We start from the raw sequence: 72,089 nt of genomic DNA, 5'->3' as shown, positions 1-72,089 counted from the left end.
GCCCGTCTAATCGCAACCGAAACAAAAGAAAAAAAAGGGGTCACGTGACTACTTGTACAGACATAGAGTTCCCGGTAAGACGTCTGTCTTGATGGTGACCGAGAAAACCAGTTGTAAATTTCGCTCACCAAATATTCGAGATTTCTTGGAAGTGCTTCCGCCACGGCACTCGAAACCGCCAAGTGCAGCGAATGGCAAACGCACGTCTGACCAACAAGAGATGAGGAACATCCATCTTAAGCTTCTGATACACTCCGTTATTGACACCTACCATCACACTATAGCTGCACGCTTGTAGATGACGCGAGGAGGAAGCGGCGCTCATTGCGCCATGCCGGCGCCGCGGTGACCGCATTGTGCTCGATAACTCAAGACACGCCGCGCATATGCGCCGCTCGAAGTCACAGGAGACGATTCCACCTAGCTCTGCAGCATCAACAAACCCTTGGCTGCTTTGCCCTTTGAGATCCCCCTCTCTCTCTCTGCCCCCGCGCTCTCCTGTCTGCCGAAAATCTGCACGCTGAGAGCGTCTCATTCTGTCACGTCGAACACGGCCCGCGCTACACGCTCTTACAATACGAAGATAGTATATGCGTACGTGCGTTATGAGTGTATTGTGAAAACGCTCTACATTCCTCCATACTGCGTGAACATGATATGCTGCAATCACTGTCACTATTTTCTGCCTCGAGGCCAAAAAAGGGGGGAAGCTTTCGCTTTCTACCTGCGTTGGCGTGGCCATTTCGTATGGTGCGCTTTCGCGTCGTCTGCTACACTGCCGTCCTATGTGTTTCTTGCCCGCTCCCGCATGATGGCGCCACATCCTCCCGTAAACTAAAACCCCTCAATAAACTAAAAGTAGCGCCATCTCCTCTCTCCTCCTCCGGCGGCGCCGCTCCTCCTCTCGCATTTCGACCGTGGCTCCACCTACGGGGTGCGCGACTAGCGCGCGCTCTCCGGAGCAGGCGCCCTTCACAGCCGTCTCGATCAGCGCCGCGTGCGCGCCGATCGAGGCGGCCGTGCGCCGGGTCTCACCAGAGCCTTGCATTTTGTCGCAATGTGTTCAGGTTAAAATATTACTCACTGCTGAAAGATGATTACCGAATGTTGACAGGGATTTCCCGCCAGAATAGTTTCAGCTGTGAGTGTCATACACCACATATACGCGATTTCGGCGTTGGTTCAACTCGCCGTCATCTCCGTGTGTCCGTAGTTCGTCACATTTGGCCACTCAGCGGCATGCTTTATAAAATTTGTAACTAGGCGGCGGACAGGAACAATTTTGGAACAGTCTGTGTATGGTTTCTTTGCAGCGTTGACTGGATTGCGAGCTGCCGGTAAACTTGAGAAGTGTGGCAGCAGCTGTCTTCCATGTATTTTCAACTTCAGCTGCAGATCAAATTAACTATAGGCGCTGCAGTCTGTGTGGAATCTTTGCAGCTTTGATTGACTTGTGAGCTACCGGTAAACATGGGGAGGGAGGTAGCAGTTATTTTTCTTTATATTTGGCGTTGAGACGGTGCCGTGTTCAGCTGCCATGGTGTGTCACCATACGTACACGATTTTGGCGTCATTTAACTCGCCTTCACCTCCTTGAGTCTGTCAGCTGTTGACAAAAGTGCACAACATGCTTGAAAAAAAATTAACTAGGCTGCGGAACCTGCAGTCTGTGTGGTTTCTTTGCAGGTTGGACTGAATTGTAAGCTACGTGAAACTTGAGAAGCGTGGTAGCAGTTTTTTTATATTTTGCGCTGAAACGGTTCCGTTTTCAACTGTCAGTGCGTGACATCATTTGTACGCGACGTCTGCGTTGGTTGAAATCGCCTTCACCACCGTGCTTCTATCAGCCGCCGGCCAAAGAGCGCAACATGCTTGAAAAAAAAAAATAAATAGCCAGCGGGAACGATTTAGTAGCAGTCTGCGTGGCAGCAAAACACACGGCGATATGTGCCGCGCGCGCGCCGCCCGCCCCGCTGGAAAGGAGGAAGCTGCACGCCCAGCAAAAAAAAAAAAAAAAAAAAGCGCGCGCGCGCACGTGACGGCGCTCGGCCAATGAGAGGGTCGAACGACGAAGGAGAGCGCAGGATAGGAGGCGGGCGGCAAACTTCACATGTTGGCGCTACTTTTAGTTTATTGAGGGGCTTTACCGTAAACGGCGGATTACCCACAATGCAGCGCGTCAGTGAATACCCTCTATTGGCCTCGATGGATGGATGGATGGAATATAGGAGCGTGCCCTTTGAAACGGGGTGGTAGCAGTAGCTATCATGCTCATTTTTCTCCCTATATCTTAATTATTGATTTAGAATGGTTAACTAAACCACCATTCTATTTATTAAATTTTGTTCCTACATTACTAACATTATGTCACTTCTCTGCTTTTAAGCCACCAATCTTCCAGTCGTTTTTTGCTAGTTTCCACCGCCGGTTTATTCACCCAGCCACTGTTATCTCTAAACCCCAGAGCTTCAGGAACAGTGATTGCGCCTGCACCAACTTCCGGATGGATACCATTACATTCGAGTATAATATGGTCAATTGTTTCACTGGAGTTTCCACATACAGCACATGCGTCATCTCCATTGTTAAATTTCTTTTTGTAGCTGCGTGTTTTAAGGCACTCTGATCTAGCTTCAAATAGTAGGGCACTGCCTCTTGAGTTATCAAAGAAATCTTCCTTCCTGATCTGCATTTTTCACTTTCGGTATAATTCCACACCCTGTTTCTTTTCCATCGAATTTATCCAATTTTTACCTTCTGTGTTTTTCACCTGTTGCTTAATGCTCTTTAATTCTCCGTCCTTGTGACTAGCATACTTACTAGTTGGTTTCCTAGTTCTTTTCCTCCATTGTGAGTCAACGCTTTTTAGGTACAGGTATTTAAATACTTTAGCTGCCCATCTGTTACTGTCCAATTTCCTCAGGCGTTCCTCATATAATATTTTACTCTGAGCTTCCCGTACTTCGAAAGATGCCCAGCCCATATCTCCCTGTACCGCCTCATTTGTAGTTTTGCCGTGGGCACCTAGTGCTAATCGTCCAACGGATCTCTGGTTTGTTTCTAATGTCGACTGTACCTCTGATTTCAGGCACAAAACCGCATTTCCGAAAGTAAGTCCGGGCACCATAATTCCTTTCCAAATAACCATCAAAACCTCATACCTATTGTATCCCCACAATGCCTTATGCTTCATTATCCCGGCATTCCTTCGCCCTTTGTCCTTAAGTGATTGCTCATGCTTTCCAATGTATACCAATCCTTCGTTTACCCATACCCCCGGATATTTATATTCTGCTACTCTAGGTATTTCAAGGCCTTGTATTTTAAGACCCTGATCAGTTGAGCCGTTGAAAATCATCAGACCCGACTTAACTGCGCTGAAACTGAAGCCTAGAGCGTCCCAAGCTTCGTCTCCCCAATACTTAACTAGAGTTTGCAATTCTTCCAGACTCTCAGCTAGCAGCACAATATCGTCTGCATACATCAAACCGGGGAGGCGCTGCTCTACCGCCTTTCCACCTAATCTATATGACAGGTTAAAACCTAGGCTACTGTCTTGTATCCTCCTTTCCAGGTTTATCATATAAAGCATGAACAGCACCGGTGATAGAGGACAGCATTGTCTTAATCCTTTGCATACTTTGACATCCTTCGTACTTCTTATCCCTTCCCACGTAATTTCTACTTTGTTATCCCGGTATATTTCCTGTAGGAACTCTATTATCTCATAACCGATACCTTCTTCTTTTAATATGTTCCACAGGAGTTCCCTGCTTACGTTGTCGTACGCCCCGTTTATGTCCAGGAAGGCCAAATACAAAGGTCTATTTTCCACTCAAGATATTTCGATGCATCGGGTAAGCACGAACAGGCTATCATCTAAGCGCCTACCATTTCTAAAGCCGTTCTGAAGTTCTCCGAGTATCTTGTTACTTTCAACCCATGCTTGCACCTTTAATTTCACCGCCTGCATGGCTAACCTGTACATAACAGATGTTATGGTAATCGGCCTGTAGGATTTTAGGTGCATCCTTTCTCCTTTCCCTTTATAAATCAAATTCATTTTACTCTGCCGCCAGCTGTCCGGAATTTGCTTATTCGTTATGACTGTTTCCAGAGCTTTTAGCAACGTTTCCTTACTTTTTGGGCCGAGTTCAATAATCAGCTTGATCGGAATTCCATCTATTCCTGTATATGTGTTTTTAGGAATATTTTTTTCTCCCTTTTTCCAGTTTAGATTGGTCAGTTCTAAGCTGCTTTGTATTCTGCTACCTTGTGTTGCTTCCTGATTTGCGGAGATTACCCTATCGTCGCTCTTAAATGACTCGGCTATAACTGATGTAATATAGTTCACTGCGTTATCTCCCTTTAAACAATTTCCCTCGTTATCTTGAATCCGATCCTGCTTTCTTTGATTCTTCTTCCCTAGCCAGCTTATATATGGTTCCAGAATTTTCTTGCTCCGCCTCTAGAGCCATCGTGTATATCAGCCATCCAGCGATCGGTGGACTGTCTTATTTTACTTTGGACGAGGGCCTGCACTTGAAGTTTCTTTTGTCGATATGATTCCCATTTTTGGTCGATTTCCTCCTGAGACACCTGTGCTTTCTTTGCCATTCGGTGTTCCCTTGAAGCAGCCCGTCGTTGTTCAATAGCTTCCCCGATTTCCTTATTCCACCAGCTCCGTGGCTTCCTCTTTCCATTCCAACGGTTTGCTACTTTAACCTCCTGAATTTTCCTCCTTATGAGTAGTTCTATCTGTTCATAATCCCAGTCTTCCATGGGGCTTTTCTCTATTGCTTCCTCTATGTCTGCTGCTATCTGCGCTATTTGATCGTCGTTTAATTTTGCGTTTACGTTTTGTCTAAGTTCCATTTCTCTTTTCATCAAGGGCCCCATCTGCAGACTAATACGTTTATGATCACTGCTCAGACTACACTCCCCTTCTTCGTCTATTTCCATTTTTGTGACCTTGCCATAAATTTCCTGCGACATTAGACAATAGTCAATGGTCGTCTGCCTGGTGCGGAATTCCCACGTGATTTGGCCTTCACATTTTGTTTCTCTATTTACTATAACTAGATCGTGTCGCTCACAGAAATCTAGCATTAGCTTGCCGTTACAATCCGTGTATTCATTCAGATCGTCGATGTGGCCGTTCATGTCCCCTAGTAGAATAATATTGGCCCCGTTTCCAAACTGGCTTATATCGTCACTGAGACATTCAACAAGATCCCTGTTTTCTTGCCTGCATTGATGTCCTGTTCCTAAATAAACTAGGGCCCCTAGCCATGTCCTTATGCCGGCAATTGTTCCTGAAACCCAGATAAGTTCTTTACAAGATGATTTAAATCTTTGCCAATTTGTTCCCTGGTGTATCAACATACCTACCCCTCCACCCTTTTTTTCCGTTCTCGTTCTGTTGCACCCTTCCCTGATGTAGCCTTCTATAAACGGCGGATCTTCTAGATCTCTGAGATGAGTCTCGCAAAGAGCGTACACACCTATTTTGTCATCCTTCAACTGCTGTTCTATCTCTAGCCATTTCGCTCTTTTTCTACGTCCTTGCATTTTTATGTAGCTGATCCCAGTGTTAAATTTCTTTTTTGTACTTTTCTTTCTCGACCTACTCTTTGACATTTTTGGGGGCTCAGCCTCCATTATTACACTCTCTGCTGCTCTAACCTCTGTGCACGGAGTCCTCGCGGACCCCCTAAAAAAGCTACAGCCCTGCCTGCCAGGCGCCAGCCGATCTCTGCTCCCACCCTTCTGTTAAAATGAATGCCATCTCGCTGAAAAGCCCTGCCAAAACCTGCTTTATGTGCCTCCCTGTTTACCTCAACCACTTCGAAACGCTTCTCCAGGCTTAACTTTCTTATGTCCTGATTAACTGTCACCACGTCCTTTTCCATCTTTCCGTTCAATCCTAGCACCTCTGGTACTGTGCATACAACTGCGTCTGCTGTGCTATCTCCCTGATCTCGTCAACTCCCTTAGCTAAACTTTCCACCACTCCTGCAGCGTCACCATTTAGGACATCGTTTATCCCCGCGGCTACTATTACCATACTGCGCTCTGCGGAATTCTTCAACAGCCTATTTTTACTCTCTTTTAGCATCTCCCTGAGAAGGCTCCAACCAACACTCTCTTTTCACCCCTTACACGTTCCAAGATGTCTCGCTTGCACCTGTTCATGTTAGAGATCGAGCAGAGTCGCCACCTTGCGGCTCAGCGGCGAAACCTACTCAGTGTGGATGCATTTTCGCGTCGCGTGCCAGCCCGCAGTGATTTACGCGCGCGCATGCGGCGTGTACAGGAGTGTTTTTGCTTGTTTCGCAGTTCCTGTGAGCTTTTGCTCACCTATATGCCTCTTGCAAAATAAATATGAACAGTCCCCCCCCCACGCTTCATTAAAAAAAATATATATATGTACTTGTCCGTATCGAGCATGTCATGCTTGGATAAGGACATCATCCATCGCGGTCTTCGGAGCTGGAGATCCTTTGACATGCAATGTCTCAAACGAAGTGGTACTGTCGTTACCGCCGTGTCAAAGCAAAACAGGTCGTTGTCGTCAATAAAAGTTAATGCAAACGCTCAGAAATCGCATATTCCCGTTTCTGTTTGGAATACCGCAGCTACTAAAACATATGCCACCGCAGACTGCTTCATATAGCAGAATGCAGTTTGAACAGACCACTCTATGCCTACTACGCCGTCTGTATGCACGATAGAGTTGTGTGAGTACTTTTTTTTTTTTTGCTTTTGCTTTTAAACCTCTGTCGCGGTGTCTCAATGGTAAGGGCGACTGCTGATTTCGAGAACGGGGGATTCAATCACAACCGTTTCGAAAGGCGTTCCCCTGCTGTGGGATTTGACTGCACAATAAACAATCTCACGTGGTAAATGTGGTGTTAATAATGAAAAAAAAAAAAAAGACACCAAAACCAGCCTCTGCAATCATCCGTCATAGCCGATGCCGCTTTCATGCGTTATACCCGGGCCAATATGGATTTCTTTTCTTTTTTTTTGTTGTTGAAGGCTTCTGTGGATCCGTAAAAGTTTTAGTGAGCACATTTTGCTTTAGAGAAATGCTCGAATGTTTGGGAAACATATTCCCTGCACCTAACTGTAACCCTAAATATTACATAACACACCTAGATCAATGTACTTTACTGGTAGCCTATTATATTCATTATAATCCCTTTTCGTCCAAGTGCTGTCTTCCGACAAAACTCGTCATTTAATTCTGATAAGGGGAGTAAAACAGCTTCATGCGGGCTTAAATATCAGTGTTTAGTTCGGGAATAAATACATTTTTATAGTCGCATGATAACATGACCTCCATTTCTTTCGGAATAGTTTTATATCTGGAATCTGTTTTGGAAGCAACCCTAATATTTTACTTCGCATAAGATTTAGTCACTGCTAAATAATTAGTGATAAAGAAATTTTTAGCCTGTAAAATTGCTTCCCAGAACATGACAGTGCCCATGCGCAGTTTATAACGATGTCTTCGCAGCAAGTAATTCGAAACTTGCCCTTTAACGTTACTGAAAATTAATCGCTGATCATTGTAAATTCTGTCAAGTGTGTAAAAGTTCTCTCACACGGTGAAATTTATTCGCATTGCAAAACAAAATAATTACACTACTAATTTACCGTTATATATTAACATCACACACATCAGAAATCCCTTATATTTTCCTCGGTTTCAGGAAATCGTTTACAGTTAGTGGCGCATGCATTAATACACTATCACATTTTATGACAGTGGCCGCAGAAAGCCTCTCGGCAAATTCAATCCACTCAGCGCTGTACACGTGAACAATCAGCTTTCCTGTGCGGCGAGGTTTCCTGTATAGTGTCGGCGTGATCTCATTTTTGGGAAATACTTGTGCGTGGTTGTCTGGAGCCAGAGTTGATGTGCACTCAGTCTAAAGCAACTCGCCATGCAGTGCGCTGCCAACGCTACATTTAACCTGCTTAATCTTCGAGTCAAGTGCGATATAATAATGAACCAGGCTTTCTCGATTCAAATTAAATTACTGCAGGTCAGAGCACGAACCTTGTATCTGCGTGGGCTTGACACTAAATTCGCCGGTCTCACTCGCACGAGACACGCGCAAACTGTTTAAAAGTCGATAAGAAAAATAAAGCTGTATAGGCAGGCCCAATCATTAGGCGCGTGAGCGCGGTACAGCGCAAGAAACGTGCAAAGTAAATCTAGAAGACTGATGGTTGCATGCTTTGTTTTTCTAAAATCCTCTCTTCTTCTGCTGCATTGGCGAAATCCTTGGATTTTTTTTCTGCAATATTGCAGAAATACATCTCCAACAAACCCGCCATAAACTCGGAAGCAGACCTACGCAGCGTGCGTTTCTGCGAGCGCCGCCGGCTGCCGATCCACACTACCGGAGTGACGGTGGCGCCGCCTCTAGGTCGATCTCGCGGCGAATAGTATTTCCCTTTGCAAGACAAACGCAGAACTTTTTCTAATTCAAGAAGCCGTACCTTTAGGCCTTTGGCAGTTTCATATAATTTCCCACCTGCCCTGATGCTCAATGGTTAGAGTGGTGAACACCTTAGGATGTGGGCTCAATCCCAGCTGTGCCGCGGCAGCTCTTGTTTGATGGAGGCATATGCGCCAGCGTACCGTGTTATGTTTGTGCACCTTAACAAAACGCAGGTTGCTGAAATTTTCGGAGCCCTCCACTCAAATTCCGCGAAACTGCTAAATCTAGCCCCAACTTTCACAGACTCCGGGCAACGGCTGAAGGCAGTGCGTGTGCGTGCGGAGACGCGAGGGGGCGAAATCGGCAGAGATCTCCCAGGCGGCGCAAGGTGGCGCTAGGGATCGCGTCGTGCACGCAGACACCGCCGGTTGACTTGACCCTCACGACGTCGTGGACGCAGCTTCAGTCCCTCCGGAGTGCTGAGGCAACACCACGGGCAACACACATCTTCAGGTGTGGTCATGCTTTCGCAGCGGCCGCACCAGCATCTGCGTATACGTAAAATGTGAGAAGGCGCCGAAGCAAACATGAAGTGGCCTTTTGTGAAATAAAATTGGAGGCTTGTCAAGGTTAAGCCCAGTGGATGCGAAGCATGTTAAGCAGCTGCTTCAGTGTGGATGGGGCTAAGTAACGGAGACGTGGTTTTAGGTTAATCGTCGTAGGCATCTTGACCGCATACACGCCCGGCGCAAAGACGCTGGCGCGGTTGCGGGCACAGAGACGCGACGGTGGGCGCGCGCCGCTTCATCCCTGGCGTGACGTTACATATCACGTGATGCAGCGATGGTGGCGCCGCCGCCGCGTCGCGCGCGACGGCGCGATATGAGGCCCCATCTGCAGCGGTGTGACGTCATCACGTGACGTCACATCATGTGATCTCACTTCAAGGTCAATGGTGGCCACCGCCGGGAGGCGACCGACGGCGCGATATGAGGCCCCATCTGCAGCCGGTGTGACGTCATCACGTGACCCCACTTCAGGGTCAATGGTGGCCACCGCCGGGGGTCGCGCGAAGGCCCGAAACCTACGTTGATATGCTTCGCATAATAAAGTTACGAGAACTTATGTGCCTTAGCGCACGCGCGCGCCACAAAACGCACCATGGTAGGCCGTCGTCTCCGTCGCCACTATAGAATATCTGCGTTGTTAAAGAAGTTAGCCTAAAAATTTTTGCGCTGTGCTGACTAGTGACGGAATACCGATAACTCGTGCACCTTTCTTAAGCACGGCTTCAAGCTTTTCATGGGACCTTTAATGTGATGTGTTATTTGAAAATCTTCATGTTTGGGATGATTAGTGCTGTTGATCTGAGCGGCATGTATACACAGGCGATAGGATTCATTCATTCATTCATGAATATGCGATGCATATATCTGTACAAAAGCCGACCGCATGGCATTTATATTGCCAGTCTCACATCAACTGGCGCCGACATGCCGAATAAGATGAATTTTCAAACAGCACATCAAAATGAAGCGTTGACACGAACCAGCCTCGGTGTATGTGCACCATGCGGCAGCTGGCACGAAGCACAAACTTCGATTACGATTAAAGTCAGCATGAACCATAACGCATGCATGTGCTTACTTGTTAGACATGGTTTGAAGTCCACGTCTTTTCGTTTCCTTGGCAAACACGGGCATCGTTCTCGTTGACGAGTCGAATAACTAGGGTCGCTTCACTGTTTATCACAACATGCAAGCCATCGTCGTGCAGGCTGTCGTCTGCTTTCAGGTGGCGGCTGCAGCTGCACCATTTTGGTACTGGCCGCTGAGGAGGTGCACAGATTTGCTGAACTTTTCGTGAACTCAACCTGCACGACGTCTGCACTTTTTGAAACGAATGGGGTGGTGAAACGAAATGGCGAACATGAATGGCGAAGTGAGCACCATGTGAACCAGTTCACGTAGTGCAGGTGAAACGAACGGATCTTTCATGTATTTTTCGCGCCTGAGCCGATTTTACGGAAGGGTGAAGGGCGCTGCCATATTGGGGAGCTGGGCTGCTTCCATAGCAAAGAGTTGACGAAACCCCCCCCCCCCCTTAACAGCCCAGTCAAACCAGTTTCTGCAAGGGTCGTAAAATGGAAATAGGAAGCTAAGACTAAGCTAACACTTCCTATTCAAATTTTCTAAAACTGCATTGCTAACTGAGTTTAGTTTTCTATTCTGCATGTAAGCGGACTTCTAAACAAAGGAAAGCATTTGATTGTGGCGAATGTGTCTGCACACACACGCACACACACACAGGCATCGTTTTGCAATCGGTGCGATTTCTACCGCTGGTCTTTTATGAGAGGCTGATCATTCATTACACAGCGAAGGTTCCTCACTACACATTGCTGCGGGCAGGCACAATCACCGATCGACACACCAATAACATCGGCGAGTTGAGACCCCACAGCAGTGTAGAAGTACACTATAGTAGAAGTCCGCTAGCCGGTTTGTGTGCGAAATCTGGGAGACGGAAGCCCCTGCCAGCGGAAAGGAAAAACCGAAACAGCAAACGGCTGTGCGCATTGGTCGCGGAGTAACATGAAAGTCGCGGGTGCGCATACATTTACGCCCACACTGACAGCAGATGTTGCATACCTTACGATCAATGAGACAATAGTCTGAACTAGCATTAAATGACACTGATATAGTCTGAACAAGCTCATATTGTATTTTTGGGGTTTACGCTTATGATCCTTACCAATGATCCGTACGTATAGCGCACTTAGTCTAAACGCAGCTTTAGTGGCAACGGACTACAAATTTGGGGGCCGCTTTCATGCACCGTTAGAGGCCAATGCGATATAGCGGCCGCGTGTTTGAGTCCCATGCGAACGAATGGAAGTTAATGAAGAAAACGGTGTACAATGTGCATTAATTCTGCGCATTGCGAGTGGCAGTTAAACACGTATATAATTGGCTGAAAAACAGCAATATTACATATAGTGCTTGCTGCTTGCAGGAACTATGGAGCTCAGCATCTACCCTGCTATTAATGCATACATGTGTGCAATAACAACTGGGTAGTTGCTGGGCTCCATAGTTCCTGCAGTGACTGATTGAATTTAGTGTTCATCTGCTTTGCCAGAGGTTGGTAGGATCTAATCTTTCGTGTTATAAAAGCATTTTGATGGAAGCTATGTGCAGTGAAGATCGCGTGGTATGTGGTATTACCGCAAATATAACACCAAGAGATTTAAATTGACCCAGAGTTGTACATCTTCTATGCCGTCATAACCTGCATAAGAAAGTAACAAAATTCCCATAAAGAAATGTGTTAGGCGATCTCCCGAGTACTATTCACATCTTGCTTGGAGGAGGTATTCAGAGTTGGAATGGGAGAGGTTAGGCATAAGGGATGATGGAGAGTACCTCAGTAATATGCGACTCTCTGATGAGAATGCCTTGCTGAAGTAACACGGGGGGATGAACATCAAAGAATCATTGAAACCTAGACAGGAATAGCAGAAAGGCTTGAAAATCAATATGCATGGGAAGAAATCAATAACATGGGAAGAAAACTGCAGCATGTGAAATAAAGGACTGTCCAACTAAGAGGAACTACAGACTTTGTTGGAGTGCAGGACGAAAAGACATGCTCATATCCAGCTGCTTTAACCTTTTCCTGGCAGTTTTACAAGTACCTGGACATGGGATGTTTGGTCCATTCACGTGTGATTGCCAGTTTTATAGCAGCATTGTCCTCAACCTGTTCATGCAGAGAGATAGGCCGTTTTAAGTATTTCACAGTAGAATATTAGAGAAGTTGCAGTGCATTGCATCAGCTAGTGTGTTTGATATTCAACTTCCAGATGGAAATTTGGTGATGCAACTGCTTGTTAATGCTCGTCTGATTCAGTTTCCTTCCCTCCTTGCACGGCAAGCTGTGCAGAGCCGAAGTACTGTGTTCCCTGCTGAGCTTCCGGCTCTAATACTATGAGCATACATTTCGTGCTGGCATCATGTTCAAGTGCTTGCAGCCATAGTGGAATTGTGTAGGCAACTATAGTAAATGATGCTTTTCACGAGCTCGATAGTTTGTGAAGTGAGTAAAGCAGCAACTTCAAAATAATTTGCGAGTACTAAATCGTGTAAAGCAAAGGCGGTAGGCCTCTTAGTGCTTTCTTTGCCCCAAATTATTCTTGTAACCAATTTTTCATCACTCGTGATTTGTGAAAATTAGCTTCTTAGAAAACTAAGTCATTTACAGTAGTCACTTTCACTGGCATGCAAAAAGACAGAGGACTTTGATGGTTGAAATTTGTATGAAGAGCACAGCTCTTTCTATATTGGCATGAAAGTTTGTGTTTAGAGTTATTACAGCATATGGTTGACAAGAGGCGTATTTTTAGCTTATGGTGTGACCCAGGTAATGGCATTATGGGCAATAGCAAAAAACAGGTTAATGCTTATTTGTCCAAAGAGCAGTGTGCATGAGAGAAACTGCACTGCATTTTTGTGAACTTACCTGACGTTTCTGGAAATGTACATCTTTTCTCCCCTGTTCAAAATGAACCGCTGCAGTAAACATTGTCTATTAGTGCCTTTTCTAAGAATTCTGTTTTTTAATATTACACCACTGTGGCAGTTCTTTTGCGTGACAACGCAGCACTGGGAACGCTATCCCCATGGGTAGATTTTTTCCACATGATGCCCAATTCTAAAGCTCTCGAGCATCTGGCCGAGATTTTGCCACTAAGTTTTGCTTGAAAAGGTCTCTCAGCATGCTGGCATGCCATGATGGTTTCTAAATGAGTGCACATCATCCCATAGGTAACATACCTTTCCAGGAAATCAGTGCATTTTGTGGTAGGTATGTCATAAGCACACCATGTTTCGGAGTAAGGTTCACATGGCGCCTGTGAATGCCATTAGCTTCGGAGGGGCAAGGACAAGGGTTCCTTTCACCCTGAGGTTTGCAACAAAAATTCAAAACAGATCAAGCTGCTTGGTCAGCACTGATAGGCAGGTTTTCACACCTCAAACTTCCAGTCACCCTAGCACGGACTGTTTCAGGTTTTCCTTTTATTTTTGTAAACTTCTAGCAAAATAAACATTTCAGGCTGACGTTTTCCAGAAAATTTAAGTCAAACTTCATATGAAAGAGAAAAAGTAATGCATACCTTTCTACTGTCAGTCATTGATTTATATAAGATTAATATCAATACATCATGGCAATATTACATTTGCTTGAGTAAATCAGCTGTTCTTTAACTGTATGCCGGAGATCCTGGTTCAGTCTTTAAAAGTGACAATGCACTAGCATACAGAAAGTAATCGAGATGACTAAAACGTTATCTGGTACAAAACACTTCAAAGCTTGGAAATACCCGTAGAAAAATGTACCCCCATCAATGAGCTTCCCCTTAGTGACTAGCGCTCAATGGCTACTTTAGGAAGGCCTACAGAAATACAGTAAGTTTTGTGCCAAGCAGGGAGCTATCTATCTCTTCCCCAAAGAAAATGGCAACATGCAGAATAAATTAACGAAAAATGAAGTGGGTTCTCCTGTTTTTATTGGAACCTTCTAGCGGAAACTGAGTAAAGTGGGCATTGCAGCATTGCAGACAGGCTTTCATTCCGAAAGCTGCACATGCCAAATTTTGACTAAAGTATGCTGCAGACAAACACTGCTGCCTCTTCCACTCCTGCCATCGTTCACTTTCTTCGGGAACCACCTCCAGCCAGCAGCATGGCGATTCTGATGAAGATGTTCAGAGTATCCAAGTAGATCGAGATGGAGCTGCAAGACCAAAAAATGTGAGCCAGTTTCAACCAATGGGTGAGATGTTCAGTAGCAGACATGCTGAACTAACTAATTCAAATCGGGCAAAAGGTACAAGAACCGTTATGCATCATGCGGAAACTTCAAGGAGAAAACATGAATGTAAACACTGAACAACAGAATGAAGAAACATGACAGCACCTTGTCGTGTATTGTCTCGCATTTAGCGCTGTTTCTATGAATGTAATATTCATGGCAGGCAGTCTGTGCAGATAAAGTGCATATCCACACCACTAACATCGCAAGAAACACGTAACATTTCAATTCTCCCATGTGCTACACATCCTGGCTTAGCATTTTCTTTTGTACCCAGGGCCTAAATGTGCAGTTGTAATAAGGTGAACATGGCAATGTCAATTGTGAGCACACACTTTCACACTGATGCATCAAAACATCCTGCTAAAGCTGAATTCCCACATGTGTGCCGGGATTCGTGCAACATGCAAATTTGAATCGAGACCAAAGGAAGTGGCCAGTTGTATGCAATTACTTATGGCCTAAGTAGTACTGGTGCCAAGTTATGTAGGAAGAGACAACAGGCCCACTAAACAGTCATCCCACTAATTGCACCTACTTGCATTAAAATGTAAAGGCTGGAAGTTGCAGCTACTTCATCAACATCATGTCAGAAGTTCGGCAATACATGCCCTAATGAGAGGCCGATGAAGAGAAGCAGGTGTGGTACCAAATGCGAGTAGCCAAGCATCAGCAATGGTGACCAAAATACAAGCAACGTAAGAAGTGTCAACAGTGCAACTAACTTCTAATGCTGAGAGAAAGAAGTGCATGCAAGTTTGCTCCTGCTCACAAAGCCTTTGTAATGTAAAGTTACCCCAAATTTCTCCTGGTTAAAGCTAACTAGAACTAGTGATATAATCGCAGTGCGACTGAACTGATCAAGTGCATTACGTCGGGGAGAAAATTCAAGCAGTGGGATGATGAGAAATGATGAAGTGTTGCATGAAAGAAAATAATTTCCTATACCAGAGAAAGCTCTAGCCGAAGGGACAAAATGCAATCCAGCAACCATGCACGGTACATGAGAGATAAAAAGTTGCAGAGAAAATCTTCCTTTTGAAAGGAGGCAATTAGCAACAGAACTGAGTAGCTGGACCCAGTTGCCCTCATGAAAGGGACAAACTAGGACTGTGTAGAGGCCCTCAAAAGCTTGTGAGAGGCCTACCGCTTGCACACACTAAGAGGACTATGACTAGAAGGAGCAAGGTTTTCCTTAATGCTCAAATCATGGTATTCTGGAAGAGCGAGCTCAATCAGTGATTTCCCTGCACATCACTTAAAAGTCGGGAGGGGGGGGGGGGGGGGGGGGGGCTTGTAAGACTGCACACCCGAATATTTTGTTTGTTACACACACAGAGAATTTTAGTTATAGTGCCGGAAGATGGGCATGTACACGAAGTGACACATTGTCCATAGCTGGCTTGTGGTGAAAAAGAGCACAACAAATACAATGACCACCCTGGCTTCAAAGAGATGGGGCCAGGCCACAAGCATAGGAAGTGTGCGGCAAGACAACTAAGTTGTTGAGTGAATGGCTCATACATTGCAAAGTGCCTGTGCTGGCATGCATTCAACCATTCCGTGTGAGTAGGAAACAAAAATTCATATCCAGGTTAATCAGTGTCATATGAATCGTCGTGGCCGATACTAAAACTCTAATATACACCTGCCGTGCGCATGTGTACACTGTTGTACAGTCATGGACAAAGTATTGCGAGATGCTGGAGCAACCTGTTAAAACTGCTTTGTTGTCACTAGGGGGCGATATCATAGCGCCGAGGCTACGCTGGGTGATGACTATGCGCACGCGCGTCCTATATTCGCCCGCTCGCCTGTCTGATAGCTCGTTTCGCATGGGCAGCTGCCTTTTCTGAGCTTGGCCGTGGGCGGCCGCTGTTCGCCATTTGACTGGTCAGCCGCCATAAACGGTACGCAGCCCGGTACCAATGATGACGAGCACGTTCACTGGCCAGTCGCATTTAAGCCTGTTTTTTAAGATAAAAATACAGCGTTTCTTTTTTAAAATCGTAATCCTAATTGATTACAAAGCAGACTTATAGCGAGTACAGCGGACTTTCGCATAATCAATAAAGCAGAAGTAGATGGGTTTCTGGAACTCTCTTGCTTTTTCCATGATCCAGCGAAGGTTGGCAACTTGGTCTCTAGTTCCTCTGCCCTTGCGAAACCCAGCTTGCACGTCCGGAAGTTCCCGATCCACATACTGCTGCAGCCTACCTTGGAGGATTTTCAACATCACCTTGCTAGCATGCGAAATAAGCGCGATCGTGCGGTAGTTGGAACAATCTTTGGCACTGCCTTTCTTTGGAATGGGGATGTAAACTGACCTCCTCCAATCCTGTGGCCACTGCAGGGTTGTCCAAATCTTCTGACATAATGTATGCAGAATGTTAACAGCGTCATGGTTGAGGTTTTGAAGCAACTCAGCTGGAATTGTATCAATTCCGCTAGCTTTGTTCTTAGCAAGGCTGGCTAAGGCCCATTCAACTTCACTCTTCAGGATGCCCGGCTCGAGATCAGTGACCACAACCGTCTTATGTTGGGTTTGCACATTCGGGTCCTTCTTGTACAGTTCTTCTGTGTATTCCTGCCACCTCTTCTTTATCTCTGCGGCTTCAGTGAGGTCCTTGCCTCGTTTGTCCTTTATCACGCCCATCTTAGCACAGAAGCTTCCTTTGATATCTTTGATTGTCTTATACAGAGCTCTTGTGTTCCTTAATTGGCTGTTGTCCTCAACTGCTTGGCACTGTATGTTCAAGAAGGCATTCTTATCTCTCCTTGCTATTTTCTGAAAATCCGCATTGAGAACCTTGTATCTTTCTCTTTCCCCCATAGCTTTTGCCATCCTCCTTTCCTCAGCTATTTGCAAAGCCTCTTCAGATAACCATTTTGCTTTCTTGCATTTCTTTTGCTTTGGAACTACCTTAGTAGCAACTTCTTGTATTATATCACGAACATCAGTCCACATCTCTTCGGGCTCTTTGTCTTCTAGATCTAATTCTTGAAATCGATTCCCCACTTCCACAGCATATTCTAATGGAACTTGATCCAGATTATACCTGAAAGGCCTTCTAGTTTTCTGCGTTTTTCTCAATCGAAGCTTAATCTTGGCAACAAGAAGCTGATGATCGGTGCCACAATCGGCCCCAGGCCTTGTTTTTACTGCTTGTATAGCGCTTCTCCATCTCTGTCGGCAAATAATATAATCGATCTGATTCCTGTACAGACCGTCCGGCGAAGTCCATGTGTACAGGCGCCTCTTGTGCTGTTGAAAATGAGTATTCGCTATGGTCAGGTTGTTTTCTTGACAAAACTCTACTAGCCTCTGCCCAGCTTCATTTGGCTCACCAAGACCGAACTTGCCTGTAATTCCGGATATTTCTTCACTCCCTACCTTAGCATTCCAGTCTCCTATGAGAAAAACGACGTCTGATGATGGGGTGCGGTCTAAAAGGCATTGTAGGTCCGCATAAAATCTCTCAACGTCAGCTTCTTCAGCAGTAGTGGTCGGTGCATAGACTTGGATAACTGTTATGTTGAAAGGGTGACCTTGTATCCGAAGTGAAATCATTCGGTCGTTTTTCGGGTTGTACCCTAGCACTGCTTTGCCCATTCTTCTGTTTACTATGAGAGCGACCCCATTCCTTCTCTTGGATTCGTGCCCACAATAAAAGACATAATGGTCGCCGGAGTTAAATTCTCCCATTCCGATCCACTTGAGCTCGCTGATACCCAAGATATCAATGTTCAATCTGTCCATTTCTCGCTGCGTAGATCACAGCAGATTGTGGCAAGCTCTCCAAGAGATGGGAGTTCCAATTCACCTCATCTGTCTCCTCAGGAACCTGTATGAAGGGCAAGAGGCCACAGTCAGAACTGGGCATGGTCTTACTGATTGGTTTCCGATTGAGAAAGGAGTGAGGCAAGGCTGCATACTGTCGCCCTGCCTATTTAACCTATATGCAGAGTGCATCATGAGGAAGGCTGGTCTGGACGAGTCTTCAGCTGGAGTGAAGATTGCTGGAAAACGTATCAACAACCTTAGATATGCGGATGATACCACTTTAATGGCAGAAAGTGAAGCGGAACTCAAGAGACTTCTGATGCGCGTACAAGAAGAGAGTGAGAAGTTTGGGCTTAAACTGAACATTAAAAAGACAAAGATCATGGCGTCTTGCCCTATCAAGTCCTGGAGCATCAAGGGACAAGAAGTGGAAGCTGTGACAGATTTTCTCTTCTTGGGCTCCAAGATTACCTCGGAAGGAGACTGCAGCCATGAAATTAGGAGACGCCTGCTTCTGGGAAAGAGAGCAATGGTTAGCCTTGACCGCCTAGTAAAGAGCAGAGACATTAGTCTGCCAACCAAGATCCGTATAACTCGTGCTATGGTCTTTCCAGTTGTGATGTATGGATGCGAGAGTTGGACTGTGAAAAAGGCTGACCGCCGAAGAATTGACGCGTTTGAATTGTGGTGCTGGCGGAGACTCTTGAGAGTTCCTTGGACTGCCAGAAGATCAAATCAGTCAATATTGTCGACCATAAACCCTGACTGCTCATTGGAGGGTCAAATTCTAAAGTTAAAGCTCAGCTACTTTGGTCATCTGATGAGAAGAGAGGAGTCGCTGGAGAAAGATTTGATGTTGGGCAAGGTTGAGGGTCGCCGGAGAAGGGGTAGGCAGCGAACGCGATGGTTAGATGGCATCCTCGAGGCACTGCAGATGAAATTATGTGATGTTAGGAAGATAGTGAGAGACCGGAAAGCGTGGCGTGACATGGTCAATAGGGTCACGAAGAGTCGGACACGACTGAACGACTGAACTGTGACAGCGGACTGTTTACAAAAACACTGGACGCACTCTCAGGGGCTAAGATGATTAGCGATAGAAAAAAAAGAGCGCTTTATTTCTTTAAATAACAGGATTAAATGTGATCGGCGCTATGAATGCCCCCTGTTATCATGGTCGCCGGGCCGCACGCCAGGTACGGCGGCTCGCGAACGCGAGCGGTGAAAAGCGGCCGCCCGCGGCCAAGCTCGGAGAAAGCAGCTGCCCATGCGAAACAAGCTATCAGGTTGGCAAGCGGGAGTGTATAGAACGCGCATGCGCCTAATATTCCTCCAGCGTAACCTCGACGATATCATATCCCCACCTAGTGATGCCAAGGCAGTTTTAAAACTGTGCTCCGGTATCTCGCAAAATTTTGTCCATAACTGTACATAGATTTGAATTCCTAGTGTTCTGTTATATATATTGCGCTGATCTTTCATACTATAGTGCAAATGTGCACATGTTTTACACCGTTTTGCAGTGCGTGTTTTACAGCGCGAGTGGTGTTGACCAGCAGGCTTGTTTTTAGAAGGTTTCTGCTAGTAGCCTGAACTGCTGCGTAGTTTCTCGACGTATTTGATGTAGTCCTTGTTCTTTCGTCTTTTTCTTATGTTCCTAAATACAACATTTGTCCTTATGTAAAGTGACAAAATTGCTCACGAACTTTGCCATGTGTGTTGGAGTCATAAGTTATAAATGCTGCTAGTAGGATGCAACTTTAAAAAATTATAAACAGCTGCTGCTAACTATGGGCTATGGTATGCGGCATTTGTGCTACTTCACTGAGCAGTCAATAAAATCAGTTTTTGATACTTGAGTGCTCAAAACAAGCCACAGGCATTGAAATTCTTGTTTAAAACTTATGTTTATAACTTGGATCGATAGCTTTCTATTCAGGCTTTAACACTGATTTCCTTTCTGTCACAGAGGAAAAGGTCAGTTACTGTAGACCTGAGTCTTACCTATAGTCCTACGTGACATATCAATCAGAGCTCTTTAATACTACCAGTTGCGAAACTTCCCAAAGGGCCCAGGTATCAAAAAACGGCAGTTTTGATTGGTCAAAATTTGGGTGTATACGAATGATGGCTCATGGCCATTAAAGGAAACTGCACCTAAATTGCAAACTTTCAGATTGCTGATAAATGCACAACCACCATGGAAAATAAAATTAGTTGGACTTGCAGTACCAGAACTTCTTAAAGATAACAGCTATACAGTTAATTAAGATGGAAAAGAAGAAAAAAAAAAAGATTTCTAAAAGGCAATGACGGCAATTGCAAAAAAGCCTTTAGTGACCGCTCCCAGATGGCGTGACAATTCATAAGCACTTGACACTTCCCTAATCTCAATTCCTGGGGAACCCCTACATCTGGTGATTGGAGGTGGATCTGAATCTACAAGCCACAACATCTGGTGATCGGAGGTGGCATCTCAAGCAACAAGCAGGAGCAACAATCGGCCAACAAGAAAGCAGCTGGGAACATCGATCGCATGTGTGGGTGAGTGCTTGACTTTTCTTCTGATGTGGACCAGGTTCTAGAACAGGGTTAGATTTTTAGAACTGGTAAAGAGTGTTGAAACACCTTTAGGTTTGGTAGTTTGCACAGTTGTTTTGGAAGTAGCCGACACTCGGAGCGATCATGGACCTACAAAAGCTGCAGAAACCGGAACTGTTGCTATTGTGTGAGGAATTGGGAATTGATACAAGTGGTTTGGCACGAAAACCCTTGATTATAAAGGCAATCACAGATTTGGGAGCCGATGATGAGGAGCTCAGTGAAGCATGGAACCTCATCGGACAAAAAAAGGAGGAGCAACTCAGACAGCAGAAAGAGTGGGAAAAAGAGGAAAAGAGGCGTGAGCGTGAACTTGAGAGGGAAAAAGAGGAAAGAGGCGTGAAATTGAGAGAGAAGCAAAAAGGCTGGAGCAAGAAATTGAGCTCCGGAAATTAGAACTAGAGTTGAGCAAGAGGTCGGGCAATTGTCCCCAGCTAGCGGTACCTCTTCTCAACAAGGAGGCAGATTTCAAGATGTCAAAGTACATGCAGCCATATGTGATATCAGGGGATATCGGTCTGTATCTGGCTAACTTCGAGCGAACCTGCGAAAAACTGTCCTTCCAGCGAGACACTTGGTCTCAGAGATTATTGACGGTTCTGCCCTGTGAGGCAGCGGAGGTTGTCGCGCGGCTAAGCAAGGAGGACACCGACAACTACGAGAAGGTCAAGGCTTGCCTTCTGAGAAAGTATAGGCTTAGCGCCGAGGCGTTCAGACAACGTTTTCGGAATGCTACTAAGTCCAGGGACGAGAGTTACCCTGAATTCCTGTACAATTTAAGAGTCAATTTGGGCGAATGGCTAAAGAGCACTGATTCCTACAGTGATAGGGACGCTGTAGTCGAGCGAATTCTTTTGGAGCAGTTTTATAACTGCCTCCAAGAAAAAGAAAGAAATTGGTTACAGGACCGAGGCGACATTAAGTCGGCAACTGAAGCTGCCGAACTCATTGATGAGTATGCTTCGCGCCGACAATTCAGCAACCCAGCAGTGGATAGGCCCCGCAATCCCAAGTTGAGTGTGAATAACCGTCAGGAAAGGTACTTTGCTAGAGTTGGAAACGAAGAAAGGAAGGCTTCTTCAGGCAAACTCTCTAGAAAGGACGGCAGTGAGGAAAGTGGGGAAGTGACCAACGCGCAGAACACAAAGAACAAGCTTGAGGCTATGAAGCCGCTCACATGCTTTAGGTGTAATGAGTAGGGTCACATTGCCGTCAACTGCCGGAAAGAAAAGATTGCTTTCTCGTATGTCAGTGACTGCGATGAAAATATGCAGCTTTTGGAACCCTACCTGCATGACCTAGTAGTCAACGGGAAGTCTTGCAAGGTACTGCGCGATTCAGCCGCAACGATAGATGTTGTCCATCCGGCGTATGTGTCGCCTTCCGACTATACAGGACAGTGTGCATGGATCCGCCAGGTAGTGGAGGGACAGAGTGTGTGCTTGCCAATCGCGAACGTGGTCATCGAGGGCCCTTTCGGCGAGTTAACAACCGAGGCTGCCGTTTCAGGACAGCTTCCTAAGTGCTATCCGTATTTGTTTTCCAACAAATCGGACATGCTACTGCGAAAGAGGGGCATCCTTTTCGGAGACAGAGTTGTGCAAGCCTTAACACGTTCAAAGGCGCGAGAACTAGCTACACTGCTCATTCCAGAAAAATCCACAGCGGAGGAAACGGCAGTTAAAACAGTAGTCGATGCGGAAGATAGCGGGTCAGAAAACTTTGAGAGCGAGGCATCTCAGATAAGTCAACTTGAAAGTGAGCTTGATGAGATGCGGAATGAGGACGTTCTTGAGAGTAACCTCTTGCCGCCAGTGTCTAGTAATCTCACGAGACTTTTAAGTGGAACCCGAGAGGACTTAGCTATGGAGCAAGCCAATGATCCCAAGATACAGGAGATAAGGGAGCGCCACTGCGCCACTAAGACAGCAAAAATATTTCTTTCGAGATGAGAAAGGGAGTGCTGTATCTCTTATTCAAGGATAAGCGCGGAGTAGAGCGGGACCAATTAGTCGTTCCCCAAAAGTACCGCGAAGACTTACTGCGACTTTCCCTTGGCAGCTCGTGGTCATGTCACCTTGGAATAAGGAAAACAAAGCAGAGGCTGTTGCAAGAATACTATTGGCCTGGATGTTTTAAGGACACGGAAAATTTTGTACGGTCATGCGACACGTGCCAGCGGGTTGGAAAAGCGCAAGATAAGTGGAAAGCTCCGATGGTGTTAGTACCAATCATTACCGAGCCGTTTCACCGGTTAGTAATAGATGTAGTTGGGCCACTTCCTGTGACAGAGTCAGGGTACCGTTATATACTCACTATGTTATGCCCAGCCACAAAGTTTCCAGAAGCTGTTCCGCTGCGCGAGGTGACGTCCGAGAGTGTAGTGGATTCGCTGCTGTCAGTGTTTGCACGAGTTGGATTCCCTTCCGAGGTCCAAAGTGATCAGGGTAGCGTTTTCACAAGTGTCCTCACCACCTCATTTCTCGAGCGATGCGGCATTAAGGTAGTGCATAGCTCGATCCACCATCCGCAGAGCAACAGCGTAGAAAGATGGCATTCTGTTCTCAAACGAGTCCTGAGGGGACTGTGCTATGAAAACAAGCGCGAATGGGATACCTGCCTGCCTGCAGCATTTTTCGCTTTGCGGTCAGTGCCGCACGAATCCACTGGATTTAGCTCAGCCGAGTTGGTGTACGGAAGGTCACTGCGCTCACCTTTGCGAATGGTGCACGAAGCCTGGGAGGGGCGCGGAGAAGACCCAACAGTAGTAGAATTCATTCTGAACCTCTTGAATCGCTTACATAACACTAAGGAACTCGTTGAGGCCAGCATGAAGTCAGCCCAGGCTTGTTCCAAAGTGTACTATGATAAGTCAGCCCGTCAAAGGACGTTTTGTATCGGGGACCAGGTGATGTTGCTGAGAGGTTCAAGGCAGAATAAGCTCGAAGTACAGTGGGAAGGACCTGCTGAAGTCGTTGCAAAGCTTTCTAACACTAACTACGCAGTGAAAATCCCCGGTAGGCGTAAAGAAGTGCGCATTTATCATTGCAATCTTATGAAGCCTTATTTGCAGAGGGAAGCCGTGGTAAATCTAATGTTAAACCTTCCCGAGGAGATGGGGGACAACTTGATTTGCCTCAGCAGAAAAGAAAGCAACGCTCAGGTGCTTCTCAAAAAGACGGAGCAGAGAGGAGAACTAAAGAAATCCCAGCTGTCCGATCTGGGCGAGATAATAACACAGTTTGAGGCCTGCTTCGTGGACAGGCCAGGCAGGACTGATTTGGCTGAGCACGATAATGAGCTGAGTTCAGACTTGCCAGTGCGATCAAGGTGCTACCGATTTTCTCCAAGGCGAAGAGAAATTCTGGATAGGGAAGTAACTCGCACGCTGGAATTGGGAGTAATAAAACCCTCGGAAAGCGAATATGCTTCGCCTATGATCTTAGTAGAAGCTCCAGGTGAAGACCCTAGGCCTGTGGTAGACTACCGAAAGCTAAATTCTCTCACCAGGGATCAAGTGTATCCTATTCCGAATATCGAGGAGAGAGTAGAACAGGTCAGTAGAGCGGCATATGTGACTACGCTGGACCTTACTGGAGGATACTGGCAAGTACCACTCACTGAACGCGCCAGCAGATACGCGGCTTTCGTCACTCCGACGGGCAGCTACCAGCCAACAATGATGAGTTTCGGGCTCAAAAATGCTCCATTTTGTTTTTGCCGACTCATGGATAGGGTTTTAAAGGGGTGTGAAACATTCGCGGTGCCTTATTTAGATGACATTGCGGTTTTTTCCGACTCATGGGCGGACCATATGGTACATCTAAGAGCTGTACTGAGCCTTTTGCGTCAAGCTGGACTAACCGTAAAGGCCGAGAAATGTTGCTTGGCAAGGGCGACCGTGGACTACTTGGGTCACAATGTAGGTCAAGGTTTGAGGAAACCCAGCGAGATTAAGATTTCTGCGGTAGCAGACTACCCGCGGCCGAGCACGAAGACGGAAATTCGGGCATTCCTGGGGCTGACGGGATACTACAATCACTACATCCCTAACTATTCAGCTTTGGCTAGCCCTCTGACCGACGCTCTCCGCAAGACAGAACCGACAAATGTAGTCTGGGACGAACAAAAGGAAGCCTCCTTCGTAAACCTGAAGGCTGTGCTGATTAGCCGTCCGGTATTGCGAGCTCCAGACTATGACCGAGAATTCACGGTCCAGTGTGATGCAAGTGATCAAGGGCTAGGTGCTGTTCTCTGCCAGAGAGATGACGACGGTAATAAGCACCCCGTGCTCTACCTGAGCAGAAAACTGAGTTCTAGAGAGAGGGCTTATTGCGCGTCAGAGAAAGAGTGCGCTTGCATTGTATGGGCCATTCAAAAATTGCAGTGCTATCTTGGAGGGGCCAAATTCACCGTAGAGACAGACCATTGTCCCCTGGCGTGGCTGCAAACTGAGACATCGAAGAACAGTCGCCCTCTGAGGTGGAGCTTGATTTTACAGCAGTACTATTTTGAAATAAGATACAAAAAGGGGAAGTTAAATGGGAATGCGGACGCGCTTAGCCACTGTTTCTAAGCGGTCCGAGGTGTTCCTCACCATGTATCCAAATTGATACTCAGGTTCTTTTTTTTTTTTTTTTTTCGTGCGCTTGTACATGTGTGACTATGTAAAGCAGCACGTTTGGTTTTCTAGGCATATGTGGGTCCTGAGCGTCTTGAGTGTGGGCTTTTCTCGGACAACGATGGCAGTTTTCTTTTGACCTGGTCTCTTCAAACGGGAGCCAAGTGCTTGCTTAGACATGTGGTTGAGTTTCAGAGACAGCTCAAGCAATTTGGCCAACGACAATCAAGACAACGCGACAAGCAACAGCCAGCAATGTAGGCAGTTTATACATTCTTTCCATATGGTGTTCAGCATATATCGCTGGATCCAGAGCCTGCCAGAGGGGTAGTATGCCAGTGATGTTTGAACGTCTCAAAGAGGCAGTCAAAGTTGATGACATTTTAGCTTGAGGCCGAGTTGCACAGGAACGCAGAAATGCTGTGAAGTCAACCACCGCCTAAACAAGAAAAAGTGAGTTTCCCCGAACATAACCCTATTATTAGAAAGGCCGTCAGTCAACTCAAGAAAGCCAATGGCATTTTGAATCCTCCCAAACAACAAACATGAGTGAAATAAAGTGTTCTAGGAGTTGTGAGCTACCTGATCCAGTTCATTGGAAACGTTAACCTATACGATGGATGCAACAGGGTATCGACTGCCATTAATTTTTTTTCCTTGGAAAAGCAGCTACTTCTGCTGATGGAATCTGACCATGCCATGCAAGTGGATGGCACTTGGATGGCATGATCCAGTTTGTCAATCACGGTGATATGCTGTACCCCCCTCCGAACTTTCTTTCTTTTTTTTTTTTTTTTTTCAAATCAATTCAGGGGCACAATCTTCAAGATGGTACGCTTTGAAATTGGCTCACTCCCCCACGGCAGCCAGGCACTGCCATGTACAACTGGCCACGTGTCATTGCCACTGGTGTGACGACACCTAGAAGGGGCAGGATTACAGTATTTATCAAATCATCTGAGTACAAGTGAATCGTCTGGTTTGGCTACGGGATTTAACATCAAAAAGACTCTCAGGCTCTGAGGGACACCCTAGTGGACGGCTCCAGATAATTTCAACCACCTGAAATGTGAACTCGGGAGCCATCCATATGTGGAACCGATAACTACCATTTAATTACCTATAGCTAGTGATTTCTCCACTTACCTCCTGACCTGTCCACCATTTAGTGAGCACAGTGGATGTGCACTAAACGAAGCTGGTATAAACAAAAACGGCTCTTAAATGAAACAATTTCAGAACAAATAATAGCTTTCCTATAATATCTGCGCTAAGTAAGGCTCGACAATCGAAACTCCATTTTGCATGCAACATGGATGAACGAAACCAACCGAAACTGAACATATGCCGTATTGACATCGTCACCGTCTTTGTTGGTGCCGATATCCAGAATCCAATCCAATCCCTTGCGCATTGTTTTTTTGTTGCTTTGACGCCATTTTGCATTGTGCGCGTTGCTCAAAGCATGCAACATGGAGGCAGCTGCAAAGAAGCATCCCCACAATGCGTTATCTTTAAATGCTAAAATGAAAGTCCTCCAAGGCTTGAAGTGTGGCAAAGAATCGAAGACTGCTGTCGCAAAGTGGCATGGCATTCCGAAATGCACAGTTTCGAGGATCCTCAGGGATCGCGAGAAGATCGAGATGGCATGCGACAGCGGCGCATCCACCCCTGACAGAAAAGAATGCGTCACGCTGCCGCCTTTTGCTATGATTTAAGCATGTCTGAAGCTCGAACATTCCGGTAAGCGGGCCTATTTTGGAGGAAAAGGCGAGAGAGATCACACTCCAAAAGGGCATTGAAAATTTTTACTTCAGTGGTGGATCGTTAAGCCGTTCGCCATGGCCTTGTTTTTCACACTATAGCAGGCAAGAGTGCTGCGGTAGACAAGGATGTTTGCACGAACTGGTGAGAACAAAAGCTCAAGGATGTCCTCACAAATTATGAACAAAGATGCATTTTCAACGTGAATAATCTGGCACTTTTTTTATAGCTCTTTCCTAACAATTCTCTAAGCTTCAAAGGTGAGAGGTGCACAGGAGGAAAACACAGCAAAGACTGTGCCACCGTGTTAGTTGGAGCCAAATTAGTTGGAACCTTCCCAGGGATGACAATGAACGCAGTGCTGAAAGAGACCAAAAATAGGTTGTCGAAAAATTCCGCAGAGCATAATATGGTGATAGTAGCCGCGGGGCTGAACGATGTCCTAAATGGTGACGCTGCAGGAGTGGTGGAAAGTTTAGAATGGGGAGTTGACGATATCAGGGCAATAGCATAGCATGCGCAGATAGTTGTGTGCAGAGTACTGGAACTGCTAGGAACGAACGGAAAGCTTGAAAAGGACGTGGTGACAGTTAATCATCACAAAAGAAAGTTAAGCCTGGAGAAGCGTTTCGAAGTGGTTGAGGTAAACAGGGAGGTGTATAGAGCAGGTTTTGGCAGGGCTTTTCAGCGAGATGGCATCCTTTTTAACAGAGGGGTGGGAGCAGAGATCAGCTGGCGCCTGGCAGGCAGGGCTGTAGCTTTTTTAGGGTGTCTGCGAGGGCTCCGGGTGCAGGGGTAGTTGGAAGTGAAGCAGACAAAAGCGTAATAATGGAGGCTGAGCCCAACAAAATGGCAAAGAAGAGGTCAGAAAGAAAAGTACAAAAAAGATTTAACCCTATGATCAGCTACCTAAATATGCAAGGGGGTAGAAAGAGAGTAAAATGGCTAGAGATGGAACAGCCGTTGAAGGACAACGAAACAGATGTGTACGGCCTATGCGAGACTCATCTTAGGATCTAGAAGATCTGCCGTTTATAGAAGGCTACGTCTGGGAAGGGTGCAACAGAACTAGAACGGAGAAAAAGGGAGGGGTAGGTATGTTGATACACAAAGAACAAATTGGTAAAGAATAAAATCTTGCAAAGAACATATCTGGACATCAGGAACAATTGCCGGCACAAGGACATGGCTAGGGGTACTTTATTTAGGAACAGGACACCAATTAAGGCAGGGAAACAAGGATCTTGTTGAAGGTCTTAGTGATGATAAGCCAGTTTGGAGACTGGGCCGATATTATTCTCTGGGAGACATGAACGGCCACATCGATGATCTTGATGGATACACGGACTGTAAATGGGCTAATGCTAGATTTCTGTGAGCGACACAACCTAGTTATTGTAAATAGAGAAACAAAATGTGAGCGACAAATCACGTGGGAATCCTGGAACAGGTATACGACCATTCACTACTGTCTAATTGCGCAGGGAATTTATAACCAAGCTCGCAGAAATGGAAATAGACGAAGAAGGGGAGTGTAGTCTGGAAAGTGATTGATTATAAAGGTATTAGTCTGCAGATGGGGCCCTTGATGAAAAGAGAAATGGAAAGACATGTAAATGCAAAATTATACGACGATCAAATGGCGCCGATAGCAGCAGACATAGAGGAAGCAAGAGAGAAAAGCCCCATGGAAGACTGGGATTATGAACAGGTAGAATTAATCATAAGCAGAAAAATTAAGGAGGTTAAAGTAGCAAATCGCTGGAATGGAAAGAGGAAGCCACGGAGCTGGTGGAATAAGGAAATCAGGGAAGCCATTGAACAACGACGGGCAGCTTCAAGGGAACACTGAGAGGCAAAAAAAGCACAGGTATATCAGGAGGAAATAGACCAAAAATAGGAATCGTATCGACAAAAGAAACTTGATGTACAGGCCCTTGTCTAAAGCAAAATAAAGCAGTCCACCGATCGCTGGATGGCTGAAATACACGATGCCACTAGAGGCGGACCAAGAAAATTCCGGAACTATATAAGCTGGCTAGGTAAAAAGAATCAAAGAAAGCAGGACCGGATTCAAGATAACGAGGGAAATTGTTTAAAGGGGGACAATGCAGTGAACAACATTACATCAGTTATAACCGAGTCATTTAGGAGTGACGATAGGGTAATCTCCGCGAATCAGGAAGCAACACAAGATAGCCAAATACAAAGCAGAATAGAATTGACCAATCTAAACTGGAAAAAGGAAGAAAAAATATTCCTAAAAGCACATCTACAAGAATAGGTGAAATTCCGATCAAGCGATTAATGAACTTGGTCCAAATTCCGGACAGCTGGAGGCAGAGTAAACTGCATTTGCTTTATAAAGGGAAAGGAGATAGGATGCATATAAAATCCTACAGGCCGATTACCATAACATCTGTTATATACAGGTTGGCCACGCAGGCGGTGAAATTAAAGATGCAAGCATGGGTAGAAAGTAAGAAGATACTCGGAGAACTGCAGTTTAGAAGGGCTTTAGAAATGGTAGGCGCTTAGATGATAACCTGTTCGTGCTTACCCAATGCATTGAAATATCTAGAGTAGAGAATAGACCTTTGTATATGGCCCTCCTGGACATAAACAGGGCATACGACAACGTAAACAGGGAACTCCTGTGGAACATATTAAAAGAAAGTATCGGTCATGAGATAACAGATTTCCCCTACAGGAAATATGCCAGGATAACAAAGTAGAAATTATATGGGAAGGGATAAGAAGTAGGGAAGCTGTCAAATATGCAAAGGATTAAGACAAGGATGTCCTCTATCACCACTGCTGTTCATGTTTTATATGATAAATATGGAACGGAGGATGCAAGAAAGTAACCCAGGTTTTAACCTGTCATATAGATTAGGCGGAAAGGTAGAGCAGCGCCTCCCCGGTGTAATGTATGCAGACTATATTGTGCTTTTAGCACATAGCCAGGAAGACTTGCAAACTCTAGTTAAGTATTGAAAGACAAAGGGGACACTCAAGGCTTCAGTTTTAGCGCAGTTAAGGCGGGCCTGGTGATTTTCAATGGCTCAACTGATCAGGGTCTTAAAATACAAGGTCATGAAATACCCAGAGTGGTAGAATATAAATATCTCGGGGTATGGGTAAACGAAGGATTGGCATACATCGAAAAGCATGAGCAATCACTTAGGGCAAAAGGGCGAAGAAATTCCGGGATAATGAAGCACAGGGCATTGTGGGGATACAACAGGTATCAGGTGTTGAGGGGTGGAAAGGAATTATGGAGCCTGAGCTTATAGCGTGTTGCACAATTAGAGGCGCGATGTAGAATGCTTCTCCCAGCTAAACCGCAGAATCCTTGCAGTTCAAATTTTGCACAGAAATGGTATTTTATTGCTAGTATTTTTTAATACCAAATTTGTTCAGGGTACTTGCCTGATTCGATCAAAAGAAGTCAGATGTTCCCATCTTATGCGGCGGTGACGATGCCAGACGAGCCACTGCCCCAGCGATGACACTGATGGCGCCACCTCATGCTGCTTACAACTCAAACCTTCTGCCCAAAACATTCGCCCCCTCTTTTCCTGCTACAGAGTGTTGTTGTAAGCAGCATGAGGTGGCGTCACCAGTACCAATGCTGGGACAGCGGCTCTTCTGGCGTCATCGCCGCCGCATAAGATGGGAACATCTGACTTCTTTTGATCGAATCAGGCAAGTACCTCAAACAAATTTGGTATTAAAGGTCCCCAGAAAGGGGTCACCAAGAAGGGTAAACAACGCCATAACACTGATAGTTATTGAACCACCTATCATTCTCTCGCAAAAATCTTCGATCTAGCTTCTGCAACACCAGAGATATCGGCGATTAAAAATGACCCTTCCAATTTTCCCTCTCAACTCGTACGCCGAAGGGAGCCATTAAAAAAACAAAGAATACAAGCAAGTTCAAAGCTCCGCCCAGACATACGTCACTTCGACGAACTTCCGGTTGCCGCGCGCTCGCTCGCTGGCGTACTCCGCCAACCCGTCCTCGCTTGCACACGCCTGAGGAGTTCGCCAGTTCGCGCAGCAACGGTTAGTGTAACCGCGAACCCGTGGTTATCCTATGTTACACGGCGGACCAAACCATGGTTGCACCACTAACCGCAGTTACCGCAAACCGAGCTTGACGACCTCGGTTTGCGTCGTTAATCGAGGTTATGACGGCGTCTGTTGACGAAAGCTACTCGTCGGCGCCCGAGTGCGCGAAACGTACGAGCGGGTCTGCTTCACAAAGTTATTCATTTGCCCACTGTATCACGTTTAAAGATCGATGTATAGATTATGGTGCCGCCCGACGTCTTCGATTACGGCCGACAGCGCAGCGACTGCGTACTGAAGCCTTGTCGTGCCTACAGTATCGTTTGAACGGCTTGTTGCTGAGCAGAACGCCAAAAAATACGCGGCCTTAGCTATGAAAGTACACGAGTTTGCAACGCTTGCAGCACGGGATGCCGCGAGCAGGCTGAGGTACGTTACACAATTACCGCGGGGGTGGAACATGCGAGCGCGGCGAATGCTGGCGCCGTGCGTGACCGTCCCTAGTCGTCGCTAGGCCTATTGTTTCGCTTCGAAGCCGCGGCGGTCGACGCTTTGGAACATGATCAACGCTGTCGTAAATCGTCTACTTGTGAAACTGCCTTATAGTGATTCCTATCCTGCCATAGTAAAATAATTATAGGATTAACTCTGCCGACGCATTAATCGCAGAGCTAGTACGAGCAGATCGGATCAGCCGAAATGCACCAGCGGCAGCTGGCTTGAGCATAAACTAGCTTGTATCACGGCTATCGCTCTTACCAGCAATTTGCTGCTGGTCAGCGATCCTCACGAGGGCTTCATACTTGATATTCGGCTCAATATTCCAGACGCCAACAAATTTTAGCACGCTTTATTTCGGACATCGGTGCTAACGATCCGCTGTGTGGTTCGCGAACGGTATGCGGGAGGAGGGGCCACAGCGGCGATGTTTACGGCGGTCAAGGAGGTGCTGCCATCGTGCGGTGCTTGACCGTGCTGTTGACGCCTCGTCGGACGACACTCCGATAATCCTGAAACCATGTTATATAAATAAGATATTTGTAAATGCAGCTTCGTTCTGCCGATCCCTGCATCGCTTCGGTTGTTGCACTTAATGGGCAATGGCCACCTAACCGATAAGGGCGGCGAGCTGTAACTGCTGTAACAGCCCGCACAGAGTTCGAGCAGCGCACGAGCAGACAACTTTCGCAGCTACCGGAAGTGTGTTCGTGACGTCATGGTTGCAGTGACCGCAGCGAATGGCAGCTTCTAGCAAGCCTTGCCAGTCAACCGACCCGCGACGTCACGGGATTAGGAAATAGTTCCATGCGACACCGCCAAGAGACATTCCCTCTGCCCGCGAATTTCAAAAAACGCTGTTTTTAAAAATTAATAATAAATCGCTGGCTTTGTTCCAAGGAGTTATACTTTGCGTTAATGCTCAAAAGGATGTGTTCTACACACTGAACACGTTTATCAGTGGTTTCTTGGGGGCCGTTTCCGTGGACCTTTAAAAAATACTAGTGACAAATGCCCTTTCTGTGCAAAACTTGAACTGCGAGGATTCCACGGTTTAGCTGGGAGAAACATTCTACATTGTGCTTTTAATTGTGCAACGCGCTGTACTTCCGGAAGCAGAGATACAGTCGATATGAGAAATAAATCAGAGAGCCATCGGAGGATTAGCACTGGGTGCCCATGGCAAAACCACAAATGAGGTGGTAAAGGAAGATATGGGCTGGGCATCTTTCGAAGTACTGGAAGCTCAGAGTAAAATATTATATGAGGGATGCCTGAGGAAATTGGATACTAACAGGTGGGTAGCTAATGCATTTAAATACCTATACCTAAAAAGTGTTGACTCACAATGGAGGAAAAGAACTAGGAAACTGACCAGTAAGTGTGCTGGTCGCAAGGACGAAGAAATAAAGCGCGTTAAAGGGGGATGGGACGAGACCTTTAAAAACCAAAAAATCACGAAACAGTCGATTTTGGGAAGATTATATATTCCGGTAGTATGTCTTATAAACTACCCTTTCTGTAATTATCAATGCCCAACTCGCCGTAGAAATACTAAAAATTAATAATATAACAAGCGGCGGCAGCTGCGGAGCAGCGAGCAAGCGTCGAAAATTCCCGAACTTCGCGCGCGCAATTCCTCTCCCATCGAACTGAGTGCCGACTCTTGGTCTTGTTTCGTTTGTCAATTCTTGCGCTTTCTTCTGCCATCCTCAGCGGTGGCGATGGTGGCACGGTCGAGGCGTGGCTTGCTTTCGATTGGGAGCCTCGTGGCTGCTTTCGAGTTTCCCGTGCTCAAATTCAAGGCTGTGATTGAGCAAAGCGCGCGCTTCGCGAGAATGCGGGGGATCGGGCTACTGCTATTGGCTGCTGCGCCCGCTGATGCGTCAGTCTCCGCCAGCTACCTCCCCACGTTGTCTGCTCCGGCTCTTTGCCGTCGTTGGCTATCACTGTACTTCGCGCATTCTGTTCGCCTTTCCCCATTTTTGCGATTGCCGGATTTATGATCTCTCGTCTGCCCTCTGAATGGTTTCGAGCAACGTGTTAAACATTGCGTGGTCGCTCATGATGCCTCGAGATGCGACACACATTCAGTGCACGGAAGCGAAGGCCGTCCTGATGGCAAGGCGGGCCGATGACTGCATCGACGCCGGCAGCGTCCTAGCATCTGTTACAGTGAAACTTGGAAAACAAGGGAAAAAAAGAGCCCCTAGTCTTGCCCCGCAATACCTATCCAAAAATTACCTTAATGAATTTTGCAATGCCAACACATTCTGCAAATTCAACAGGCCTGGATCCACGTGACCCATATTATATACTTCTGTAACTTGGGAACCAGCATACACAGCTTTATGAAACTTGATAGGTATTCAAATGTTCATGCTGTAAGCCTGCCCTAAGAATTTCATTGAGATATTTTGACAAACAAAAAAGTTAGAGTTCTTTCAACTTTCTAGGGCCGTTTTCTCAGAATCCCTTTTTTGCCTAGTGTAGCTGCTTAGGACAGCCGTATCTCGGCAACTGCTTATCAGATTTTCATGAGGTTTTTTTTTATTACATACCTCAATAAATTTCTGCGGGCATGACAATTTCCTCTCTTCAAGATATTGTCTGGAATTAATGACAAACAATTAAAATGTGGTTATTGCAGGTCTGATTAATAACACTGATTTTAGGACAGTGCTAGAATTTTTCAGCGAGGAAATCTGAAAAAAGGGAATTGTCTTGCCCTGGGGTAACTGTCCAGGAATGGCCATAACGAATTTCATAGTGTCAGCATGTTTTGCAAATTCTCCAGGCCTGCCCCAAGGGACCTTTGTAAACCAGCTTGATATACTTCTCTAACTTGAGAACCAATAGGCCCAGCTCCATGAAACTTGGTAGTTCTTCAAATGACTGTACTAAGAGCCTACCCTGAAAATTTCATTCAGACATCTCAATAAATAAAAATTTGGTGTTCAAGGGTAGCCTCCCCTCTTAAGCAACAGGTGAAAAACACAGAAGATATAAATTAGATAAATTCGATGGAAAAATGAAAAAGAAACAGTGTGGAACTATAGGGACCGGGCGCCCGTTAAATAGCGCCACCGTCGCCTCGGCGGAACAGCGCCGCCCGCGGCGGAGTGCCGAGGCAGCTGAGCGGCGCAGTCGTTTCCGTTCTGTGAGGCGTTTTTGAGCATGTCCCTATCCGTCGTTTTGCGGTGTGGCTTTGAGAGCTTTGAGCTGCTTTGAGTAATCGCAAGGAGTATTTTTTAACCGGGAAATCTTGAAAAAGAAAACGGCCGTCCTCGACAGGACGTGCGTTTTTTTTTTTAAATCACCCGGCGCATGGTATTTCTGCTATATACAGTAAAACCTCGTTGATACGTTTTTTTTTTAAATGCGAGAAAAAAACGTATTATCCGGGAAAACGTATGGTCCAAACTCACCTTGATTTCCGAAAATCAAGACTCGAGAACGATGTGCAAGGGCATTTTTTATTTCCATTCTCACAGCTTAAAGTAGTCGACCAGCGTTCGCTGATGAAGGGTGCGACTATTAGCAAGGTAGGGCTGCTTCTCTAGCTCACGCATGTTCTTGTCTGCCACGCTGTTCTCTTTGTCGCGGAAATAACTCCGCAGCGCATCAAGTCCGGCGGCGGCCTGGGCGAAAGTAGTCTGGATGTCCTCCTCGTTTTCTTGTTCGCTATCAGACGCTTCGCCGCCTTGTACCTCGGCCACAATTTCAGCGACGCTTTGCGGCTCGCAGGTCGGCACGTTGTCGTCGACAGCAACAAAATCTGCAAATAAGCCATCGGCACCGGTTGACCGAAACTCTTGTTCGTCGATCTCTGCACTGTCGTCGCTGGGCTCCTGGGTATCCTCGGCCCCTGGCACGCGCCGAAAACCGCACTTGTGAAAGCAGTTACGCACAGTTTCGCTCGTAACGCTTTCCCACGAACTGATCAAGTAGTGCATTGCGTCTAGCAACGACAACTTCCCCGGGTCCTGCTGTCGTGAAACACGAGCCAGGAATCGTCGCACAATGCACTTTCTATACAAGTTTTTCACGTTTTTTATAATCCCGGCGTCTAAAGGCTGCAGATGACTCGTTGTGTTGCTCGGAAGAAAAATGACGCGGACGTTTCGAAGAAAAGAAGTGTCCTTCGGGTGGGCCGCGCAATTGTCTAGAAACAGCAGCCCGTTCCTTCCTCTCGATCCGAGTCGTCCGTCGCGGTACCGAAGGAACACTTCAAAAATGTTGCACGTCATCCACGCCTTTGTGTTATTTTTATAAACACAAGGCAAGTGTGCGATATTGCGCAAACAGCGCGGGTTCTTGGCTTTCCCAATCACACAAGGCTTGAGCATATCGCTCCCATCTTCATTGCAACATAAAAGGACCGTCACGCGGTCTTTGCTTATTTTGCCGCCGTGACAATCGTCGCCTTTCAGGCACAGCGTTTTGTTCGGTTGTACCTTGAAGAACAGTCCCAGTTCATCAGCGTTGTACACGTCTCGTGGATCGTGTGCATTCAAAATTCCGGGCAGCAATGAAATCCAGTTTTCGATGTCAGCTGGATTCACACTTGCCGCTTCGCCGTTTACTTGGCGATACGCGATGGCATGCCGAGCACGAAAGCGGCTAATCCAGCCATTCGAGGCGGTAAAGTCATCAATCTCAAGCACATCTGCAATTTCCAATGCTTTCTCGCGAAGAATACTTCCGTCAAAGTTGACACCGGACGCCCTCGCTTGTTTGAACCACTTCAGAAGTGCTTCTTCCAGCTCCCCATGCCTGGCTCCACGGGCCTGTTTTGTCCCTGCGCCGAACACCAACGCGTTGCCTTCAATCTCCTTCCGCTTCGACACGATCGTGTTGACAGTTGATGCTGGCAGTCCGAGGTCATTTGCAATGTCGATTCGCTTCTTTTTCGGATTTGCGTCGACGACTGCCAAGATGTTCAACTTCTCCTTCAAGGACAACGGCTTACGCTTACGAGACGCCATGGCAGCCAGCAAACGACGCAGGAAGGTGGAAATGAGAATCGGTAGCTAATCTATTCGTCCGACCGCAGGGTGGTGGGAACTGATGATGATAGTAGCAATAGTAGTGTCTGGAAGCTTTAAAAGTAGGCAATCATCAAAATAAACCCGCGTCGGCCAAAACAAAGCTGCATAGTCAAACCTGCGGTAGATTAAGAGATAAAAATTTTGACAGGCTTGTGCGTCCCGATTACGCAACCAGAGCTTGTGGCGCTGTTTACCGGCTATAAAAGCAACCAGAGTGGTGCTCGCTTGACTGGCGGAAACCAAGCGATATCGCGAGCGCTTTCTGTTTGCTGCATACAGTGAACGTACTAACTCTGCTAGGAATCGGAGGGACTGGAGGAGGTGGGGTACATAGAGGAAGGAAAAGCTAGGAGGAAGCATGACGTCACGCGGCCAGCCTTCGCAAGCCAAGCGTCGATGAAGCCGCTCCCTCCCCCGTTTTTTCGCTCTCCTAGTTAGACCCAATGTTTTGACGTCGGTGCGTTTTAATGCGCGCGGCTGTCTGCTGCACCGTGGTCTGCTGTGTGGGCTGCTGGGTGCTGCGCGCGCGGCGGACCCCGCGCGGCGACGACTCGCGTATTCGCGCGGTAGTAGATATCACCGCACGTTATCACGTGGTCTAACACATAGGGGCCGACCCGCTCCCATTTATTTTTTATGGCTAGGCTTCACGGATATTGCCGCACGCTCCCTCCTCCATGGTGGGGCAGCGCCGTTGACATGCGACCGCGCCGAGCGGAGCACTGCGGAGAAACCGCCACGGCGGCGATTTACGCCTTGCCAAATCGTTTTCTTCTTTTCGTCGCAAAACGTATTGTTTCGCTAAAGTCTGAACGTATTTACCGGGAAACCGTGCAATCCAGGAACGTATAAACCGGGAAACAAATACATGGAACTCTATGGGGCATTTTTTCGTGCTCTCGATTTTGACTGTATGAACCGGGAAATCGTACGAACCGGGAACGTATCAACGAGGTTCTACTGTACTCGAAAATGCCGCGCGCGTAATTTCACCATGTGCTAGGAACGCCTTCATTAGGCACTTGTTAAGACGACTTCGAAGACGGGAATTGCGCCTGCAATGTGCGTCCATCTTATATTAGGTCTAGTCGAAACCTGCCTGAAGATCAAATAGCAAATAGCATTCCAGTTTCAACCTTACAACGAGAGCTGTAAAAGAAAAAAAAATAAACAAGCAAGACAAAAGTAGGTTCCTATTTATGGTTGGAATAGCAAACACACATATACTTCCAGGACTTCCTGCACAATTTACGCTACAATAGCTCACTGAACCCGGCCTTGAGACTAAAACTTAATAATGTAAGCCAAATGAGTAATATCCCCTCAACATCATTTTTACATATACGACAATGCTCTTGTTGAACATGTCGGAGCTGCTACATATAATTGACTTAGAAAATATTATACTCGACATGCTGCGGAGGTTGTGAAAAGAGAAAATTAAATTTCCTGCTATCAGTGGCCCTATTTTTTCGGATGCCTGTTGTGATAGAGAGATCTTGGTAGTATTTGGCTTTTGCTTATTTAGGCGTTCTCTCAGCGCAGGAAGTTCAATGCGATTGACCGCAGCTGCCTTGAACATCTGAAGGCAATAGTCCAATACTGTCAAACTGTTAAATACAATCTAACACACACACACACACACACACACACACACACACACACACACACACACACACACACACACACACACACACACACACACACACACACACACACACACACACACACACACACACACACACACACACACACACACACACACACACACACACACACACAGTGTGATGTGTTGTAAGATAAGTCACCGACAACTAAGAGAGCGTTCTTTTGTTAAATGAATCCCTTTAATGGCTCGTTCGCTAAGGTGTTCTACTTTCTCAGCGTACCACGAACTTGTGGGGCCAATACCTAGCTGACCTCGATACCTGATGAATGTGAGGGGACTCGTAGTTTTCTAGTAATAGGTAGTTTTCTATTTGCACGTAACACGTAAAGAAATCCGGATAACTGAAAGCCATCCCTTTTACAACTTTGTCACGGCAGCTTGCCCAACTGCTGCTAAATCTGTTTACATTGGCCATAGAAGCAATTTCTGAGAGAGGTAAAACGATCTTGTCTTACTACGCCACAATCAGGAAATCTCACGTTCACTAAAACGCATGAGAAACACATGTATTTAGGTGGGCCAGGAAATGGGCGCTGCTGAGAAAATACGTAAAGCTGTGTCAGGTGCAATGTGAATGTGAAAAAAAAAAATTTCCTACACGGCCTTCGAAATTAAAAAAAATGCTACGTTTATATGCTCGTTTCCACAAATGGTATTTTTTTTTTCTTGTCTGACTTTTATATGAAGCCGATAGCAGATTTTGTGACCATGCGGTATAGATTGAGCTGTAAAATGAGTGATTTTATTAGGCAAAATGGACATGCCACAAACAAATGTTGACAAATTCTAAGAGTATCAACGCAGAGCTCTATGCGCATTTTCATTGATTGATAAACAAAATGAGAAAAAATGACAAAATCATGGTAATAGGAATTGTTCATGTCTCCTATCTGCTCTTTCTGTTAAGAGAAAAAAGTAAATTATCTTTGACTATGTCAGCGAAAGTAGCTGCACAAACATTGTCTCGGCCCATCACTGAAGATCGTAACACAGCCCGAACGACGATGGTGGAGCTGCCTTTTCTTTTTCCGTACTGGGGTTTTCTTGTACACAGGCGGGGAAATGCTAGCGTTGTAACTTACGCTGTTGGGTTACTTCGATTTCCAATTGTCAATAAAGTGACTACAGATGAAGGAGTGCGGCTTCGACTCAGAGACTCTCGTGCTGTCACTCCTGGGGAACAGAAGGCACAGAGCATCCGGTACAAAGCGGAATTTTAAAAATTCAGCACTTTCCATGACCACACAGTAACCAAATACGTAGATGTGCCTTTGCCTTTCAAAGAACCATGCTTAGGTCACCTGCCACTCATGCTTCTGGGAAACCCGTAGAAATAATCGACTTAAAAGCGTCTGACGAGTTTGCGTAGCTGCCAGTGGAGCCAACAACGCACCACGTTTCGCCAGCCTTGTTTGGCCAGACTTCATTTCACTGGACATATTCACACAACTACCCCAACTTTCTGTTCTCTTGAGGATATATTCACGCACAACATCATCTAAACCTTAGGAGTTCCAATTTCCACACAAACCAACGATAAACAGCACGCTCCAATGTGCTGGCAATGCGTCAGCCCCAGCCGGCGCATTCCAGCGATTGAAAGATGCGCCGAGAGGCGGCGCCACCCGTTTAGCTGTCCGGTGCCTACACCAAAAGTGGAAAAGGCAAATCAGGAAGGAAGCTTTCTTTGATAACTCAAGAGGCAGTGCCTTACGTTTTGAGGCTAGATCAGGGTCCTTAGAACACGCAGCTACAAAAAGAAATTTAATCATGAAGATGACACATGTGCAGTATGTGGCAAATCCACAGAAACAATTAACCATCTTATATTCGAACGTGATGGTATCCATCTGGAAGTCGATGCAGGTGCAGTCGCTCTTCCCGAGGCACTGGGGTTTGTTTTTGTTTTTCTCTGTTCCTCATTTCGTCCCATTTTTGGAGTTTGTGCACTAAAATTTGACCACTTTACATTGTCCAATCACAATGAAACTTGGCATGCTTATGCTTTAGAATGTGCTGAATTCAAAGAAACAACTTTCAGACCTTTTATCAAACTTATTCAATGAGATAATTTTAAAAGTTTATTTGTTGGGAGTGGTAAAAGTGATACTTCATATTTAAATTTTTTTCTAGAAAAAAACAGTATTGGAACACTATATTTTTATGCTTTATTGTATTCTACTATTCATTTGGAGCAATATGAGCTATTTTTCGGTGTTCTGTTGGGCTCCCTGTTGTTACATAAGTGTGCACAAACATGCATTGTTTTTACAGTTGTGTGGTATGTAAACAAAAAACCAAATGAGGTATCAAAAAACTAAAAGCAGATTTGAAAAGAGGAGCTCGAACTCTTTAAATGATGAAAGTTTCTTTCAGCTGTGACAAAAATTAAAGAAAATGTTTTTCCGAGTAGCATCTCTTCTTAAGGGGGGACACCCCTCTTTGGACAATTTTTTTTATTTGCGGATCGATTGCTATGGAACTTTGCTGTTTTATGAAGTTTTATGCGCTGATTCTAAATCTACACTTATTATTTCAATACAACCAATAGTTTTCAAATTATTTGCAATTTTATGTTTCTCATTGGGAGTGGGATAATTTTCTAAACAATTGATGCCATGATAAAATTTGGCATACCAAAGTAAAGCTTAACATCTAAGGAATGCAGTAAAACAAGAATGAGCCTCCTAGGACAATTAGGTCTAAAGCTTGGGGGCTGCCAAACCCATTGCGACAAAAGTTCCCGCACCTGCCTTATACAAAGTATCTTTTTTAAAAATGTTACTGACCAATATGTGCAGTGAAATTAGTCTTACTACGGAGAGTAAGAGTTCCTGTCTTCAGGGAAAAAAAAATTACTACGCTAGCACAACTACAAGCAAAAATATATTCACTCCAAAACTGCTAGTGTGTCAAAATTGTAGTTTTGAGAAAACGAAGAAAAACGGTTTCAAGCACCTTTATGAAAGCAAAACCTCCTCAAATCACTAGAATGCACCTGGAGAATAATCTGGGTGCATCCCAGACTGGTGCTTCTTTTTTGCCATCATCTGGAGGCCCAGTGATAATTCCCGTTTCTTCCTGGAAGCAGTGGTGCGACGCGTCTTTTTCTTTGGCTCTCTTTGAGCCAGAGTCGGTTATATTAACATTCATTTCTTGAAGAATGGCTGTTGCTGCATATTCAGTTCCAGTGTTGAAGCGTAGCACTGCTTCTGCAACGGCTGCCTCCACAGCAAAAAGGGAGAAATGCTGCTCTTTTGAAATCATACTCCAGATGACAGAGTGAAACGATTCATTGGAGTTTTGTGTTCTTCCTCGCTTGCACCTCTCCAGCAGCTTTCCATCTGCTAGGCGCTCGTACACAGGCAAAAGTGCCTTTGCCACATCCGCTGGCAAGTTATACTTGTGCCTTGGTTGTGGCTCACCTTTTGCTGTTGCCACATTATGACGGCACCAAGAATCCTTGCCACTTGGGCACAGGCTGTGGTCAGAGCAGCTGTCAGTTGACGTGACATGGTGGTAAGTTGCCATTACCGCTCTCTGCATGGTGTCAACATCACCACAGTGAGACTTGAGTGCTCGACCATAATAGGCACTCAGCTTGTTGATGAGGTCTGCTGTGAGCCTCCCCTTCCCGCCAAGGCCCCGCACGCCTTCACCTTTGTGCTTCTGGACCAGGTTTCGAAGCGCTGCACCCATACGTTTTTGCACATGATTGATGCAGTCTTCTTTCTCTACATCCATGAAGCCGTACACCTTTGCATCCTTTATAGCATTAAATGTGCGGCTGTCACCGTCACACAGCATGGTTGTGTATTTTACTTTGTTGCGTTCTAAAGACCGCTGAAACAAGATCAATCCAGCCTCAACTTCCATTTGGCCAGATTTACAATCAGTGTTCTTCTGGCACTGATGGGAGTCCCTCCACCCAGCATACTCATCAGAGTCAGGTTTGGGTCCAACTTCACAGCCCAAACAAAAGTTTGACAGCACGACGTAGTCCAGGATGTAGCCGGTAAATAGCTCCGCCACTGCACCTACTCCTATATGCGAAGAATGGCCCCGCGTCATCCAGGTGCCATCAAAGCAAACAGCTATGTTTCCTTTGTGTCCAAAACACAAGTTGTCATAGACTGCAACCGCTTTTTCTGCGCACCGCATCATAACAGTCTCAGCTGCACGCGTCGCACCGGGGTTCAAAGTTCTTTTTAAATGCCGCTGAAACGTCTTGTTGTGGAGACCTCGGCTAGACAGGCCCATCGCTGAGAAAATGTCGTTCATGGCTGTCTGGCCATCACCTGTTGCGAGCATCGCACGCCCGGCAAGGATATTAATTTCAAACGGGTTGCATTTCTTTTCACCTCGTACCCGTTGCGAACTCCACTCAGTCGCTATCTCGCCGCACCGCTCGCAGATCAGCATCAGTTTCACCGCGAGGCCGTATTCGCGATCTCCTCTCACCATCTCCACGCGTCCTTGACAAGTCTGGCAGCGCAAAGCTCCAAGGAGGGAGTTTACCGAACGCATGTCGACGGCGGTAAACGCTGCCTTACGTTCGTCTGTGACCGATGCTGTCGCGCCGCTCAGTTCCGTGAATGGCTCCATCTTACGCGTCGTTGCTGCCATTGACCCAAGCCGCTCGAGCGAAGCCTTTTCACGTGCGCTTGCCTCCCTCACGTCGCTGTCGGTGACATTTTTTGAGTCAACTCTCACTCGGCCGGAGACTGCAGACGCGTTGGGTGCGCTGTCCAGCGATGCAACTTCCAGCGGGGCGTTGTCTGGTTCTCCGCGGCAGCCAGGCGGTTGCCCGTCCGTGCGTTGCCCGTCCGTGCGTTGGTCGGAGAGTTTGGCGTCCGCAAGCCCGTTGGCGTTGGGTGCACTGTCTAGCGAAGCATTTTCTGTTTCTCCGCGGCTATCGTGCAGCTGACGATCCGCAGAAGTGATGGGTGCACTGTTCAGTGATGCGTCGTCCAGCGAAGCATTGTTTGCTTCTCCGCGGCTATCGGGCGGCTGTTCGTCCGCACTTGCTCCTCGTCGATCGCTGACTTCAGACAGAAAAGAAGACGATTCCCGTACTTTCCTCTTCGTTTTCCTTCGTCTCCGGCCGAAAACATACACCGAATGGACCCCCGGGCATAGCTGCGTTCCGTACCGTAGCGTCAGCGAGGACTCGCTCAAAATGGCGACATGTGCAGCTCTCATGCCAGGTCAATGGGCCTAAGCCTATCAGATGATGCCATTCAGGTCACGTGCTTTTACCGACCAATAAGAACGCGCGTTGAAGAAAATTTTGCGCTTGTTTTATTTCATTGCTGCTGGCACATGGTGGCTGGCTGAGAGAGGATGGAAAGCCGGATGCGCGAGCTTTCAAACAAGACCAAGATGGCATAGGTGCGGCTTTTCGTTTTTGCGCGGCACGCTGTCGAAACTAGCGCTGTCTGTCCTCAATTTAAAGGGCGCTTTTGGAAACTACACATTTTTAAATCGACATTACTGCGCAATTACGCATCAGATTTAAATGAAAATTTGCTCAAAGGTGAAGAATTATGTCAGGAATCCAAAAATGAAAAGATACAAAATCGGGTTTTTTGACCGATTTTCGGTCCCAAAGAGCCGTGTCTCCCCTTAATACACAAACTCTCCCATCTGAATCTGCACCCCTTCATCGTTAATTGGATTCGTGCCTTTTTAGCTGACTGTCATCAGTTCGCCTATGCTAATTGTCACTCATCATCTCTTTCACCCGTGAAGTTTGGCGTCCCACAGGGAAGTGTACTAGGTCCCCTTCTTTTCCTAATATATGTTAATGATCTTCCACTTCGTCATTCTTCCAGCGTCCGACTGTTTGCTGATGACTGTGTCATATATCAGCCCATAACAAATTCTTCAGATATCGTTGCTCTTCAAGAAGACCTTTCACAAGTGCAACATTGGTGTAACATGTGGCTCATGTCTCTTAATGTTTCAAAGACCTCAATGATTTCTTTTCACCGTCGCCCCAACTTAATTGCGCCAGTGTACACTATTAATAACTGCCCAATTTCTTCGGTCAATCATTACAAATATTTAGCGTCCATATCTCTCGTGATCTAACTTGGACTCTCCATGTCACCAACATAACTCTGCAAACAGTGCCCTTGGGTATCTTCGGTGCAACCTTGCTCTAGCACCAAGTTCTCTCAAATCGATCGCTTACAAGACTTTCGTCAGACCTAAACTTGAATACGATAATTCTGTCTGGGATCCCCATCAGATTACCCTAATTAATACCATTGAGTCAGTTCAGAATCATGTCGCCAGGTTCATCTCATCTGACTACTCCTTCATACCAGCATCTCATGTCTGAAATCACGATTGCAGTTGCCTACGCTAGTCAGCCGTCGGAACGCAGTCCGTCTCTGCTTATTTCATAGGTTCTTTCACAACTTTCCAGAAGCCAACCAATTAATTTCACGTGTGCATCGCATTTCCCGCCATAACCATCCAAACGCTGTTTACCCTGAGCGTGCACATACCACCACATTCCAGCAATCATTTTTCTTAAAAATTGCCCGTGACTGGAATGACCTCTCCGCTGAAGTGGCCACCATCATGAATCATCGACTGTTCAAGACCACTATAGAGGAAGCCTAATCATCAGCGTAATTTTTGTCCATTTTTCATTAATGTATAATATTTTTTGCCGTGATATTCCCACCCCTCATGTAATGTCCCGAACGGGACCTTTGAGGAAAATAAATAAATAAATAAATAAATAAATAAATAAATAAATAAATAAATAAATAAATAAATAAATAAATAAATAAAGTGGGTAATTTTACGCTACTCCTGTTAAGCCGTAGTACCGTTTAGTACGTACTTCTTCAGAGTTCCGGCCAACTACGGCTTAACGAGGTTTTACTGTAATTGGAGGTGACAGTGGCTCTCCAGTAAGCAGCGACCACTCGTCAAGAGGCGGCCAAAAATGTTCAAAACAGTCATTCTACACAGCTCTTCATGCCGCTTATCAGTTCTTTGTCGCCACTAATTTTGTGAATTGCAAAAAAACTTTGCAGGGGCCGGTGAATATAACTGCACACTGTGTCGTAAAAAGAATGACCTCGATACTCACGCATTGACAGGGTCATAGGGCTGTGCAGCATACAGGGGATAAGTCTCTGCCATCTTGACAATGCGCTGCGTGTCGTAGAGCAAGAAGCCGCCAAACAGCACCAAGCCACCATACATGCTCAGTGAGTAAAGGCCGGCACCCAGAACTGTAGTGGGAGGCAGGAACATGGAGCCTGCAGAGAATAAAACACAATGAAAGTTGCACCTCTTCTGGCAGCCTGACATCTGTCAGTTTTGTTCCATACACACAGGAATTCAAGATTATATCTAAGGGTAGTAGAAGCACATGCTGAGCAATTTCCCAAAACAGACTTGTTATTTATATATAGCCACACTTCGTTAATACAGACACTTTGGTCCCCAAGAAAAAGTGTCCATAAAGCGTCTGTAAAAAAAAAAGAAAAAGAAATGCATCACTAAAAAAAATAATATCCCGAAAAAAAAAAAAGAAAAAAAAAACATGGTTAAGTCTGCTTCTGTGCATTCTAAAGACCAGTGAAGTTGGAGTAAAATGTAATTTTGGGAGCTACAAGCACATTACTATGGTTTCCACTATGCTCGAAATTAGCTATGACTTGACGATGTCTCATGGCTAACTGGGCCATGAGACATCATCCATGAGACTCCTCCTACAACTGCTCACATCCCACGAACAGTTACTATGTACAAGCACCCAGTCAGCAGACCGGTGCTGGCTGCTGCAATCATGACACTAAAAATGGTAAGGTGTGATGACTGGGGAACTTAGCCCTGTAAAGATAGAAAGGGGACATTGCTCAGCCATTTGAAATTTTTCGCTGCCCCCCTCGTGTGTCCTGCACTCAAAATGCAGGATATGAATCACCTGTTTCCGGAAGAAAAAATTTTGTACTCATCCCCGCCCATACTCACACAACAAAAATACATGGGCCCGAGTGGGCTCTGCACATTCTCTCCTTGTTTGTTGCCCGGACAGCATAAAAGCACTGAAAACGTTTGGCCCCTAGAAAAACTGTCCATAATTCGAGTTGTCCACATTAATGGGGGTCGCAAGAGTGAGGCACAACTGTATATAAAAACAGACTGTTAGCAGAGTGCAGGGGTCCTCAATCTATTTTGAAAATCTTTTTTGGCTCAGAGAACCCCACCAGCTTTCCATACGGGCTGATGAACACCATATGTCACAGCTTCCATCCTTTCTTTCCTGACATGAACGCAGAAAGAAGCCCGCAGACACATGGGCTAAAGTCAGCCTCACATCAGCTCCCCTCAGAGCGGAGATGACAAGTGGCACGGCTGGAAGAGGGAGCAAAACAGCTAAAGAAAGAACTACAGCCCCAACCGAACCTGCAAAAGGGTGAGAAAGAAACCATGCCCCTGCAGAGAAGCAGAGAAAGAGGGCACTGCTTCGAGTGGAGGCAACACACTAGGGGATCGACTACAAAAGAGCTCGGCCACTTTTTTTACGGACCCAGTTTTCTTTATAAATAAATGCCAAGTTTTTCTCCAATAACGAATTAAGTATTTCCTATAGGTATAAGCATAAGGTCGACTGCCTAGGAGAGGCTTTTAACACACAGCACTTCAAGAAATGCCCAAATTCAGTTACCGATGGCTGCCTGTACAGTTAACCAGTTTACAATGAGAAATCGAGCAAAAGAAATGCAGAGCTGAGCCATGCATGTATGCATTTAGGTGCTGGTAGCCCAGGGTTCCGAGGAACCCAGTTTGAGAACCCTCTATAAAGAGGATGTTGGGTACTAAGTGCTTCCTAAACTTTTTTTTTTCACACTTGTTTTTAATGACTGAACGTTAATCAAGTAAGAATACACCATACAGGCAAAATGGGGCACATATACCATATAAACGCTTGTAAGGGCCGCACCTCTGTGCAGAGTGCACCCAAACTTTCCACGACCCACGCGAGAATAGCCTTCAAAATGCATGCACACAGGAGCTTCCAGATGCCACCCACAGGTCGCGGGCCATCATCATTATACTGTAAAAACTTGCATATAATATGAGGTTTTTTCCCCGATTTTATCATGTCAGATTTCCGCCTTGTATTATTCGCAGATGCTAAAAAATTTCAGTCTAAATTACCTGTTCAGGCCTCATTATTAATAAGCGCTATCAGCATCAGGCTTATAGTGAGTGGAGGCGTTATCTATTGATGGTGGCGGCTGATAGTTTCGATGGTTTTGGTTTTACCATGCTGACACCATGATCATTGCAACAGCGTCAGCTCGGAGTATTCCACGAGTGACGATTGAATGGTAAATAAATGCCGCACATTCACTGATTGGTCTGTTTTTAACTGAAAAAAAAAAAAAAAAAGTTTTTCGTATGTCGTGTGTATGGGCCGCACCACGAAAACTGGCCCTCGAATCTGGAAAGTGCAGCCCTGACCCGCGTTTATATGGCATATGCCGATTGACCTTGCGCACAAATAGTACAGTAAAATCTCGTTAACTCAACCGCCCTTGATTAAAACAATTATAACTACAAGCACGGCACTGAATGATGCCCACTCAAGTCTATGGTATCAGATGCTCAGTAATTTAGACATACGTGAGCTAGCATCGATTAATTCGGACAGGAGGTCACAATGAGGTACAGCCATCATCCAAATAGATCTCCACAAACCTGAATTGCATAAACAGTGGTGCCCATGCACCTCAGGCACTCAGACAGGTGCAACGACAATTGGAAGCCTGCTATTGCTGACTACAGCCCAGCAACATGGTTGCCACTGCCATTCATGCCATTCAGTCACATCAGCCAGTCATGCCATTTCAGACACTGATTTGCCTGTTAGCGGCCTTTTAGTTTCATACTGGGATGGTGTAATGCCGTTCTAATGGCCAAGAATATTTTTCTCTCTGGCATCTGTGTACTTCCTCCAATCTTCAAGTGTGCTAAACCGTTGCAATTTGAAGATGCTTCACCATAGAGTGTGTGATGAAGCGTTCTTAAGGCACAAAGCATCCTCAAAAAGTGACAGGGCTACCTCCATAGAGCACACCTGCCAACATGGAGAGGCCAAAAATTATGCAAGATTGCTTTAGTTGCGCCACTGAGGGGAAAAGACACTTTGAAGTAGTGTCCACTGAGTCCTAATCTAAACATCCTAAACATATAAGCCGTCAAGCGTTCTCGCTATACCTCAGCAGCCAACGCCAGCCATTTTCTCTTGGCAACATCGATGCACCGTTTTAATTTTTTGATTCGAAACCATTACTAGCCCCTTTACACACAATTCTGTCTGCAACCACTGTTGGTCCCCATATTTCTGAAAAAGATTAGCTGTCACGCTGTCGTCGGATATAGTGCAGCTCAGTAACCTGATGCATGTGGCTAAGAATAATACCAGAGGATTAGATGGCATGACTTTTGGGGAAAAGCCGCGACAATGACCCTTCATCACCAAGCATGCCGAGAGGCCGCCGTTTAGCAGAGATCAAAGGTGAAGCTTCAAACGTCACGCCATTTTTTTTTTTACGTGGCCAGTCACAGCTACATTGGCATGGCCCGAATTTGCCTTGATCAGCTGCTTACATGATGATGCCAATCAATGGTGCTAGTAATGGTGATACTGCTGATTACAATGCGGCTGCAGATTTCTCAGTGCCAGCTCTGCAAAAACTGTTCTTACGTGGGAAGACTTACTGGAAGATCTGGGGCAGTGATCATACAATCGGAAAGTTCGGTAAACAATCAGAAGTCTTCCAGGCAACGCGGAAGGGTTGGAAGGGTTGGAAGGTATGGTAGAGGCACCACTGCTAATAAAGGGCCAGTGAGGCCCTTACAACGTTGGACAAATGTATCTATAATCCCAACAGTGTGCGCACAACAAAGTACTTCACAAAAGTGAAAAGTAATCGTTTTGGCTTGTCTTCATCTCGACTGTATAAGCAACCATATTCCAGGAATTCATTAAACAAAATTGCAAATGGTTCTGGGCAGTTTTTGTGGCCTTCGTTAATTCCATCTTCTAGATAATTTGAAATTTTTCTTGGTCCCTCGAAGACCAAATCAAAGAGATTTCACAGTACAGGACTCTCTGTACGTGCCTTGTGTAACGCAGTTACACAAGGCATGTAACATAAAAAACCCAAGCTGATATTGCACTGTCATAGCACAGAATAGTGGCTAAAGCCAGGCACCTGCACCATCTGAGAGATGGCCCCAGAAGTTGACGCTACTAAAATGCATAAAACTGTAAAAAAAATGCAGTAAGGAAGTTTCAAAACTGAACTTGGCCCAAAAACGCTGAGGCAAATTGTCGCATTACACTGCAATGAAGTAAAAAAAAAAAACAGAAAACAAAGCAAAGCAAATCAGTTTGCATTAGTGAACTGAACCATTGATTTCCAATGCTCTTCCATGTTTGTGCGCATCTGTGCCCCTTTTTCCTGCAGTATGCAGCACTGTATATGAATAACTAGAGAAGAAAATCTCTTGTAGCCCATACCATAGTTTACAGCTACTGTGAAAAATTCAGGAGAGCACTACAGAAAAGGCTGCATGTCCTATGAGAGAAAGACACTGCACTTACTAAGTGCAATAAAAGAGTAGGGCTCTATGCTAGGCAAAATCTGTGAAAACCTGGTTTTACCCAATTGCAGCAACGTGAACTTAAAAATCACAAAGAGCCCCATGCAAAGAGCCACAAGGGGCACCCACCCAGGGAAGAGGCAAAAACAAATCCCAGCCCAATAGCAAGGGGGCCGCCCATGTTGAGGAACTTCTCGCTGGGGGCACAGGCAGCAACGGTGGACAGGCCAGAGACCACGCCCGCAGTGTAGCAGGCAGCACGTGTCAGTATGGGTCCGCCAAGCAGACAGAGTGGGGCCACCAGGGCCCCCATGACCCCACAGTGGAGGGCCCAGGCAGCCTGCTTGGCACCCAGCCCTTCCCTGTAGGGCAGCGAGCGGGCAACCATGCCCGTCCCAATCATGGCTGCAAAGCTGGCCCCTATGGCCTGCACACAAACAAGGACACTGTCACAACAGGCAGTGCGAGATGGAAAGGATGATTCCCTCAAGTATGATGCAGCTAAGGCCACAAAAAGTACAATGCAGAATTGAGAGATGCAGAAAAAACGGTCATATGTGGTACATAAAGGTAGTAAACCTGAAATCGGATGCGCCTACAACACCAATCATTCCTTTCTGCAGTAAAAAAAAAAATAGCATGCTGATGCAGTTCTTTTTTCCTTGTTCAGGCTGAATGCTACCTACCTGTCCGACAATTACGTGTGCATAACTACTGTGAGTCATTCGCAGTAACTGTAGTCCTGCACTTCAAAACACTACAGTTTTAAGAAGGGCCACGTCCCAACTTGGAAGGGAAATTATAGAAGCCCTTCAAATTAAAAATTCCAGTACTTCGTGCGTCAGCACCCCACCCATATCGCTGACAAAAAAAGAAATCAAGTACAGTACAACCTCGATAATGCGAACTCGGTTAATTCGAAATCCCGGATAATTCGAAGGTTTTCTGCGGTCCCGTATTTTCCAATGTAAATTTGGCCGGATAATTCGAACAGGCGGCCTGCGCCAGCCCGGTTAATTCGAAAATTTGGACTGCTATGCGGCAATGCCTGATCCCTGTTTCGCCGCAAACCCGGCGAAACGACGGCCCTACGGAGCCGCGAGGCAAAGCCACATAGTAATGGTGATGATTTATAGGCGAAGCGCCCCAGCCGGAGCACTCTCTGCACAAAAATCGGTCTACAGTGTGCCTCGCGCACCGCCGAAACACGCGCCTGCAGAGGAGAAGACGTGCTTCACTGCAACACGGCGGGCATACCGGTTTTTATCACGTGACTTCGCCCCCACTCCATCCCTTGGTGTGCTTCGCCCACTCTTCCCCCGTGCCTCCGACGCTGCAAGTACGCCACCACCACCGCCGCGCCGGTCTCGCCTGCGCCATTTCTTTGTGTTGTGCGCTGTGGTTAGGGGTCGGCTACTGTGTCGTTTTTTTGGGCGGGACTGTGCAGAAGTGCTAGCTTTGTGACCGTAGCAGTGCAGAAATGCCAAAGTACAAGACTTTAACGCTGTAGCAGAAGTTCTGCTTGATCCAGGAAGCAGGCAAGAGCGCTTGTTCGAAGACCGAGTTGGCCAAAAGGCATGGCGTGCCCCTCTCGACGTTGTCCACAATATTAAGCAACAAGTCAAAAATACTAGAGGCTTACGGCAAGACCTATTCTTCGAAGCGGTCACGAGTGCGGGCTCCCACGTATCAAGATGTGGAAGCTGCTCTGCTTCGCTGGCTGCAGAAAGCAAACGCTGCCCACCTTCCCGTCAATGGAACGCTACTGCGGGAGAAGGCCAACGACCTAGCTCTACAACTTGGGCACGAGGAATTTAAGTGCAGCAATGGATGGTTTTGCCGTTTTAAAGAACGCAATAATTTAACCTTTCTCACTGTCTGTGGTGAGAGCGGCAGCACTAACGAGAGCGTTGTCGAGGATTGGAGAAACCACACATTGGCGCCGCTGCTTAGCGAGTACGGTGCAGACGACGTTTACAACCTTGACGAGGCTGCACTTTTTTATAAGATGCTGCCAACAAAAACATTCGCAGTGAAGAACACCGCCATCAAGGGTAGGAAACAGGCCAAGGACAGGATTACTGTGCTGTTCGGCGCAAACATGTGCGGTAAACACAAGCTGCCGCTACTGGTCGTCGGGAAGACGGGGAAGCCTCGCTGCTTCAAAAATGCGCGGCTGCCGCCAAAGGATGAACTCGTCTACAGGCACAATAAGAAAGCCTGGATGACAGGTGCAATATTTGAAGAGTACGTGCGGCAACTTGACCGCAAGTTCGCGGCCACGGGCAGGAATGTCCTATTTGTCGTCGACAACTGCCCGGCACATGGCGACATCCCACATCTCCAGGCCATCAGGATGGTATTTTTACCTCCGAACACCACTTCGATCTCACAGCCGGTGGACCAAGGCGTCATTCACCACACTAGGAAGATTTATCGGTACCACCTGCTCAAGCGCATGCTCCTTTGCTACGACAATGGCAAGGAGTACTCCATCGACCTCCTCGGAGCCATATGCCTCATGGTGTACGCTTGGAAACAAGTGGAGCCCACATTGATCAGGCGGTGTTTTGAACACGCTGGTTTTTCCAGTGAAAGCACTGTTGATGCCGATGCAGACCACCCATGTACTACTACTCTTGACGAAGAAGGAGCAGAGTATTGCGACCGCATCAATGCGCTCTGCGCAGAGGATGAGTCCAACGCAGTCGGCTTCGCCGAGTATATCAACATTGAGAGCGAAGAGCAGACTGGCTACTCTGACTTGGAGAGTGAGATCACTGCTGGTACGAACATGTGCGATGATAGCGACGATAGCGACGACGACACCGACGAGCCTCCCCGAGCACCTGCTCTTGGTGAAGTTATCGGATCGCTGAACGTTATCCGCAGTTTTGTTGAGTGCCGCGGTGGAAGTTCAGAGATGTTTCGTCTATATGACCAACTCGAGAGCATGACCTTAGGAGCCGCAAACTACCGGACGCGGCAAACCAGCATCTCTGATTACTTTCAGTAGTAATTCAAAATATGCCGAATAAAGGTAACACGTTCCTGCAACGAATTTTTTTGCCTAAGTCTTATTTCTTGGTGTGTTCGGTTAATTTGAAAACCCGCTTAATTCGAAGATTTCTCGCGGTCCCGATGACTTCGAATTAACGAGGTTGTACTGTATCTAAGGAATTAGTAGCCCAGGAAAGGGCAGCTTCCCCCTTGGGCAGATGAGGCAACAAGGTGATATGCTGCATTTCATATTGATTGAAATCTACTGTATTTAAGCGAGTGATTCTTGCAAAAACAATCTCAGTTGTTAGTAGCACTGTGTCCTGTTTTCAGTGTTCCTGTTGTCGCTGCTTTTCTGTGCTAAGCCTCCAGCAAATTAATGCACCAACTAGCCTGCAAGAACGGTCTGGCGAGTCATTTCTGCTTACACCAAGGAAATAGAACTCGCAGCTCTTATAGTGCAAGAAAAGGTGGCGACTGTACGGTGTTTTCGACGAGCTTCTGATGTTCTATATGGTGGTGTCTGCCTGCAACCAGCTGCATGAGTGGTATCTGTATACAGTGAAATTTCGTAACTATGAACACCACATTATTAAATTTTTCAAATTAACAAATTCTTTAAGAATCCCCAGCAGATTTCATATGTTTTCAATGTAAAACTATTTCAGAATAACGTATATTTTATTTTATAATCTAGGAACATCAGTATTACGAATTCGGCAGAAATTAACAGCGCTGCAGCTCGCAAGCCGCCGTTTCAGTGTGTATAGTCCGTGGGTTGTAGCTATCATCATCAGCATATCTAGTACCAGCTCCTAGCGCCACCACAAAGCTGTGGTTTAATATGCAGTGGCTAGCAGGCCTAGCCGCCTGCCTTTTTTTCTTCTTGTATTGTGTGTCGTTCACCGGTTGGTCATTTGTGCCATTCACACATGTGGGACCGTAATTTTTTTTTTTTTTGTGTGGATTATTTTATTGAGAAGTTTGTGCGAGATTTGACGATGACTGCAGTCAGTGAAGTGCCAAGATGATAAGAATGCAGCTTTCACTGCCAGAAATGGATGCAGGGAAAAAGAATCGTCCTTTGCAAACAGCTAGCATTGGCCCATTGAACACCACGATCATTTTTCAAACTTAAGAAAGCACTGAAGATGAGGCCATATCGAACTCAGACTTTTTGTTTTTGCCCATGGACGAAGCCCAGAGTTTCACAGCTCAGTGCAATCACGCACCAGATGAGGTGTTGCGCTAAGTGGACGGTGTATGTGCTGCAGTGGTGTAATGTAGTGTGTGGTCATGCTTGCTTCATGCGGCAGAAGAAAATAGTCGATTTCTTCAAATAAATCAGCTCAGAAGTTAGTGTAATATTTTCATTTAAGACTCTGCTTGCCTACATATGTGCCTACTGCCAAGAATTATATAAGATCACAAAACTTCTGCAAACCACTCTTGTTGGGCTCTGACAGCACCATGACTTTCAGCCAACGTTGTCAAACATATGAGAACTCTAACTTCACGTTGTGCATCGCACCCAGGTGGCCTAGCTAACCTAAACGTACATACACAGAAGCAGCTGAAACAGAGAACAGGAGATGCAACTGGCCAGAGCTACTTTAGCTTTGGCTTGACATTGCTTTAATCGACAGCTTAGCCGATGATGCTAGCACCGCCGTTACTGGTGTTTCTGGTAATTATGATGCAACTGCAGATTCCGTGGTGCAGGTTCCACAAAAACCATTCTTGCGCAGGCAGAGGAAACTTATGGGGAAATAAAGGGCAGTTGTTGTATAGTCAGGGAGTTCAGTGAAAATATCGGGAGCCTCCCAAGTGTGTAAGTGTGCAAGTGTGTATGGCAATAACAATGAGAGCACCACTCTTACCGAGCGATCCATTACGGAAATTCAACAGGGAAAGGAACTCACATGCTCACTACAGGTTTATTCCCTAGTGTTTTGAGCCAATGCTTCCACCATCATGCAAGAGCTAAAAACAGCACTACTGGCAACAACTATTCAAGGGCCGAGCGCAACCTCACCTGAAAAGGCTAGTGAGTAAAGTGGGGTCGTTTGTGGAGTGGAATTTAAGGCCAGCACCAGTGCAGGGAAAGTGCACTCACCAGCCACGAGTTGCGCATCACCAAGTTCAGCATGGCGGGGTGTCGGCTGACTGCAAGTGCAGATGCGGCTGTGATGACAATGCTGCCTCCAAAGTAGGTGTAGGTGTCACGCACCCTCTGCCGCACATACTCGGGCCACATCCTGAAATGTGTCGTTAATGTTCCGGCATTAGGAGCTTCGTCAAAAAAAGAAGGTGTTGTCAGCCAGAATTCAGTCTCAGCTGGAGGGAAGTGATGCCAATACTCTGGAAATGGCTAAGACATTCACGTCTAAAATCTAACCACTGGGCAAGTTTGCTTATAATGAAGGAAAAAAATGTTGCAAGACCCTTTTACAGTACGCCACTTAAAACAGTGAGGCATAAACCACAGGCAACAGTACTTTTAAAAAACCATTTGACATACAACGCACACAACTGTGCACAAAGCAAACTTGCAGCTTTCTCTGAGTGTGCCGCATCATGCGTATAAACTGTATGTAGATAGAGTGGGAATATAGGTCACCCCCTTTACCTTGAAGAGAAAAAAGAAAACAGAAAATAAAAAATAGCAAAGAAAAAATTGCCTAAAAGCATATATTTACAATATCAGCTATGTCCCTGCATCACCAGAGCTATGCTCTCACTCCGAACTTTCAACAGCGTCCTCAAAGGACACTGCATCATCTAGTTCCATCAAGTGTGTCGCTTACGCAGAATTTCTTGAAGGGTTGCAAGCAAACTGCTGATCTTGTGCAAGCAGCCCCACTGCTGTTCCCTTTGACGAACACCAACATTTTTTTCTGGAAAGCCATTGTAAACTGCCTCCACATGCTGCTATTCACTTCTAATGAGAAATAACTATATACTATTACGCCAGGAACTGAAAAATATGCAACCAACTGCAGGACGTCGAAATGGCTTCGACAGTCCGTTCAAGTGCAGGCATGCCACATGTTACCAGACTGCACCTCACATTCTGCTAAAGACCGCTGCTAAAGTCGATTTTAGCTTGCATTTTTGAAAGAAACATCTCAACTTATATTCCAGTTTATACGGTAGCAGTTATAGCGATTTCTTAAATATAAAGTGAATGTTGCATCCTTCTATCACACAGAAGGTGTTTTTTATGCTCCACAGCACATGCAGTACTTAAACCCCTCTGCTATTTTTGTGCAAGCATGCAGCAGAATATGGTAATATGAATCCGGTTAATATGAATCAGTAATATTTCCCAGCTGGAGTGCTTAGTGTACAGTGTGCCCAGTTTCGGTTGTCCTGCACCACTGTAGATGACACAAAAGCACCAGCCATGACTGTACCCTCGAGTACAAAGCACTGCCAGAACGTCACTTCACAACTGACACACTGTTACACAGTCTGGGCAGCATGGACATTGTTGACTCTGTGACCACTAGATGGACTGCACGTACCGTGAGCAGCGGGCTGTGGCCATAAGTGAATACCCTCAGCCGCAAATAAATCTACATGGATGCATTTCCCATGCTTTTATATTTTTTTGTTTTCAGGATATATATATATATATATATTTTTTATTACTGCGAGATTTGTATACCTAACTCTGCTCTATCGTTCCACCCATAATAACACAGACCCTCTCCTCACAATTGCAAACTTAGCCTGCACTTTCAAAATAGAAATTGTTTCCATAAGCCTATAAGTGTTAACTTAATAAATCGCAGCATTTCGATGTTGCAATTTCCATCAATTATGACACTACACACAAAATTGCAAATAATCAACAACTAGTATCTTACAAAGAAGAACTAACACATAACCTTCCTTAAGGCCTGAATATATTAACAGGCAGAATAATATTTTTTCTGATGAAAAAAGAAAAAGGCATTTAGAAGGGTTAAGAACACTGGCAAATGGGTGTTGCACATCAGTACAGCAAAACATTGATTTTTTTTTATATGCAGCAAAAAAACAGATCTGGGAAAATGTATGATCCAAACTGCCCGACTTCGAAACATTTAACTGCTGAATGAGGTACAAAAGCAAAGATTTTCATTGCATAAAAGTGTAGAGTACCATTTATAGCCAAAGTGTGCACAGCTCCTTTTAGCTCTCGCAGAATTTAATGCATAAATGCATTGTCCTAAGCACGGATGAGCTTTAGTAACAAATCCGGTTCGTAGAAGGCACTGACAGGCTGAAATCCCTTCCTTGCTTATTTCGCCCCCTTACACCAGTGACATGCGGAGAAGCCATCATGATGGCTTACCGCATTATTGCTTGTGTTGCGTCCCCCACACACGACCCACTCATATGCAAGCGAATAGTTGTAGTTATCAAATAGTTCACCACACAAAGAAGCCACAGCATTTCTCCTCATGAAGCCATGGTTCTGCAGAAATGGGCACCTCAATGTTGGCTCGTTGGCTTTCTTTGCACCTAGGCACTGCAGGAAAGCAACTGCGGCAGGGGAGTGCTGCCATCAGTTTATTAAGTCGGGTGCACTCGTTAGCACGTCTGGTTGATTGCAAAATGTATTACATAACCACAATTTGTCAAAATTTCAAATGGAGTAACCAGGAGGTCGTGTCGTCTGAGAAGATATTAACCGGGAGAAAAACAGTGTAACTCTATCGGAGATGTTTAACTGCCCATGATTTTGAGCATATGAAACGGAAAATCGTATGAACTGGGGACGTATCAACGAGGTTCTACTGGACATGACACAGGTGACATATTTTACAGGAAATAATAAACAGACTTAACCAATATGAAGTTGCGTAGCACAGCAAATTTTTTAAGAGCTTTTTTTCTCCAAACAATTGTGGACTAAACTGGCTTTCCCCACGAAGTCGCCGCCATCACATGCCCATCTTCATTACTTGAAGCCGTGAAAATCCCTCTTCAAAGGAAATGACCGGTACTTGTATTCTATCTTTTATGTATCTGTAACTCCCGCCTACCCCCCTATGTAATATCTCCAGAGGAGGTCTTTAAGTGGCGAGTCCACAGAAGCTTTAGAAAAATTAAACAATATGACAAGCCACTTCTAATAATGTTTCCTTCACTCAGTAACAAGAGTATGACTTGTGGCTCCCATTACAATAAATACTCACATAGACTTCTCATAGGCCCCTGCCTCGCTTGACATGCCAAGCCCATAGTAGCACAGGGCTCCCACACCAAAGGCCGATGCTCCTGCCAGAACACCTTTCCCCACGGTGAATGCTACAGCAGGTAAAAAAAAAAAAAGTCAATTTTCATAAGTGAAATGCACCCTCCTATGATGAGCGCGGATAATGTAGTGCAACCATTAGGTTAACAAAGAGTGCCTGGACCCAATAAAAATTGAGAGAGCCAACTACAATTAACTCACGCTCACCTTTCTCACATTCACTTTTCCTTTACTGAGTTTCCAGAACAAGCATGCAGGCCTCCGTTTCAGTGCCACAAATGCTTAGTACTTCATTGAGCTGGCTCAAAATTTTGAACACCAAATGCATGAAACTTCTATATGCTAACTTTCCAAAATTCCTGTATACGTTAGCAATCAGCAACACAGTTTTTCTCAACAGCCTTTGGAACTCACAAGCATAAGCAAGTCTTAAACTGTGAGCCAGAACGCTCTCTTTACTTTCTTCTATCGTTTTCATTCCCTGCGACGACAAATAACACATAGGAACAAAAACTTTTACAGACTGGAGCAGCTGTTTTAAAAGGTCATGTTCTGCACTGGGTGCCTCATTTAACAGCAAACCAGGTCTCTATCTTTATCTGCACCTCAACAGCAGGAAGTAGTGGCCCACCTGATTCTCCAGCGGGTGCCATGATAATTTCACGCAAGGTGCGCCTTTTGGCAGTGGCTGCCTGGAAGCGAGCTGACCGTGATCGAGTAGACATGTTCACCGTCTTCTGTGTCAGTGTTGGGCATCGAATGGAGGATGCTGGGAACGATGCAAAGGCCTTTGCAGATGCCCGTGTGGCTGCCGGTGAAAGGCAGCACTTCCACACCACCAGCATGGTTGCTATTTGATGTTGCAGCTAATGCCTTTCTGCTGGAAAAAAAAAAGGAGGGGGATTCACTGAATATTTTGTGACACTGCACACTGCACAAAGAAATGAAAAAGACAGCTAACATGTCACAGTACTTTAGACTTGTTCCCTGTGGTTATTATCACTCCAAAAAAGCATTAGTTTAATTTTGTTTCAGACAAAGCAAACTTGACCAACTGTGACCTCACTTCAGTGTACAGATCGCTAAAAAATGCTTCACAAAGGATCATCATCATCAACCTGACTATACCCACTGCAGGGCGAAGGCCTCTCCCATATTTCTCTAATTAACCCCGTTCTGTGCTAGCTGTATCCACTTGACCTCTGCGAACTTCTTAACCTCATCCGGCTGCCTAACTTTCTGCCGCCCCCTGCTATGCTTTCCTTCCCTTGGAATCCAGTTTGCTACCCTAAGCGACCATCGGTTATCCTCTCTTTGCACTACATGTTCTGCCCATGCCCATTTCTTCTTCTTAATTTCCACTTGAATGTCGGTAACTTGAGTTATTTCTCTGACCCACTCTGCACGCTTCCTATCTCTTAATGTTACCCCTACCATTTTTTGTTCCATAGCCCTCTCGGTTGTCCTCAACTTAAGTAGAACCCTCTTGGTTAGCCTCCCTGTTAGCTTCACAAAGAATATTGCATACTTTACCTACCAAGACACCTATGCCCTTGCTTATCTCACTTTATTCATTGGTCTTCTACGCTAATACCACAAATGTTTGAAGCCACTTCTAGTGTGCTGACCTTCTTCAGATGTGTGCATGTTTTTAACTGACTTGAAACTGAGCCACTAATGCAGTATTAAATGGTCATCAATGATGGTGCCGAGTTTCTGTAAACTTCTTTCAATGCAGCTTTAATTTGTTCAACTGTGCAGTGTTTAAAATAAAGATGTTTGCCAACTCTGCGAGATTCAACCTTGTTTATTTTTGTGGCAACCGCCACAGAGCTCATTGCAAATGGCTGTTAGAAGCGTACTAACGGTCGGTGCTGACATCATATAAGGCTCTTGTGCACCCCCCTGGAGAAAATTAAATCACAGTATCATACTTATCATACAAACCTCACATTAATGCACCTTGCAATCTGCTTTCATCGAAATGCAGCCACAGAGGCCTGAATAGATAGAGCCTCCCAGGTCAGTAGTTCAGAACCCTAACCAAACCACTGAGACATTGCAGCAGGGCTATTCCTAATGGATGCTTGTGCACATGTACTGCCAGCAGAGACAGTAATTGCGTTAGGTGTGCAAATGATACCTCGCACTACCAGGGAATCTAATAACATATTAGATTTCCTATTTCACATGTTTCTTTAAGACTGCTCACTGACAATAAGAAAACAGGCTATTTGTATTTTCACTAGGGAATGCAGCACTTGCAAGCTGTTGACCAGGGCAATTAAGATATCACACCATGTCTTCAACATGTATAAACTAGCACAGACTTTTGTGCCTGGCCTATTTTTCCTGCACAGAGACTTCACTGTTAGCAGCACCACCGGAGTGAACCTAGTGTCAAGGTAGGTGTGATGCATATTGGGCTCAGTCATTTTACTGATATTCGTCGTTTATCATCGGCAGTGCTTGTGTGCAGAAGCTTTATCAAAAAACGAAATTCTAGACCGAAGGCTATTATATAGCGCACTGATCACGAAGACGCAGAAGGTCACAATTCCCACACCGTTACCAGCCTACTTGCTTTCATCGCTGACGTTCTGTAATAAGGTACCCCGACAGCCGTAAGACAAACCCAACAACCGACAAATGAAAAATGACACCACCCTAATGCGCTGGCAGAACACCCTGGAAGAGTAAAAAGGTCACCGTAAGCCGAAATAACAAGTGAGACGCCGTGGGAAGGCTACACACTGAATAGAACTTTTTGGAAAGTTCGCATGCCATGCGCCAAAGATGCGTGAAGATGATGCAACTAACGACGCAATGACACAACGCAATAGCAATCGCAGTACGCTGTTGCCGCCGAATAACACGGAGACAGATGAAATCCTCACAAGTTGTAAAAAAACTTTCTTAGTAAACAGAACCGTACTCAGCAAGCGAGATTAATATATACAGATTTTTTTTTTTTTTTTTTTGAGAACAGTCCAGGTAGAAGGCGCAACTTCCACAGTCCGCAAGGCACATTGGTTAAGCGAAATAAACTCACAAGAAATTGATCGTGCACCTCTTTTCAGAGTAGAGAGGTACGACAGTCTCACCATACACAATCCGAAAAAGCGATGAAACAAGCAATTCGACGCAGCGAACCGAAAGTTCGCGAATAGCTACATAAATAGCACTCACCCTATTACCTCTATTACCCTGCCGATGGGACACCGACCGATGCTACCCGATGCCGACTACTGATGGATGGCTCTGCGGCTGCTGCTACTTGGCTGCCGCTACATGGGTCTTGCCACTGCTTCGTAAATGCATTTTACCCAAGGACAATGTTTTAAGTTTCTTCAAACTACAAATGTTTTACATTAGAACAACTTTTGTCACAATATATTAGGATATAAAATGATCACAAAAAAAATTTTAGTCAAGGAAATTACGAAGGACCCACGTCACCCACGTGCACGTTACGTTCTAGTAAGTAGCTGCACTCTTTGCACCAGTTCCGTAAAGTTCTGCGGAGGTGCCGCAAGTGTGCAGCACCAGTTCTAGCAGTTCAGGCAGGTGCAGCATCGGCACCAGCTACTTACAAACGAATGGTAGAGTGCAGGCCGGGCCGTCTGCTGGCCTTGGCGTCGCCAACAAGCTGCGGCCGGCTGTGTGCAACATCGCGTCAGCCGACGTCAACGTTCCGGTTAACTTGATGAATTTTCAAATAGCACATGACAACGAAGTTTTGATATTATCCAGCCGCGATGCTTTTAGCCTGTGCTTTGCAATAAACGGCACTTGTGAACGAGAACACGATCGAGTTCGACTAGATACACGCATGCGGTGTGATGCATGCTGATTATATATTTCAATCATGACCATGTGCGCTTCGATCGCCGGCTGCCGCAAAAGGTGCATATATATGCATTTGCACAAGACGTACTTAATGCGATGTGGTATACTTGAAAATCTTCATGTTTCTTTATTCATTCATTAATATGCGATGCATATATGTACAAAAGCCGACCGCATATGTGGTCGGCTATCTGTGAATTATATTGCCACTCACATCAACCGGCACCAAAATGCCGAAGATCAATTTTCAAACAGCACATGGCAATGAAGCGTTAACACGAACCAGCCTCGATCGATGTATGTGCATGCGCACCATGCGGCAGCTGGCATGAAGCGCAAACTCCGATCATGATTGAAGTCAGCGTGAACCATATATAACGCATGCACGTGCTTACTTGGTAGACATGGTTTGAAGTATGCGTCGCCGTTTCTTTGGCAAACACAGGCACCGTTCTCGTTGACGAGTGGAATAAGGGTTGCTTCAGTGTTTATCACAACACGCAAGCCATCGTCGCGCAAGCTGTCGTCTGCTTTCATGCGGCGGCAGCAGCTGCACCGTTTCGGCACTGACCGCTGAGGAGGTCACGGTCCGTTCGTTTCACCTGCACTACGTGAACTGGTTCACGTGGTGCTGCACTTCACCATTCGTTTCAGCGATGCAAGATGGCGCCCTCTGCACCACGCCGTTCGTTTCAAAAAGTGCAGACGTCGTGCAGGTCGAGTTCACGAAAAGTTCAGCAAAACTGTGCACCTCCTCAGCGGTCAGTGCCGAAATGGTGCAGCTGCAGCCGCCGCATGAAAGCAGACGACAGCTTGCGCAACGATGGCTTGCGTGTTGTGATAAACAGTGAAGCGACCCTTATTCCGCTCGTCAACGAGAACGGTGCCTGTGTTTGCCAAAGAAACGACGACGCGTACTTCAAACCATGCCTACCAAGTAAGCACGTGTATGCGTTATACGTCCGACGTATCCATTCGATTCTCGTAAAGATACGGCGGACGTCGATATACAGGCTCATGGCTATATGCACGTCGAACGCGGCCACATATGCTACGCTAGCGTGAATGAATCTTATCCTCTATGATATCAGCTAGCCGCCACTCTCGATGAGGTGCTACGAAGAGTGCATCCGTTCTAACATAGATCACGGTCTTCACTTAGGGTTGTGTACGGCAAGCATCGCTGTCACGCATATAGCTGCAGGCGATGCTACGAACTCCACCAGCTGGCATCGAGATACGCACATTCACGAGCAGCTTCGCACTAAACCTCGATCTGCCCGTAATGAGAGCGAGCTATTCCTAGCATTTACGCTGTCTTAGGTCCTGCATCGACCTTCGAAGATCTAGCGCCGGCACAACACACACACACACCTCGCTGTGCAGAACATTCGGCAGTCTATGTGAAATGGCATTATGCTCGTTCCTCACATGCAGACCGAGGAAACAGGATGTTTCTAGCTAAATTCTTCGTTTAAATTCTACCTCAGAGCCGTGGCAGACGACATGCCGAATCTACTAGAGGCCTGCGCTGCTACTGCGGCGAGCTGCACATCGACTCGTCGAGGCGAAGACCTACTGCACCGCACCGCAAGAGTACACAACCGGAAAGCCGGAAGCGCGATATGATCCGAATTCCCTGTGAACAGCAATGTTCTTTGGTATTTAGGGGAAGACTAGACTAAAGTGCTTAGCCTGCGTCTTTTTCTTGTCGTTGAATTTTGCGTACATGTAGTTTAAACCCCCGCATGCTCGAGGTTAGCGTGACCCGACTGAACGGCCGCGCAGCTTTGAAACGATCGGGGTCGATATGCATGCATCGCCGGACTTAGGTACGCGGTAGAAAATGTGCACTGCGCATTTCGTTGCAGAAGCTGACTCTTGGAATTTTGCAGAGTGTGCCATGCAAGTGATCGTTGCTACAACCACACATCCATGTTCCAACGGCTGGCTACCCCGAGGCGCATAAATGTTCAACCGTGGACGTATCAATGATCGAAGAGAGGACAGATTTTCACAATATTGGGCGCGAAATCGATAGCTACCAGTGCTCAGTGTTAGAGAAATTCTGCCTTGATCATGCACAATTTAGTGTTTCAGGTGTGCTCAGTAGTTATAAGTTTGAACAGTTCGCCTTTCAAGACAGCGGCGCTAGCGATGGACCGGCGGAGCGATTTTTCACGCTACATCGCTGTCTTGCTAGAAAGCCTACCTAGGCGGCGTTTGACATTCAGCTGCTTTTTGTGGGCCTTCAGAAACGCGTTAAATGTTCAAAAATGTATTCTCTTCAACAGTTTCACTCCAGGCTGTCAAAGCAGGCGGACGTTGATAAAACATTTGAGCACTCCAGTCTTTAGAAATCTGTAGAATCGCCTTCAGTTTGTAAAATTATTGGAATAGGTCACTTTCCGATCGTTGGGACATAGACCCTCATGACAGCGCTGTCACGTGAATAAGGACCACACCAGACCGAAAGCTTGTCTCATATAACATAGCTAACCAAGGTATACCTTACAGCATTGTGTTGATTTTTATGGTGCATAAGCAACTAATGCTGCCATGCACCAAGAACAAGGTTTAATGTATTTATTTTGTGTGTAATGACTAAAATGTTCTTTAGGATGTAGCTTGTTTAGGAACATTTTAGGAAACCAAAAATGCAGGAAATTTGCGCGTCTCTCCTAGGATCATGCTGGGATGGAAAGGGATCTGTTGCAAAATTGTACAAAATGTTTCCTCTTATTTTCTCGACTTTGGCGCACGTGTAAGATATGGTTTATTGTTAGTTCATCTCCACACTCCTTGCATATTAGTTTGTCCTCTTTCATAAGTATGAAGCTGTGTGTGAGGTGTGGGTATGTGCTTTGTGAAGACAACCTAAAATGGCCTCCATGTTGTGTTTTTGATTACTGCATGATTTCCATTCCTTGATGACAGGTTTGACAAGTATAATTTGTAGTTTATTTCAATGTTTCAAAAATCCTGCCATTTCACTCTCACTTTTCTTTGTACAAGCTTCTTGGTATCTTCATGCAGCATATTCACCCTCTCTAATTTAGCATTGCATCAAGGTAACCTGGTTATTTCTTTTCATCACCTTTCAAGACAACTGTCCCGATTTCATAAAGTGTAGGGTTTCTGACGACAGGAACTCCTTGGAAGTCATAGAAATAAATGAGATCCACAATCATGAGCTATCTAGGGTATGCATATACATGTCCATCGCTCAGTGGAATGGTGTCAGTACGCTGTGAGAACAGGTCTTGTGGTAACAACAACCATTGTCTGAGGTGGTCCTTTAATGGGCATTGAAATGCTCTGTAACTACAGGTACTGATAGAACTCATGATCATGTTATGTGATGATGCGATCCTTGCATGCATATAGGTGTACATTTCAGAATCTGCAGTGCACCACTTGACCATTTGCCACCAGTTTGTGTGAAAATGTATTTTTAATGCATGTTAACCAGTATTTAACAGATGACCCCTGTGCACAAGCCAAAAGTGCCATGAGCCAAATGTCACGAGGCCACACAACATGGCAGGAGCTGTTAAGTCAAGCTTACAAAGTTATATTTGAAATATGTTCTGGGAGGTCTCAGCTCCAATTAAGAAAGGTTGAGGCTTACAGAGGTCTATGCCAGGTTGTCTATCACCTAACAGGGCAGCCTACGACCGTATGCTAATGAGTATATCTGAGATAAGAGACATGAATTAAGGAATTAGTAATTATGTTTGTAGCAAAGGGCATGTAAATTAATGGGAATCCACAGTGGGATCTGCAGACAAGAACCATTAGCGCTGGCACATTATACCCTTACCGGTGGTGATTAGGAGTCTCCCTAATTTTTTTTCTGCTCAAAGCTTGTCATTTCCTTCGTTCTTCCAGATGAGGAAGATGTGAAAATGATAGCATCGAAAATTCCAGAGACCATCGTTAACAAGGATGCTGATCCCAACAGTGTAAAAAGGAACTTCAGAAAAGATGGGTGACTAGTAATACTGGAAACAGTTGAAGCTAAGTGGAAAGGCATGAAATTGAAATGCAACATATGCAGAGATATGTTGCGAGACGACCAGTCTGTGGTGTGCGACATCTGTCTCCGTTAGTTTCATCAAGTGATTGGCCAAAGCAGATGGGGCTTGTGGTTTTGTGATAAGTGCAGTGTAGTAGCATAGATGCAACCTTGCCCATTAATAATTGGAGTGGAGTAAGTGCATTGTTTTGTTTATGTAAGATGTTTATGGTTTCCATGCAAACATTATGAGAAATTTTTTCCTAGAGAATGTTTGCTGAAATGTAAATATAATGTGCAATAAAACTAGTGTTTTCTTGCTATTTACTTTTTCTTGTATACATTAGTTCTGTGAAGAAAACCACCGGCTAGAAGAAAATGTAATGGCATGCATTTTGATACTTGGCCCCGTTGTGCTGGCTCAGTAGTTAGAGTGCATGGCTGCTGAACCGAAAGATGCAGATTTGGTTCCAGCCACAGCAGGGGCATTTCAAGAGGCGAAACAATAGGCCGTCATGCACCGTGCGGTGTCAGTGCATGTAAAAGAACTCCAGGTGGTTGAAATCATACCAGAACCCTCAACTATTGTGTTCCTCATAGCCGTAGTTATTTTGGGATGCTAAACCAGATATATATCACATCATACTCTGGGTAAGATGCTATTCATGGTCAGTTAATCATACACTAAATGATCAATTTTTTTTCTGCATGGTACAGCAGCTGTTGTACAATTTTACTTTAGCCTTCATGAAGAATATCACACTGGCTCCACATGGCCTTCTGTTGACCCTTGATATGCGTCACAATCACACACCCGAGTATGTATTTGTCTAAGGGCACCTATGCATGCAAGGAGGGGACCGTTACTTTCCATTTGTCAGAACTGAAATGCACGATCCACATCATTTCTGCAATTCAACTGCCTGCTATTTGAACTGTCCAGCATTGATGCAAGTTTCAAAGAACTGCAATTAGCAAATTAATCCAAGCAGGAAACCATGCCAAGAACTGCTTCGGTTTCATCTTTAACAACTGTTTGAGAACTAAAATTAGCCAAATGTTGCAAAACATAGATGAGAGGTTGCAAAATCTAAAGAACAATGCAGCCTACCTGTGGCATGTAGGGTTTCACATCCTAAAGTGATATATGTAGCTATGAAAAATACCGTAGTGGAGAGCTCCAAACTAATTTGACTGCCCGGGCTTTGTACTTTGCGTTGACATCTTGCAGGAAACAAGCATTTGCATTTCACCTGCACCAAAGTGTGACTGCCATCACTGGCATTAAACATCATGACCTTGGGGCAAGTAGCCGAATGTGCCACTAAGATGTCGCAGCGTCTACGTACATGCTATACACGTCAACCTTTCCAGCATTAAAGCTGTCACATGCATGGCAGATATTCATGTTCAGCTTTGGACTGACAAGTTTAAAAGTGTACCATTTGTGTTTGTCTAGCATGAAAAACAAAGGAAACTAAGGAAAAACGAAAACAAAATGAGCATAATATATTGAAAAAGCACTATTATTAACACATAAAGCATATTCGTTCCTTTATTAATGATAAAGTGGCCTTCACAAAGCCTGTACAAAGCCTGTACATTTAGGAAGGTGCTGTGCCAGGCAGCTATTTTACAGAAACCTGAACCATTTCACCCGTAGTAATGCGCATCTCGGCGGTGTGGGCTGGGCACTTATTTTTCGGTCCACTCCAACATGCGAAAACTGCATCACGTGCATTCCCATTTTCCGAGTTTTGAGCTCTGTGGTGCAGTCTGATAACAAATTTTCGATGACTTATTTTCGTCTGACTGTTGCACAGCGCGTGTAAATAAATTACCACTGCATCTAGTAAACACTGACATGCACGTGGAACATCGCCGATCATAAACGAACACACTGATGTCCGTCCGGATATTGACGCACTCATCACAGCACTCTCGTAGGACGTAATCCGTACATCACAGCATCTCACGGTAAGCACAAACCACACCTCCAACAAACACGAATGACGCGATGCTTGGGCTAGAGACACGCCGGCGGCAGCAAGCTTTTTCAGCGCCGCTTGTATATGTATGTAGAACTTGGCAGCACCAAACCTCAATGCGAGCAGAAAGCGATGCGTTACGTGACGCATCTCATCACATATGCAAGTGAGGAAACTTTGAAGAATCAAAACTACGTAACGACCGTCATATACGTTAACCCACATGATAACGAGGATCAAATGAGCGGGCGTGGGGGCCGCGGGCTGGCCGTCAACACCGCGATTACATGCGCTTGCACCCTGCCGCGGTCCAACTCACGTAAACCTATCATCATGCGATCACGTAGTCTATCAGTCTATCGCCTATTCTAGGCACTATTCTTGCCACTATTCTTGCCACTGTACTATTCTTTGTAATTTCACATTTCACGCATGCAGTATGTTCTACATACTTCTTGCACCTCGCACACATGCTCGCACACCTCGTACCAACTTCGATTTGGCTACACATGGCTACCAAGTTGTTACAACCAACCACATCTAGGGATCTCTGATCCGTCCGGCTTTCCCGACAGATCCCAAGGCCCATATCGGAGAAAAATGCGTTGGGTCCGTCGGATGAACCCCACCGATCGCGTCCGTCCTCCGTACACCTCCCGGATCCGTCCGGCTTTCCCGCCGACGTAAACACCTGATCGGGTCCGTCCGCCGTATCCCGAAGAAAAACGCACCGGGTCCGTCCGACGCACCTTTAGCCACAGCCATGCGTTATATGGTTCATGCTGACTTCAATCGTGATCGAAGTTTGTTTGCGCTTCGTGCCAGCTGCCGCATGGTGTGCGCATACCATACATCGATCGAGGCTAGTTCGCGTCGACACTTGCGATGTGCTGTTTGAAAATTGATCTTATTCGGCATGTTGGCGCCGGTTGATGTGAGTGGCTATATAATTCACAGATAGCCGGCCGCATGCAGTCGGCTTTTATATGAATCGCATATTCATGAATGAATGAATTCTATCGCCTGTGTATATGCAGCTCGACCAACGGCGCTAATCATCCCAAACATGAAGATATTTTTCAAGTATATCACATTGCATATTGTCTTGTGCAAATGCATATATATGCACCTTTTGCGGCAGCCGGCGATAATCGCACATGGTAATGATGGAAATATATAATCAGCATGCATCACATCGCATGCGTGTGCCTACTTCTTGAGTATGCGTAGCCGATACCTTAATTGGCGAACTCGATCGTGTTCTCGTTGACAAGTGCCGTTTATTACAAAGCACAGGCCAAAAGCATCGCGGCTGGATAATGTTAAAACTTTGTTGTCATGTGCTATTTTGAAAATTCATCAAGTTAACCGGAACGTTGGCGTTGGCTGACGCGATGTTGCACACAGCCGGCCGCAGCTTGTTGGCGACGCCCAAGGCTAGCAGACGGCCCGGCCTGCACTCTACCATTCGTTTGTAAGCAGCTGGTGCCGATGCTGCACCTGAATTGCTGGAACTGGTGCTGCACGCTTGCGGCACCGCCGCAGAACTTTACGGAACTGGTGCAAAGAGTGCAGCTGAATCGAACAGAACTCGGCCTGCACGACGTCTGCACTTTTTGAAACGAACGGCGTGGTGTAGAGGGCGCCATCTTGCATCGCTGAAACGAATGGTGAAGTGCAGCACCACGTGAACCAGTTCACGTAGTGCAGGTGAAACCCGTTCGTTTTACCTGCATCCATCCCACGTGCCCATGGCCACGACACCAACAGGGAAGCTGCTAGGAGGAGGAGATGGACCCTCAGTCCAGGGTCCCGTTGGCCGTGGCCATAGTGGCTGCACTTTCGGCACTAGTTCACAGGTGCTGCACTCTGGCCCTCGATTTGACAAGTGCAGCTGGCGCCACCTGCACTGCCATCCTCGATTTGACATCGTGCAGGCCTTTTGGGGCACGAGTTCTTTGCACGCTTGCACGCCCGGAGTTGTCTGTTCACATCCTGCACGAGGTGTGCAGCAGACGGCAGCAGTTGAGATGCGCGTGGACGTGAATGGTGTGGAGCGGGAAGTGGTCCCTGTTTTGATGATTGCGGGTTTCACGCAATTGGAGACGAAGGAGGACTGCTCTATGAAACGGATGGTGAGTGCTGTTTTTGATGGGTTGGTAACACTTTTTTTTGTCTAGGAAGGCATGGGTAGGCAGCAATGCTGTTTTTGATGGGTTGGTAGCACGTTTTTTTTTTTTTTTTTTTTTTTTGTCTAGGAAGGCATGGGTAGCAAGAAAGGCATGCTGCCCATACTACAGTGGCTTGCTGACTCTCTTCACTTTCTTTGTTTCGTAGACGGCGCCCGCGTAAGTATAATATTTCGGGATGAACTCGACGGCGGCGAGGGTGAGGCAGCTGCGGTAGCGGCGTCTGCAGCCAGCCAGCCGAATGAACCGACTCTACAGGGACGCCCGGGTGATGGCCAGCTGCCGGAGGCCGAAAGAGAAGTTTGGGCCAAGGCCAAGACTTTGTATTTAATATCAAAATACAAAGACCTCAATGAGCATCAAAATAAAAAAGGCGGCTTCAGGTGAGTCGTGCGCTCGACTACTAAGTTGATTAACGAGAAACACGGTGTTATGCGAGGAGTTCAAACGGTGAAAATGTAAGGCTTAATCGCATGCACGCGAAAACTCACGCGAACGCGACGGCAGCACGCGTCGCGTGAAGCCTTCGCGCGAACAGAAATGCATGTGTCGCTTGGCTCGTCACTCGGATCTGCCGAAATAGAAAATTTCGCTCGTTTGCCCGGACGTAACCGTACGTCACTGCCGCTCATTTCGCATGCTTTCTTTATTTTGCTGTGTTGCATTGTGATTGTGCATTACCGCGTAAATATTTCGCTTTGTACGAACAATGGTGAATAGCCAAGGATTCAAGGAATGTCTAATCGCAACCGAAACAACAAGAAACAAGGGGTCACGCGAGTATACTCGTACAGACTACAGTGCAAGTTAACACACATTCGATACAGTTTGTTGTAAATACATTTTACTTTGCCATGTTAATAACTTGCAATCGTTATGACTGTTGTTGCATTTGGCACTAGTTTTGTGGTGTACTAAGCCACTATGGCAATCACAACCTACACAGAGCGTCGTCGCCGTTTCGCTCGGTTCGCGCTGTCGCGTGCATGCATCTTCCCCAGTAGGCGACGGAGCGAACCATGATCGCTTTCGCCGCGCCGCCTTGTCGCGTCGCTCACTTTTTTGCTCACATGTGATTCCCGATTTGTTTTTGGCTCTTACATATGTATTACTCCAACCCATACAGAACGAAGAAAACGATGTGGGCAAAGCTGGCCGAAGTTATGAACAATTATTTTGGTGGCACACTGACGGCGCTCCAGGTAGAGAACAAATGGAAATCATTGGAGCGCAGATACAAAAAAACAAAAATAAAAAACAACTCTTCGGGGCATTCCCGAGTGTCTTGCGATTACGAGAAGTAAGTAGAGTGCAATATTTCCCTGGCGTTTTTTTTTATTATTTATTTTTCAGAAAACTTGTAATAGCTGCTTGAATTTTTCAGCGAGCTCTCGGAAGTTTTGGAGAAGCAGCATCATATTGCCCCGACCGTGCTGCTCACGCAGGGCAGAGTGCTCATTGCAGAGCAAGGTGAAGACGACGCTCGCTCAGAGTGAGTTGTTTTATTTATTATGGCATGAGTAAGAAGCTCATTTCCATGCAATTTACAGGCAAGAAGACATGCAGGAGGCGCCTGCACCAAGCTTTGACGGGCCGCAACAGCCACCACCAGTCCCAAATGTTGCCAGAAGGCGGCGGCGCAGGGACACTCCCGTTGAATCCCTGCTTCAGATTATGAGAGACGCGGAGGCGGCGCGTGAAAGGCGGCATCGAGAAAGGATGGCCGTGCTACGGGAATTGGTAGCTGCCGTCCGCC

At 45.9% G+C, this 72,089-nt stretch overlaps 2 protein-coding genes across 5 annotated transcripts; both read right to left on the bottom strand.

Annotated features, from left to right (window-relative positions):
* Positions 1–14,003: 14,003 nt before the first annotated feature.
* Positions 14,004–61,596, bottom strand: LOC146184911 (growth hormone-inducible transmembrane protein). 4 transcript variants are annotated; one of them, XM_084609526.1, is made up of 7 exons: positions 61,479–61,596; positions 58,921–59,166; positions 58,231–58,342; positions 55,158–55,299; positions 50,171–50,468; positions 45,507–45,678; positions 14,004–14,252 (listed from the first exon to the last, which is right to left on the bottom strand). In XM_084609526.1, the coding sequence occupies exons 2-7, from the start codon at positions 59,132–59,134 to the stop codon at positions 14,168–14,170; spliced, it is 1,023 nt and encodes a 340-aa protein (XP_084465652.1). In that variant the 5' UTR covers positions 59,135–59,166; positions 61,479–61,596; the 3' UTR covers positions 14,004–14,167. The 4 variants fall into 4 exon arrangements, with proteins under 4 accessions (XP_084465652.1, XP_084465653.1, XP_084465654.1 ...); XM_084609527.1 differs by having other exon boundaries at positions 58,921–59,169; positions 61,479–61,594; XM_084609528.1 differs by lacking the exon at positions 61,479–61,596 and adding an exon at positions 61,342–61,459 and having other exon boundaries at positions 58,921–59,169.
* LOC146184912 (uncharacterized) lies at positions 41,115–44,018 on the bottom strand. Its single transcript, XM_084609525.1, has one exon. The coding sequence runs from the start codon at positions 43,595–43,597 to the stop codon at positions 41,375–41,377; it is 2,223 nt and encodes a 740-aa protein (XP_084465651.1). The 5' UTR covers positions 43,598–44,018; the 3' UTR covers positions 41,115–41,374.
* Positions 61,597–72,089: the final 10,493 nt, after the last annotated feature.

The sequence above is a fragment of the Amblyomma maculatum genome, chromosome 7, assembly GCF_055883805.1.
Source record: "Amblyomma maculatum isolate TAMU_Amacu chromosome 7, ASM5588380v1, whole genome shotgun sequence".
Taxonomy (NCBI): domain Eukaryota; kingdom Metazoa; phylum Arthropoda; class Arachnida; order Ixodida; family Ixodidae; genus Amblyomma; species Amblyomma maculatum.
The sequence above is the reverse complement of the archived record's forward strand: the minus strand, read 5'-3'. Positions and strand labels throughout refer to the sequence as shown.

Coding starts and splice junctions, on each gene's coding strand:
- LOC146184912 (XM_084609525.1), bottom strand. CDS start 43,597: ATGAGAGCTGCACATGTCGCCATTTTGAGCGAGTCCTCGCTGACGCTA.
- LOC146184911 (XM_084609526.1), bottom strand. CDS start 59,134: ATGCTGGTGGTGTGGAAGTGCTGCCTTTCACCGGCAGCCACACGGGCA. Junction 55,300..58,230: donor GGGGCCTATGAGAAGTCTAT/GTGAGTATTTAT, acceptor GACACATTTCAG/GATGTGGCCCGAGTATGTGC. Junction 14,253..45,506: donor CCCTATGACCCTGTCAATGC/GTGAGTATCGAG, acceptor TTGGTCTTGCAG/CTCCATCTCGATCTACTTGG.